This window comes from Balaenoptera musculus, chromosome 4 (assembly GCF_009873245.2).
Source record: "Balaenoptera musculus isolate JJ_BM4_2016_0621 chromosome 4, mBalMus1.pri.v3, whole genome shotgun sequence".
Classification (NCBI taxonomy): Eukaryota; Metazoa; Chordata; class Mammalia; order Artiodactyla; family Balaenopteridae; genus Balaenoptera; species Balaenoptera musculus.
Genome location: NC_045788.1, coordinates 118,683,838 through 118,741,835, shown reverse-complemented (window position 1 = coordinate 118,741,835; position 57,998 = coordinate 118,683,838). Strand labels below are relative to the sequence as shown.

At 40.6% G+C, this 57,998-nt stretch overlaps 1 protein-coding gene across 4 annotated transcripts; it reads right to left on the bottom strand.

The window, feature by feature from the left end:
* Window positions 1-5,331: 5,331 nt before the first annotated feature.
* On the bottom strand, window positions 5,332-57,565 carry CXADR (CXADR Ig-like cell adhesion molecule). Of its 4 annotated transcripts, none has more exons than XM_036850822.1 (8): window positions 57,412-57,565; window positions 25,909-26,075; window positions 20,525-20,729; window positions 13,595-13,750; window positions 12,529-12,651; window positions 11,827-11,965; window positions 9,427-9,610; window positions 5,332-5,706 (listed from the first exon to the last, which is right to left on the bottom strand). In XM_036850822.1, the coding sequence occupies exons 1-8, from the start codon at window positions 57,449-57,451 to the stop codon at window positions 5,695-5,697; spliced, it is 1,026 nt and encodes a 341-aa protein (XP_036706717.1). In that variant the 5' UTR covers window positions 57,452-57,565; the 3' UTR covers window positions 5,332-5,694. The 4 variants fall into 4 exon arrangements, with proteins under 4 accessions (XP_036706717.1, XP_036706719.1, XP_036706716.1 ...); XM_036850823.1 differs by lacking the exon at window positions 5,332-5,706 and adding an exon at window positions 40,216-40,262 and having other exon boundaries at window positions 9,041-9,610; XM_036850824.1 differs by lacking the exon at window positions 9,427-9,610.
* Between the last annotated feature and the right edge of the window lie 433 nt (window positions 57,566-57,998).

Here is a 57,998-nt window from a genome sequence, read left to right as displayed (position 1 = left end):
AAACAACTTGAAATAAGAACTTTAAAAACTGTTTCCCTGGAAAAATAGTTTTGTCTTGTCAGCAAGATTCATAAGAAGACAATCCATAATCATTTCATCAACCACTTTTTCACTTGACAAGCAGATGTGAGGTTAATAGTGTATTATGGTCACTGCATATTTGAAATAAAAATAGTATACTCCTGAGGGTAAGGATGGGGGAGACTGAGAACCATGAAATAACTATATTGGCATAGTTACTCAGGTGCTGCTATTTTTATTGTACCACTAACAACTAAGCAAAAAAAACTCTTTGGGAATGTATTCCGTACCAACTTTCTCTATTTTATTTATTAGTCCTGCTTCACAATTTCCAGTCATCATTTCTGTTATGGATTGAATTGTGTGTCCCCAAATTCCTATGCTGCAGTTCTAATCCCCAGTACCTGAGAATGTGACCTTATTTGGAAATAGGGTTGTTGAAGATACAATTAGTTAAAATGAGGTCATTAGGGTGGGTCCTCGTCCAATATGACTGGTGTCCTTATAAAAAGGGAAAATTAGAACACAGAGATAGACACACACAGAGGGAAGGTGACATGAAGTGACACAGAGAGAAGACAGCCATCTACAAGCCAAGGAGAGAGAACTTCCCTCACAACGCTCAGAAGGAACCAACCCCCTCCACCATAAAAACTACTAGAATAAATAAATTCCCTAAAGTTGCAGGATACAAGATTAGTATCAGAAATCTGTTGTTCTTCTATACACTAACAATGAACTATCACAAAGAGAGGTCAAGAAAACAATTCCATATACAACTGCATCAAAAAGAATAAGATACCTGGAAATAAACTTAACCAAGGAGATGAAAGACCTATACTCTTAAAACTGTAAGACAATGATGAAGGAAATTGAAAACAATACAATTAAATGAAAAGAAATTCCATGTTCATGGATTGGAAAAATTAATATTGTTAAAATGTCCATACTACCCAAGGCAATCTACCAGTTCAATGCAATACCTATCAAAATACCCATGATATTTTTTTTACAGAACTAGAACAAATAACCTGAAAATTTATATGGAACCACAGAAGATCCCCAATAGCCAAAGCAACCTTGAGGGAAAAGAACAAAGCTGCAGGAATCATGCTCACTGATTTCAGACTATACTACAAAGCTACAGTAATCAAAACAGTATGGCACTGGCATAAAAACAGATACATAGATCAATGAACAGGATAGAAAGCCCAGGATCAAACCCACACACCTATGGTCAATTATTCTGTGACAAAGGAGGCAAGAATATACAATGGAGAAAAGACAGTCTCTTCCATAAGTGGTGCTGGAAAAACTGGACAGCTACATGTAAAAGAAGGAAATTAGAACATTTTCTCACACCATATACAAAACTAAAAATGGATTAGAGACCTAAATATAAGACCAGAACCATTAAATTCCTAAACGAAAACATAGGCACACTTGCTCCTGATGCCCATAACTTCCCTTCTAAATAGGTCCCATTTGTTTATTTTAATATTATGCTTGGTGAGGTAAGTGAAAGACAAACACTGTATGATATCACTTATATGTGGAATCAAAAAATAATACAAATGAATGTATATGCAAAACAAAAACAGACTCACAAATATAGAAAGCAAACTTGTGGTTACCAGTGGAGAGAGGGACAGCGGGAAGATAGGGGTATGGGATTGAGAGGTACCAAATACTATGTACAAAATAAGCTACGAGTATATATTGCACAGCACAGTGAAATATAGCCATTATTTTATAACAACTTTAAATGGAGTATAATCTATAAAAATATTGAATCACTATGTTGTACACCTGAAATATTGTAAATCAACTAACTACACTTCAATTAAAAAAAAAAAAAAAAAAAAAGGAGCCAACCCTACCATCACCTTGATCTCAGACTTCAGCCTCCAGAACTGTGAGACAGTAAATTTCTGTTTTTTAAACCACCCAATTTGTGGTACTTTGTTATGGTAGCCCTAGCAAACTAATACAATTATACACAGAATTAATTATAAATGACTAGTCTCTTCAGGAGACTAATCATTTTAAAAGACTTGAAAACAACTAACATTATGTCATTTTTAAAAAATTAAAATCTTCCAAGATATAGTGTTTTATCTATCTAAGTAGGTCTCCCTAAAAATTCTGAAATATTACTATATTCAAATTAGGCAATGATATCTAAGCATGTAAGTTTTTTGGCCTCACTAAAGGTGTACTCAAATATTTCTGAAAGTTTGTGAGGTCCAAGAAAAAACATTCTACCTACTAGTGACTTAGCATGGACACCAGTCATCTACACAGGGTTTCCTAAACAATTCAGAGGTTCCCAAGTTTGGATGATTATTGAAATAACCTGGGAGAAACAGTCACTGATCTTACCCCAAAACTACTCAGAATCTCTGAGGGGGATTTTAGAAGCTTATTTCTCCAATGCTTCTCCACTTCTCTAGGTTTGTATAATAATTAGGTTTGTTTCTGTGTTGGGTCCTATTGAGTCAGGTCACCCAGTCTTTATTTGTGCAAGTTAACTTTTTAAGCCCTGTGCAGAATTTTCCCTTACCACCCGTACACACTCACCCTTTTTCTCTTGATACCGCCTTCTTGGAAGAAACCAGGTCCGTTGTCTTGCAGAACACATAACGCACACTTGATAAATGCACACTTGCTCCTGATGCCCATAACTTCCCTTCTAAAAATTCATTCAGCATTTATTGAGCAATATGCAAGTCAGAGTTAGGAACTGGGGATAAAGGTGAATGAACCAGCTTCAAACTCATCAAGGAGGTCTATTAAGAATGTTAAATAATTAGAATGCAAAAAGGTTTTTGTACCATAAAGACCCATACTGGCAATGTAGAGGGCCCAGATGCACCCCTAATTTAACTTGAGTGAGGGGCAGGGGTGAGAATAGGAAAAATGATTCCAAGGAGACAGAGTTTGGACTGACACTTGCAGGGCACTGGGCAGGTAAACAAGGATGGGTTCCTCTCTGGCTGAGGAAATTGCACGTTCACAAAGGTATGAGACCACGGCCCCTTAGCTATGGAGTATGGCTATCACAAAGATGCACCTAGAGGTGTATAAAAAATAAACCGCAGAGAAATAGAATGGTCATCAGAGACCTTCTGTGTCAGGTTAAGATGATCTGGTTTTTAATATCAGATTTACATTTTAAAACAACTAATCCACTAGGACTGTGGACAACGAATGACTTTTGGAAAGACAAGATCACGACGGCTTCTAGCACTTTGTTGAGGGCTGACATCAGGTTTTCCCTCTGTAATTTCCTGTATCTCCTCCCACCTCTCTCATTCTCCATTAGTTAGAATTTCCTAGCTCAGCAGTGAAACGAGAAGCATACTGATCAAGCCCTTGATTAACTAGACTGAAATTTATTTCTCAGTTCTTCATTAACTTCAGAAATTCTACTTTTTCTGCAGTTACCTTAGGACAATTTTTTCCCCTATAAATAGTTATAAAATTTAGAAACATCATTTAAGTAACAAAACAACAAATCCCATTTGATTTATACTGCAGAAATATCAGCAAGAAATACTGAGCTGAATTCCTAGCACTGGCTTCCTGATCTTTTCAGCTGCCTTTACTGCATTTAGAAACTACATTTGTTTATGACATAGACTTAAAACCATTTTTTATCAATATTTAACAATAGATTGTTTTATATTCAATTTTGACTCAATTTCAACAGTTTTGCCATTTGGTACTTAATTAACCAGAAATATGATCTGGCCTTTAGAACTTCATGATTAAAATATGATCTAAATTAAAGGCATTAAATTATACTTAGTAGTTTGTTAGCATATTTTATTGTAATCTTGATTCTTTGAAAATCTGTGTACCACTATCAGCATCCCAGCAAACAGGGACAAATGCAAAGAATTTGCATTATATCAATTCTATCTCTTTAAAATCTTCCAACATCCCCTGTGATGTAGGTATTTTTATCCCCATTTTAAGCACCAGGAGACCGAAGCTAAGTAAAGCATCTAGTAATAAGTGGTATTCAGATAAGTCTGACTCCAAAGCCTATGCTCTTCCTCTAACCTCCGAGTAGAAAACTTCACATTAGTATAAACCACTGGTTCTCAACTAGGGGCAGTTTTGCCCCCCACCCCAGTGGCTATTTGGCAACACTGGAGACATTTTTGGTTGTCACATCTGGGGGAAGGAGGGCAAGAGCTACTGGCACCTCGTAGGTAAAGGCCAGCGATGCTACTAAACATCCTGCAATGCACAGCATGGTCTCCCACAACCGAGAACCATCCATCCCAAAATGTTAAAAGTGCCAAGGTTGAGAAACTGTAGTATAAACAAAATATTTCTCAAAATACCTTCTTACAAATGCACTGCTGGGATTTCCCTGGTGGTCCAGTGGTTAAAACTCTGCCTTCCAATGTAGGGGGTGTGGGTTCGATCCCTGGTTGGGGAACTAAAATCCCACATGCCTTGTGGTCAAAAAACCAAAACATAAAAACAGAAGCAATATTGTAACAAATTCAATAAAGACTTAAAAAAAAATGGTCCACATTAAAAAAAAAAAAAAAAAGCACTGCTAACCCCATCCTGTTTTTTTTTCTGAAATCAAGTCAATGAAAATAGCTTTAAAGTATAACTAGATGTGTGTGTATTTAATACATATATGTATGCGCATTTTAAAAAATTATTTATTTATTTATTTATTTATGGCTGTGTTGGGTCTTCGTTTCTGGGCGAGGGCTTTCTCTAGTTGCGGCAAGTGGGGGCCACTCTTCATCGCGGTGCGCGGGCCTCTCACTATCGCAGCCTCTCTTGTTGCGGAGCACAGGCTCCAGACGCGCAGGCTCAGTAGTTGTGGCTCACGGGCCCAGTTGCTCCGCGGCATGTGGGATCTTCCCAGATCAGGGCTCGAACCCATGTCCCCTGCATTGGCAGGCAGATTCTCAACCACTGCGCCACCAGGGAAGCCCCATGTATGCGCATTTTTAATTCATCTGAAAAACTCTTGAATTTACACTGTAAATTGTGACACGGTAACAGAACTCTGGAGGTTTCAACCCCAAATACATTATGTTATTTACTGTCATATAGATGCACAGGACTGGAGAAATTTCTATAAATATGTTTGATATGTTTTCATTGATGTTATTGTTCCGATCTTTACTTTGTTTAATAAAAGATGCAAAGGAGAGGGCAAAAGGAAACCCTGGCTCAGGAAAGCAGAGAGGAACAGTATAATGAAGCTTTATAAAGTAGACATTTTTTAATAAAAGGCACAATGAAGCCACACCATGAGGCAGAAAACTGCTTTCTTGATTTTATTTTTTTTTAAAAGTACACAAGGTCACAAAACCAGAGCAAGTTTTTGGCTTTTTTTTTAAACCAAATTTTGTTCTTACAAATTTCAAAATCTGCACCATTGGATATTTAAGCCAGAAACTTGAAATACAAAAAATCATTTTTGAAACTGACACTATCAATTCTCTACTTGCATATGTGAAGTGTCAAAATATTACTTCTCAGTAGTATAAGTGTATTTGTCACAGAAATTCACAGTTAGGGATGAAAATCAGTGAATTGTGGTTCTCTTAACACTTGTGCCATTAAGTTAGTAGAAAACAGAGTTCTTTGGAGCTTTTAGTGTTCAGGGTCAAAACCAAATCCAACTGATATTCACACCGCACTCTGAAATTACAAAATAGGGTATTTTGTAAAACTGGATTTTAATGAACAGTGAGAAGCCAAATGCAGCAAATATTTGCTGGTGTTACCATCCATAAGATAAACAGAACCACAATTCACCAATTTATTTATTATCCTTTCCTGCTTCTATTAGGTAGAATTTGTGCTCAGTTATAGACCATTTCAGTGTCAAATGAGTAAAAAAAATCTAACTACAGAACACGTTGTCTTTACTGCCAGAATATCCAAAGGCATTTGAAATATTAAAACTTGCCCAGAACATTTATACTACTAAACACAGGAATATTATAAAGATATATATACATATATATAATATATAATGTCACAAGCCACTAAAAAGTTAAAATTATGCCAACATTTTCTACAAACTACTCCTTACATGACACATCAAAGCAGTAACCACAAAAAATACGGACTTTTTCTGTTCACACTGGAATAAGGCATCTGAAAGCCCTAAACACTGTGGAGATGAAACAACATTAGAAAAAAAACTTTAAACATTCATATAACTTCAGATTTACATGCTGCACGCACACAGAAAGACAGAGAATAGTTAAGAAGCCGTACATTACAGAATTTGACATCCAACTTCATGCAATGAGTTCTTTTCATATTTAATCAAAATGTTTATTTGCCCCTTCACTTGCTCCAAATTTCCAGAACTCAATCCTAAAAATTATCTTTTTAATAAAAACCAGGTATTAATTCATACCAATAATCTAATTGTGTTTCTTGAATTAACCTCCCCCTAAGACACAGTCTGTGTTTCCATTGTAACAACTTCCCAGCAGATAGCCCAAATTTAAAGAAAGTTATTTGGCCCGTTTATCAATAAGGTTTTTTGTTTTTGGCCTTCTAACAGGGAAATATTAGTAAGGTTGCCATAAGAAAAAGAAACCTGTAATCTACATATTCAAAGCACAGAATTACATCCTCTATGATATTTCTTTTGAAGTTATCCTGCATAACTCAGAAAGATGGTGTCAAGTCTGTTAGGTATAAAGTAGAATGGAAGAGTTTTTTGCTTTGAAGGTTCAGTGCCGTCCTTGACTGATGTTTGGCTTCTAGTGGAAATGCTTGAATAACAATTTTTTGTTGACTTGCTTGATGATTACCAATAGTAATTCTAGAACAAATACTTGATCTCTAGTTCACCAGAAACTACCACTGAGAATTATTTAGGAAGTTATCAGTACTATTTGACTTTTGGATTCACTGAAATTTACAATGAGTAGCTGGAGACATAAACCTAAAACTGAGTTCTGTCCTCTAAACTCAACCACATCCAGTAGGTCTCTTCAGGTCACAACAGTAGTTTTTTTTCCAAGCTTGTTTCTCAGGCTGTAGGTGGTAATGGCCCTGAACTGGAAGGAAGCGTTTCTGGAAGACATTCTGATTTACTTATAACCAAATCCTAGACGAACTATGAAGTCTAAGGGAAGGAAAGCCTTACATATGTCCACCTTTTGTAGTAATTTCTACTCAGATTGAGAGCCTAATTTTCATCATATGAAAACCGGGACTAGAGAGGACCAAAATTTTGATTAGTAATGTCTGTGCTCTGCTATTTATTTTTATAATATCTTATAAATTGTATTCATATGAAACAGACCAGAGGCCTGGTATTCAAAAATAGTTATTATTATAAAATCAGAAACACAGTCAAAAGAGTGTAGGGGATGTTGAAATTTAAAAAACTTTATGAGTAACACAATCAGTTCACTTGCATCCAAAAAGATCAGAAAAGAGGCAAGACTGAAAGTATGAGGATAGAAAGGTATCACAGTGATGCATTTTTAGGAACAGTACCTTCACCTCTAAGCACCTTTCAGGCGATAGCTAGCTCATAGGCACCAGAAATTCATAATAAAAACTAAATTACCCAAAAGGCACAGATGAAAACGTTAACACAAGAATAAAAGCAATATTATGTAATGTTAAAAACCTATTTTTAAAATGCTTCCAAATATGTAAAACTATACACGAATCCATTACACATTCAGCTTCAATTTACCATTAAAAAGTGTATACAATCCTCTGCCTAATCATAAACTCATGCCAACATTAATTTATAATGTAGCATTTACCACCACAGCACCCAAAGAGATGAACAGAAACCAACTCCCTACTAAAATCTAGGGAAAAGGTTTCAGAGCTAGTGAAATAATTTACTGCAGACCGTACTACTATAAAGAAACTGGTGGCTCATTCTACTCAATCCACACTCCCTCACAATCTTAAGGAAAGTACAATAAATTCACTTTCATCTACTAAAACAGTACTTAACACATTTGGCAGGTAGGAGTATTCCTTTTATTCCTTTTCCTTTCATTTCTCTCTTCTTTTTTTCTTTTTCTTTTTTTTTAAAGATTAAGTCACTTCCACAAAACTAAGACAAACTTTTCAAAGCTCAACTTGATTTTCTGCAACTACACAAGACATGCTGGCCATACAATAGCAACTGTACATCCTCCCAAGTCTGAAACATAGAATTGATAGAGGACCCTTACTAGTTTAAAGTGTATTTCATCATTCTAAGTCTATGAAGAAAATATCCTCCAGGAACTGCATTCAAGAGGGTAATTTAAGATTACATTTCTAGAACATATAATGTACAACACCATCACAGAAACAAAAACAAAACACTGAATCAGGAAAAAAAAATTTTAAATTTAGAACCAATAATTACGGAATTACAATCTGTAATTGTCGAATAATAAATGAGTTGTAAATTTTTCTTATTAGAAAAATATCACCTAAAGTGGAGGACCAGCATTTACTTGGGAATTGCAAAATACTACACTTCCCTGATAGCAGGTCAGTGTTCTGAAGACCACCACAGGCCTCAGGGCATTGGAACATTAATCAACAAAATTCATCCTTACGACTGCACCATTAGTGTCATCGCTATGTGTAGCTGACAACAAATGTTCTAAATGAATCAGATATAAATGCTCCTTTATTTTAGCATACAGAAGAGCTTACTATGTCCCTGCTGCCCACAGCAATCTAGCAATTAAATACTTAAGTCATTTCATATACAAGGTTTATGAATTACTCAGAACTAGTGACTTCTAGTAGTGTTTTCTAGTTATTAGAGACTCTTCAAACACATTTAGAGTTTTCGAAGAAGCAAAAACAAGAACAAACATAAATCTACGTAAGTATTTTTGCCATGAATCTTTCTTTACCAATTTTGGCAGGGGGTGGGGGGAACACTACTGGGTCATAAATTAATTGAAAAAAGCAATATAAAAATAACAGAAATTATAAAGTACCACTTTCAGATGATTCAAGTATCAACTTGGTATGCGTGTAAGTTCACCAATTTATTTCTTCACCTATGATTTCATATTCAAAGTGCCACAGCTGACTTAAGTATTGATAGTCAGAAACCTATAAAGTCAAGCTCTTAAAGGAAATATTATTTAGATGGTGAATTTGTCCTTAGAACTTCAATGCCTTTACTATTTCAATATAACCAAACAAAACTTTTTGAAGTATTATTCTTACAGTTTTTGGTTAACTTTTTATATATATATATATTTTGAGACTGGTAGCAAAAATTAAAACAGGTGTTCACATCTCAAGAGGAGAGCACAGATGAAGGGTACAGAGGCTCTATACTATGGACCCGTCCTTGCTCTGTGCTGGAATCATCACGGGCACCGCTCCCATCCTACTGAGATTAGGGGCAGCTACCTTAGCAGTTGGGAGAGTCGGACTCTGAGGATCGCGCTCAAAGTCTTCACTTGGTACTTGGTTATACTGAGTTTTGGAATACCCTTCCATGTTGGAAGGGGACATGGATCCCAGAGATGAGTGATTGCTGCCGAGGTAGCTTCTGGCAGTGGACGTACGGCTCTTTGGAGGAGGCACGTCTTCCCTAGAAATAAAGATCCCAATACACGTTCAAAGAACAAATTTCTAAAAACCTACAATATGTAAGCTATGAATCATGGGTAGGGAAGAGCCTCTATTTAAGCATTAAGTACATAAAATTGTGTGTGACACACAAAAAACAAGCACAATAAGGTATAATGTCATGAACTGTGTATCTGTCCCAAATTTATCATTTACAGTTTCTATCTTCACACACAATGAAATGTGTTTTTTACAAAAATGTGCGATTCTATAATGCTGTATTACAAAGAACAAACTTCAAATATTTTCATATTCTAGTATCACTAATCAAGATAACCTGGTTACAGTCACATAACACTCTACAGTCAATAAAGCACTAACACCTACAGATATTTCTACCAAAAACAGAACAAGACAAAATATCCTTTTTATTATGAAAGTTACTCATCTTAAGACTTTAGCTGAAAACTTAGCAGATTGAAGTTTGCAAAAACTGAGAATTAGGCATAAGAATTTTCACACTAAGCACTGACATAGAATATATATCTGAGTTACTTCTGTGCATTTAAAAAATAAAAGTGCCCAGACCCACCAAATGTCAATTTTCTGGGTGTTACTTTGGTCATATGTTATTATTTTTACAAGTTCTATAATCCAATGTGCACTTCTAGTTAAGATCTACTGGTTTAGAATATTTAAAAAATAAAATAAAATCACATTACCCATAGTTCTATTAACTACCTATGTCACTTGATACAATCAGATCTTTAAAAAAAAAACCCAAAACCTTAACATCTCCATTTTTTGAAAACTTTATGCCTGTACTTTTTTTTTCTTTCACATTTTTATTGGAGTGTAATTGCTTTACAACGTTATGTTAGTTTCTACTGTACAACAAAGGGAATCAGCTATATGCATACATATATCCCCATATCCCCCCTCTTGAGCATCCCTCCCACCCTCCCTATCCCACCCCTCTAGGTGGACACAAAGCATTCAGCTGATCTCCCTGTGCTATGCAGCTGCTTCCTACTAGCTACCTTATATTTGGTAGTGTATATATGTCCATGTTACTCTCTCACTTCCTCTCAGCTTACCCTTCCCCCTCCCTGTATCCTCAAGTCCATTCTCTACGTCTGCGTCTTTATTCCTGCCCTGCCACTAGGTTCATCAGAACCGTTTTTTTGTTTGTTTGTTTTTGGTTCCACATATATGTATTAGCATACGGTATTTGTTTTTCTCTTTCTGACTTACTTCACTCTGTATGACAGACTCTAGGTCCATCCACCTCACTACAAATAATTTTGTTTCTTTTTATGGTTGAGTAATATTCCATTGTATATATGTGCCACATCTCCTTTATCCATTCATCTGTTGATGGACACTTAGACTGCTTCCATGTCCTGGCTATTGTAAATAGAGCTGCAATGAACATTGTGGTACATGACTCTTTTTGAATTATGGTTTTCTCAGGGTATATGCCCACTAGTGGGGTTGCTGGGCTGTATGGTAGTTCTATTTTTAGTTTTTTAAGGAACCTCCATACTGTTCTCCATAGTGGCTGTATCAATTTACATTTCACCCAACAGTGCAAGAGGGTTCCCTTTTCTCCACACCCTCTCCAGCATTTATTGTTTATAGATTTTTTTGATGATGGCCATTCTGACCGGTGTGAGGTGATACCTCATTGTGGTTTTGATTTGCATTTCTCTAATGATTAGTGATGTTGAGCATCTTTTCATGTGTTTGTTGGCAATCTGTATGCCTTCTTTGGAGAAATGTCTATTTAGGTCTTCCGCCTATTTCTGGGTTGGGTTGTTTGTTTTTTTGATATTGAGCTGCATGAGCTGTTTGTATATTTTGGAGATTAATCCTTTGTCAGTTGCTTCATTTGCAAATATTTTCCCCCATACTGAGGGCTGTCTTTTCATCTTGTTTATGGTTTCCTTTGCTGTTTCATGCCTGTACTTTATTGGGAGAAGGTAGACAGTCTTGAGAAAAGCATTTTGCAATGGTTCTTAAAGTAGAGCCCAAAACGGGGGAGGAGGGCACAATGTAGGTTGGTTGGCTCCACACACTTGAAATAAGTAAAAGCTGTCAAATGTGTTGAGGGGAAGAGCTATAGCTCTTTCATCCAATTCTCATAGGGGCAAATGCTTCAGATGGTTAAGAGAATTAATGCTTTAGTGACATAATAAATTGCATATACATCAGTCAACTCCTGTGTCACTTAATTACCTGATATCATGATGAACTTCCTTTTCGTATTTTTCTTCTCTGCGCTTTTTACGGCAGCAGAAGACGATAAGACCGATGAGCACTAGCGCCAGCAAAATTCCTACAATGGCTCCTGCAATTGTCCCAGCTCTATTTGAAGCTAGAATAAAATGTTAATAAGAAAATAATTAATATTAAAAAAAGCAAAACAAACAAACAAAAAAACTTCCATCTAGTCATATTGAAGGTAAGGATACACAATGACATTGATTTCATTGCATATACTAACGTTAAGAGACAAATTAGTTAGCTTTTTCTGGTCTAGGGGAAAATCCACTAAAAGAACTTTCTTCTGAACTGTGTAAGCTATTTCAAGGATAAAAACAATAAAACCACTCTAAAAGATTTTAATATTCACAGCTATCTTGGTTGGCATATAAGACTGTTCTAAAAAGCTTGTCCTCACTTACACTGGCTAAATATGGTACAAGAGTCAATTTGACAACTCTTGCCTCTTTAATGTCACTACAATGATGAAGAAGGTTTTTATTAATAAAATGTAGTACTTTTTTTCTTTCCATGACTTAGAAAAGCTAGCAACCAAGCCACAGAGGGCTTTGCTCAAAGTTAGCACCCCCTTGCCCTTAATACCCACACTCACTGATGGAACCAAAGGAGGCTGTATAAAGATAACACTATCACAGCAGAAAGAAGATAACTTACGAGGAACAACATCCAGGCGCAGCAGGCATTGATCAGAGCCCACTCTGTTTTTGACTGTACAGCTGTATGTCCCAGAGTATTCGGTAGTGGCATTTTTTACAGATATAACAGGTGAAGTCATTTCTATGAAAAGAAAGGGGGTAAGGGAGCAAAACCCATTTTTGCTGAGTTTTTAGTAAAGGCAAACTCTACTTGGTTGACAATCCAGGTAAAAGTGAGACAAACTGAAGCTACATACAGAACAAACTTGGCAAGACATGTGCATGTCTCCGGGATGCGAACGACTGTGCCTCTATTTCATTTATGTCAAAGCCAAGGTAATCATGACCCGCTTCAGCCAGGCACAGAGCGTCTCTGCTGAAGCAGAGCCACATTGATTATAAAAAAACATTCTGTGCCACAAAGGTTCTTAGGTGCAGCAGTAAGATTTACAAAATGTATTTCATCCCCCCAGACAGAAGAAACATAAAAGAAAGTTAGAGGCGGTCGTATTGTTCAGCCTCTTAGTTTGAAAAACAGAGGTGGAGAGAGATCCTGCTTAAGATTGGGGCAGGGTGGGAGGGAGGAGGGTGGAGCACGGTAACCAGTTTGAATAACAGGTTAATTATAACATACAGATGAGTAATCAGAGTTAACCAATTTGAATCTTTTTGGTTAGTCACAGTTGTTGTTTTGCTGTTTTCACAGACATGCCATGGTTAAATAACCATATCTTCAACATGCATCCAGGCAAAACACTCAAGATCCAGCTCTTGTTGTAACTTAACAACTAATTTATGATAATGAACAGTTTCCATCAATACTACCATCAATTAAAAAATATACAACAAAGAAACCAATTATAATATCCTAAATGGTGATCATTATAAAAATATCTCTTCACTTATACTATATGACACCAAGTTGTCATTATAAAACACTGACTAATTCCCATAGAATCCTGATTGCTCTGTCTAGAAAAGGGAAGGTATCTGGGGATTAAAAAATATACACTTACATGCACAAACCCTACTAGACTTAAGTCCAAATCAATGGCACACGATTCAAAGTGCATAATCAGCGGTACCTGGTAACCATGAGGTGGGCAGTTTCTGTGAGTTGGACAATTTTTGCCATTCATATCGTAATGGGAGTGAACCTTCTCTTGGTTCACATTTTAGTTTAAAGTCACTTCCAATTTCTTCTGATCCATCAATGTAACATCTTGTACCTGAAGGCTTAACTGAGAAAAGAAAATAAGTTATAACTTTATACAACAGAACGGAATGTGTGTTTCTAATGATTACTTAAACACACAGCATGTCGCACAACCACTGACTCAATAGCAGGGGGTCCTGGGTTCAGAGCAGACAAGACTGAAAGACTGCAATAGGTTGCCAACGCCAGTTTACTCAGCTTGATCCAGCACAAAACAGGCAAGAACGAGCTCAGGCAAGCAGCCGCTGCACAAGGCCAGGCAGCATCTCAGGTGTGGCTCTGTGCCCCTCCATCCCATGGGGCACATGTGAAAAAAGCAAGGGTGATGTGGGCTGGGCTACGACAGACTCAAGGAAGCTTCTTCCCCCCACCCGCCATTCCTAACCTGTTCTTCTACTTGGAGCTTGACATGTAGCCCTCTGGGAGTATGTGCATTGTCACATCCCTCTCTGTGTGCTGTTAACCCAATAATCGGGGCTGACGATAAATTATGCTGATAAGAGGGACAATTCACTTAGTACAGCAAGGACCAATTATTTCCCACATTTACAGCAATCCAAAACCACCCAGAGAGCAGTGTTATAAAAAGGCAGATCTGAGGTTATATTCCAGGTCTCTCCGGGTAACCACTTAGAGCAGCTGTTAACTCCATTATGTGGAACCCACCTCAACACTAGGTTAACACCCTGGAAGTTCATACTCCCTTGTTGAACTGCACTAAGGCATAATACACATACAATAAAATTGACACATTTTAATCATGTGAGCCGATCACTTTCAACACAAAGCACCACTCCAATCCTCTCCCAAGCAATTTCCCGCAAGCTGACTGCAGTTGATCTCACTGCACAATCCTGGTCCCAGACAGCAGCTGATCAGATTTCTATTGCTATAGATTAGTTCTGCTTCTTCGTGAGTCGTATAAATGGAAAAATACAGTATGCACTTTTGCTTCTTTTATTCATCCTAAGGCTTTTAAGACTGATCCAATTGATCTATGTTGTTGTATATATATCAGTAGTCCGTTCTTTCTTACTACCGAGTTGTATCCCATTGCTTGTTCATTCAGGTATTGATGCACACTGTTTCCTGTCTTGGGGCTACTGTTAAAGCCTAATGAGCTAAACTGACCAGGAGCAGGTGTGAAGTCTGTGGAAACCAGATTGACCGGCGAGGAGGCGCTATGAGGAGTTGTGACAGGGGAGAGAGGAATTCTGAAGGCTCTGAGAAGAGTCTTCTAGAGGCAGAGATCAGTTCTGAATCTGATGCCATTGCTGAGGCAGGATTAGGAGAAGCGGGGATTAAACTGGAGACGAGGGCCATTTAGCAACCTGAGAAGCCCCAGTAAAGGCTGAGTAGTGCAAAATGGGTCTGGGGGCAACAATGAGGAGACAGCAGTAGGCTATAGTTTACCAGCGTTCCATGACCTTGGGAGAGCAACATTCCCCATAAACCCTGTACCTGGCTCTATTTGCATCTCTCCTCCCAGTCTGATAAATGGCAGGACTGCTTTTCTTCTGTTTTTCTGATTTTCATTCTTTCAAGTCCTGGGTGGGCTTTTATTCTTTCACTACTAAGAATAAATGTGAATGGGTTTTACAGTTTGGCACTACGTGAACAGTTTGAACAACACTGCTTGTAAATACTGGTATATGTTTTCCTTTTTCATATCAGGTAAGTAAATGTTTAACTCTATAAGAAAGTGTCAAACTGTTTTCCAAATCTGGCTGACAGGGTCTGTCATACGCAGTGGGGCATCTTTACCTAAGGTTGTCAATCATGATCTCACTTCACACATTTCCTGGTAATTCTTAAATTTAATTGGATTTCTCCCCTTGGTTACTACTTACACTTTTTAGTAAGGATCAACAGATGCATTTAACTGCGCTGTTGACTTTCCTAAGCAAATCTCTTTCTTTTTCAGATTGACCAGTTGCCCTGGACATTACATCAACTGGACTTTTGAATCAGTTTTGTGCATTATTTCATCCTCTGAGTCTTCAACAAAATGAGCCTTGTTCTCCATTTCTTCAAACTACCAATAAATCCTTTATTACACAAACTAGCAGTAAGTGAGATACTGAAGCAATGCTTTGGATATCAAACTTCTATTGGTAATACAGCGTTCTAACCCTAACACCTCTTCTTTTCTACTGAAAAATGTCCCCTCCCCAAACATATCCAATAACAGGCAGTTGTTTAAAGTGGCTGCTCAGGAAATCAGGGTCCCACTGAGTTTGAGATTTCAACATACTCTATGCACAGCAGAACGAGATTTTTACCAGCACTGGTTCCGAGTGGTGCTTAGGGGAGGCTGCCTGCTTTCCGTTGGGTGGAGAAAGTGCAAGTCTTTTACATGCCAGCCCCACCATTATAAAGCTGGGAAGATGAACTCCTAATCCACGGCACTTAGCTGAATTGAAAGAAAGAGGAAACCACAAAAGGAACAAAAATAAAGTCTTACCCACTAATGTTTCTTTGGTCTGGGGCTCCAGGATATCTAGCTATTGTCCTCAGAACATCTGCCACCATGATCACTAGCAGAGCTAATAAAAAGTCCTTCTCAGTTAAGGGTACGTGGCCGTCAACTTGTATTCGGTCAGTGTCCCACCGATTTAGCAATGCTGTGCTCCGTCTGTGTATTATATCATCATCCCTCCATGCTAGCGGCTGACTGCCTCAGTCTATAGGAAACACTCTAAATCTCTATTTGGGACAGAATATGCTTGGATCATCATGTCATCCATCCAGGAATATTTTTGCTTAGTTCAAAATACCTTGACTCCTGGCAAAATCCATGCATAGATGCTAAAAATCAATGGGCAAAAGTTTGAGGAGAAACAAGATATTTGCATAGTCTTAAAGTGGCTCCCCCACTGGGATTTTTTTTTTTTAACATCTTTATTGGAGTATAATTGCTTTACAATGTTGTGTTAGTTTCTGTGGTATAACAAAGTGAATCAGCTGTATGTATACGTATATCCTCATATCCCCTCCCTCTTGCGTCTCCCTCCCACCCTCCCTATCCCAAACCTCTAGGTGGTCACAAAGCACCGAGCTGATCTCCCTGTGCTGTGCGGCTGCTTCCACTAGCTATTTTACATCTGGTAGTGTACATATGCCCATGTTACTCTCTCACTTCATCCCAGCTTACCCTTCCCCCTCCCCATGTCCTCAAGTCCATTCTCTATGTCTGTGTCTTTATTCCTGTCCTGTTCCTAGGTTCGTCCTTAGGTTCATCAGAACGATTTCTTTTTTTTTAGATTCCATATATATGTGTTAGCATACGGTATTTGTTTTTCTCTTTCTGACTTACTTCACTCTGTATGACAGACTCTAGGTCCATCCACCTCATACAAATAACTCGATTTCATTTCTTTTTATGGCTGAGTAATATTCCACTGTATATATGTGCCACATCTTCTTTATCCATTCATCTGCTGATGGACACTTAGGTTGCTTCCATGTCCTGGCTATTGTAAATAGAGCTGCAATGAACCTTGTGGTACATGACTCTTTTTGAATTATGGTTTTCTCAGGGTATATGCCCAGTAGTGGGATTGCTGGGTCATATGGTGGTTCTATTTTTAGTTTTTTAAGGAACCTCCATACTGTTCTCCATAGTGGTTATATCAATTTACATTCCCACCAACATGGGATTATTTTTTAATCCCAGAGGGAAAAGTAGTAATTTTATAGCGGAGAAACCTATCAGGTAAAACTGAAACCAAGTGATCATGGTTAACAATAAGACAGGACATCATGTGCCCCCTGACATTAACTGGAGACTACAGATGTCAACGCAGCAGGGATCTTAGATTTGACCCCAGCACAAAAAGGCATTAACAGGAAGCTGTGAAATTCAAATTAGGCCTGTAGTTTAGTTAATATTATTGTCCCAACATTAATCTCTTGCTTTTGGTAGTTGTATTATGATTTTATAAAATGTTAACATTAGGAAAAATTAGGTTATGGGTATACTCTCAGGAACTTTCTGGTATTTTTGCAACTTTTCTGTAAAACTAAAATTATTTCAGAATAAAAAGTTGAAAAAAAATCCCAGTGTCGACTGAGTCCCCACACATGCTGTTGTCACGTGTTCTTGTGACGTGGGTGCAGTCTGAGCGTACCATATACACACATGAAGGAAAGTTAACTGTGCGTGCTCTCCTCTGCAGAACAACCCAGTCTATTTATACCAAAAGGTCTCAATAATAGGCTTTTTCAGAGTTCTCAGGGAAGGTGATGGTAATGTGTGGCCACCATATTAACCCTCTGTCAATTCCCTTTGTTATCATCACCCCTGTCCAGTTTCTTTCCTGAGTTGCATCCACATATACGTCTGGTGTATCTGAAAGAGCAGGGTGGGCCCCAGCCATGGAGCGAGGGATAGCAACATACCACCCCTCACACCGAGGCAGCTAACGGTCCACACAGTGCCCGTGGCTCACCGAACGAGCTTTCATTACTCTGTGAACACCATGGTGTCATCTTCAGGTTTCCCACAAACGAATCAAAGTATCAGGCAGAGCCTCTGACAGTGAACCAAGCAAGAGGTCCACTGGACTGCCATTCAGTCTGGTCCCTAGAGGGCACTTTATTTAATCTTTCCTCCAGACTGTCTAAGCAGAATTTTCAGAAAAAAGCGAGCAAATTAGGCTTCTGTCCAGCTCTCACTTTCAAGAGAAACTTCTAATGTTTTCTCCCACAGTGGTCATGACTCACCTGGAAACACGGAAGAGATAAAGAAATTCTCCTCTGGCTCTGAGACAGCCCCCAGGTCAGAGGATTAGTCATCTCCACTTCCCTTCAGCAACCACTGCCCCCACTCTCCCCTACCCCTCATTTTAATCCCTCTCTCCCTCCCTGATTTGACTTCAGGGTTTGCTTGGCCACGGTGATGCCCCATGGAGCTAACAAAAGGAGTTACTGTGTCAATGCTTCCCACAGATCTAGGCTGAGGAATAAGATCAGGGGTGTGAGGTTTAATGTAAAAGGCCATCCCTCCTGCCCGACAGTCACGGCTGCTGCCTCAGTGTGCCCGGCCAGAGCCTGTTCCTAAGGGATCTCTCTCTCTCTCCCTCTCACACACATTCACACAGCGCCTGTGCACACCTCTTCTGGGAACATGTGCCAATCGCATTCCTCCCAGTGTACCTGTCCCCATCAGACAGGGATTTCACAATAAATAATTCTGATAAATATGTATAGTCTGCTTGGTACAGCATGAACTAGTAAAATTTTCATATATATCCTAACTCAGTGCTTCCTGGAGAGCAGTGCTTAAAGAAGATATACTCAGGGTTATAATTCCAGGTATGCCTGGGCTAAGAGTTCAGACAAATTATTAAACTTTACCTGCTTTCATATTTATAAAAAAAAGAAAGGCAACTCCATGTTCGCTGAATGTAGACACAAAAGGTTAGAATTTCCAATGTTACCATATTCCTTTTTCTGGTTCCTTGTTCAGGTTCACTTGCTTTCATACCACAGACATATTCTGAATGAGTTCCATTTAGCATGGAGTGCCCTTTACCAGGACCCCCTTGTGTGCCCCCCTCAGTGATGTTGCCAGAAGACTGCCTTACCAAGACAACCCCTGGAGTTGCCATTGGGGTGCAAAGAAATCCGCATTCTTATTCCTAATCTCTACCTGCTCTGATATTCATTCTTTAGAAAAGAATGCTACTCAGGATGAGTCTGGAACCCAACGTGCTTAACCTCTCTGCTCAGTTTCTAAAACAAAAGGAACAAAAGGTAGGAGTTGATGTGGGGGGGAGTTGTCCAGATTAGTTATTTCCAGGGGTATGGCAGGTGATTCCAGCAACCAGCATTTCCCACATAAAGTGGGTGCCCAAGTGTCCCCCAAACCTGACACCTTAGGTCGCAGGGGAATTTACTGTCACTGAATAGTGCTAGACAGTTGAGATTTTCTACATGGCAGCCATTGTAATTTTGGGTCAAGCCCACCACGATAAGATTTTAGAAGTATATTTATGAACAGTACCTTTCAGAGTTTCTCAATTTGCAGCGGTAAAGAGTGCTTGTGAATGACCACAGAATCTAGAGAAGGATAACAAACTCTGCGGCTTTGACTGTTTATAGAGCAGTTTATACATATCTCCTTCTTAACTACCCTGGAGAGCTGCTGCATCTTAGTGGCCACCCGTCTAATCTCCTCACTTTAAGGATGAAAAACAGTGATGCTCACGGAGGTTAAAGGACTATCTAAGGTCTAAAGGCCTTACGCCAATGCAATATTCCAGCTACCATGTTTCGTCTTCTCCGTTCTAAATGCTCCAATTATTCATCATAGGAACCTCATTTATTCTTTGGGAAATGCAGTTCGAAAAAGCTTAAGGCACACGTCACAATTTTGAGCTGAATAAGACTGCAAAGAGATTTAACGATAATTATTTTTATGTTTCGAAAATGTAGGCTGAGGCCCAGGTAATGAAGAGGTTCTATTTAATTCTCAGGGCAAACCTGAGAACAATGGGAAAAGCCTGGATCCCCTAACTCCTGCTTTTGGGTTCTTCTCCCATATCACAGAACTCCTTCGTTTACTTTCAAATGCTTTCATGAACTTCACAAAGAAGTTGGTCGCTTATTTTTCCTATCCAAAAAAAAAAAAAAAAAGGTAGCTTTATGTTTTATGCTATTAGAGGACATTAGAATTATGTCAAGTATTTAAAATTATTACTCTAAAAAACCTAAGCTTTGTCTCACATAAATGCTGCCACTATAGTACTGTGACCACTCACCCTGTTAATAAGCAACATTATTACAAATAACTTACCAAGAACTGTCAGCTGAATCTTCTTATTCCCAACACCGGGAGCTTTTTTCACTTTGCACTGGTATGTGCCAATATCTGACAACTGTAAACTTGTTACATTTATTGATGCATCACCAGATTTGAGATCAGTACTTGTAAAATGTACTCGTCCCTTGAGACCTTGATAGTAGTCATCATAAATTTTGTCTCCAGAATATAAAATAATCTAAAAGAAAGCCAAGATAAGACAAGGAAAAAACAAACAAGCAAGCAAACTCTCTGTCTCATTAAAGGAGCTCTGGATACACCATGGTACTGTAGGATGCAAAAAAAAAAGAATAAGAACACAGTATCATGAGGAATCTACAGTTATTCAAATCACAGGTTAAGAAAAAGGAAACCACAATATGATCCTTAAGTATGGTCACACACTGTCATTGTAAATGGGGAAACCAAGACCGCCACATGATTCAGTAATGTAGCCCTCTATCAGAGAGCCATTCGGTGAGTGACCGCAAGAGCATGGATTTGTGAATTCTGATACACTCTATTTTCAGCTGCCTCAGAGGATGCAGTATGCCAATCAACTGTATAAAATCAGGTACAAACCACCACTACTCCCCAAAAAGGGCTTATGATAATTTACCCGTGGAACTTAAAAACAAAAAAAACCAACATTTTTTGTCTTAATATACTAAGTTGGAGGCACTCGAAGGTTCCAGACTCTAATGGATAAAATAATAAAATAAACCTGTTAAGATGTGTGTGCCCGGCCAGGTTAACAGGACCTTCCAATTAATCTGTGACTAAGAGCAAAGACCTTTCCTAATTCCACTAAGTTTTCTGAACCACTGTTAGGGGCTTTGATGGAAATAACTAAAGGCTAGATTTAGAGGGAAAATAAATTCTGCTAAACTTGACTTGGAAGAGAACTTATAACAGTCATCTCTAACTATCACTAAAATTAATTGAACACACTTTATAATTTTTCATTCGCTAGTAAAATCCTTCACTCTGGCCATCTGAGACCCAAGGGCCAAAGAGCAGTGGTACCAAAGTCAAATAATAATCAGAAAAGACAACTACAGTCTACATCCTGCAAATAATTTTTTATCTGAGATGTTTATTATGAACAATAAGATCAGAGCCAGTGCCATCTGTAGGAATTTCTCCAGGGCACAGACTTGGGTTCTTCTATTATCACCTCCCCTACCATGCGGACCCCACCCCCAATTCACTAAAGATCTTTTGCTTGTATAAAGTGTCTGCATTGCAGACACACTCAATACCGGTTCGCTAATAAAAGAAGCAGTCGAAGGGTCCACAGCTGACTTACTCCGTAAAACAAGCCATCACTTTGCTCCATCTTCTCCCCACAGCCGCTTGACAACAGCAACGTGGAGAATTCCTCAAATGAGACAGTGTCTCTTCCTCTATATTACACTGTGGACTCTCCTGAGCCACAAAGGTCAGTCCCTCATTTTGCTACACACACACTTCAGCAGTCTTTCAAGGAGGGCCTGACAAATAAAATGTGTCTCCACTGTCAGTCATTTTTGTAAACTCACTTTATGTTTTCCCATGAAAACAGTCTTATAAACAGTAGTTAAGAAATGGGGAAGTAACATTTACCAGGCAATTTTGATTCCTCTTTACAACCCAGCAGCGATGGAGGCTCTATCCACATTTAACCTTTAACCTGAGGAAAGCAGAGGCTGTCACAGACCTGCTCTCCCAAAGCCACACAGCTGAGATGCAAACCAGATCCATTTGGCCTGGCACTGTATACTGACTGACTTTATAAACATTTCTTTACGACTTACAGGCTTACGAAATGCTAATGCATACAGTATTGCAGAGGATTCGTACCACAATCCTGAGGCAGGTGTACTTGTTCCTATTTTACACATGAGGAACAGAGGAGGTAGTACACGTTAGTGCAGAGGATAATCAAGTGCGGGCTGGGGGGTGGCGGGTGGGGCAAGGTCAGAGAGACCGGGGTTCAGACCCCCAGCTGTGTCTATTGCCAGCTGCGTGACCCTGGGCATGTTCCTTCAAATCCCTGGGCCTCATTTCCCTCCTCCTCACATGTATAATCATCCTCATTCCGGGATGCTGTTTTAAGGCTTAAATAAGTATATATAATTAAAGTATATAAAACACTGCCCAGCACACAGTAAGTGCACAGTTCATGGTAACTGTTTGCTGACTAAAGAGATCACACAGGGAATGAGGATGGAAATTTCTCCAGCCCAGTCCCCCACCGCACTGCCTGCTAGCTTAAGAATATTAAAATAAGGATTTAGCGAGCATTATAATGTAGCTGAAATTCTATGTAAGCATCCTCTTCTGCATCAATCTCTCCCTAGCCCTTCTTTCTTTTGGTCTTTCCTTTACTGTGTTTTAGGTTAGAGGCTAGGCTTCTAACCCAGAAATGGACACTTCAACCCAGTCCCTAGTTTCACACTTGTCTCACAAGTCCTGTAGGCAGCAAGGCTGGGCCTCCCACTCAGCACAGAAGTCCTTGGGTTCTCCTTACATGAATGGAAACGCAAGGCTACAGGGCACGCTGGACTTCTTGGTCTCGAGACGTACCTGGTCACAGGGCTTCACCCATGAGTCTTAAGCCAGAAGCATTTATGACCTGTGCTCTCCATTCAGGCATCTTAACCATGGAACCAGAGTCCTGGACTCTAAAGGGGGATGGGCACTGCACTGGCAAGGGAGTCCGGGGTGTGTAGGACCTCAGGTAGAAGCCTGCGCTCAGGCTGCTGGCACTGCCATGGAAAGAGAGAGGGGATGAAGAACAAGATGGGAGGGGACAGGGTATCTGGGCTGAGTACACAGGATGAGTCAGGCTCAATTTATTTTGCTTAGGGGGAGAGAAGGAAGTTCTAGTACCAGAATCAGGGCAGAGATAGATCGTTGGAGGGGGTGGCCCTAGACATCTACAACTTGGGAAAGCACCTTAATTTTTTTCTTCACAAATACATCATGGACAGACTGCTTGTATTTGCCAAAAATAGTTAATTACCTAACTGCACTGATTCAGCCATTAAACGGCTGGATAACCCCTTCTTTAATATGGACCATAAGTAAAAATTTCTCTTCCAAATATATTATATATATTATAATATTCCTTCAAATATTTGAACTTCTTTTTCTCTCCCTGGTTTAATATAATTTATTAACACTGATTTTTTTAAATTAAATATATCAGGCGAAGCTAATATGAAGCACTCTAAATTAGTGGAATACTCTGGTACCATTAAAAGGCAAAGCGTGATATGTGTATTTGGAGATGAGGTTGAAATCGTGCCCCAAAGGGTTAACAGAAACTGGTGACTAACAGGAATTCTTGAGCTTGTCTTAGAGAACAGCACATAAGAGCACAGCTTGTTCAAAACCCCTCCACTTGTACCCTACCTCCACTGACCCAGTTCGCCTTAATTATTTTTTAACTCCTTAACCACCTTTATAGATAATGCTGATGTATGGGTCACATAGTGATTGGGGGGCTTAAGTTGTTTTCCAGGGACTGGGAGTTGGCTTCTGTCCAGTTCAAGCCGGCTAAGGTTGGTTGGGACCACCGACCCTAAAACTGAGTTTGGGCAGGTGTCCATTGAATGACCTTTTGACGTCAGAGGGCTGAAAACGCCACCCTCAATCATGCTAAGTGCCTCCATTTCTGAACATGAATCTCAAGAAAAAGCAGGTAACTAAGATATACCTGCACAGAACACTGATGACCTCACCTTTCCCTACCTCCAAACACCTTTCCCCATGCCTAAGACCACCCTGCTTCTTTATCTCATATATATGTCAAGCCCCTTGCCTTCAGGGAGGCAGGTCTGAGATTTGTTCTGTCTCCTCACTTGGCTGCCTTGTGAATAACTCTTTCTCAGCTGCAAACCTTGGCATCTCAGCTCTTGTCTTTCAACATTTGTCTTGCTGCAAGTCAGGCAAAGGAACCTGGTTAAGTAACAAGGTTATTGGGCAATTTTTCTCCTTTGTGTTACTTTTGGCTTTTCAAGTTTTCTACATTAGGCTCTTATTAATTTGTAGTTAGAAAAAATTCTGTAATAATACAGTCATCCCGGGGCTTCCCTGGTGGCGCAGTGGTTAAGAATCTGCCTGCCAAGGCAGGGGACACGGGTTCGAGCCCTGGTCCGGGAAGATCCCACATGCCGCGAAGCAACTAAGCCTGTGCTCCACAACTAAGCCTGTGCTCCACAACTACTGAACCTGCGCTCTAGAGCCCGCGAGCCACAACTACTGAAGCCCGCGTGCCTAGAGCCCGTGCTCCACAACAAGAGAAGCCACTGCAATGAGAAGCCCGCGCGCCACAACGAAGAGTAACCCCTGCTCGCTGCAACTAGAGAAAGCCTGCGCGCAGCAACTAAGACCCAATGCAGCCAAAAATAAATAAATAAAACTGAAAACATTTAAAAAAAAAACTAGATCTTAATTATTAAAAAAAATTAAAATAAAAAAAAAAATAATACAGCCATCCCTCCGTACCCACGGTGGGGGTGGGGATGGGGGTGGTCCAGGACCTCCTCCCTTTCCCCCTCCCCTCCTCAGATGCCAAAATCCACAGATTCTCAGGCCCCTCATACAAGGTAGCACACTTATGAGATGATTTAAAGTATATGCACCCTCCCATATACTTTAACTCATCTCTAGATTACCTACAATACCTAATACAATGTAAATGCGATGTAAATTGTTGCTGGCATGTGAGAAATTCAAGTTTTGCTTTCTGGAACTTTCTGGAATTTTTTTTCCCGAATATTTTCAATCCATGAATGGTTGAATCCACAGATGGGGAACCCACAGATACGAAGGGCCGACTGCTGTTTTGTTTTTTAAGGAATTCAATGTATAGGATATTTAACTTGCAAAAATATGGAAAGCAGACTGTAATAATACGTACCTTCATTACACTGTTAGACTTGACCCTTATACTGGTAATGGAATCCTTGTGTGAAATGTAAAAATTCAATTCTACCTAACCTTTCTCAAAGCCTAGTTTACCAGGCATCCCCTAACACATTATGCACATTCCTGCTGCACTGTCATACCTGCTCCACATACGCCTCCCCTGCTCCCTGGCTCACATACACTTAAGTCCAGATTTTCAGAACGTTCACAAGTTCCTCTTCTTCCTTGCAGCCTTCTTTAAGAAGTCTGGTGGACTTTTCTTCCCCTTGAAATTGGAGGTCACTTATTATCCACTTCACTCCATTACATACGTGTCCTCAATTTCCACAGCACCTGCCTTCCTCACCTACACCATAAGCTATGCCTTTCTTCGCAGCTCCCCAGGTCCCCCCACACGTTATCAGCACAGTGACAGACACCGAAGACCAGCTCCCGGCATCTGCCGAGTAAGCAGCACATACCACTTGATCCACCTTCTGATTATCAGCTGGTGATAGCAGCCACTCGATGTCCAGAGGTCCCTGGTCTTCTGGACCGAGGGTAAATTTGCACGGCAAATAGGCAGTTTCCCCTTTGGCCTTTTCAATCATCTGTTCAGGAGTAGTGATACTCAAACTTCCAGTGAAATCTAGAATATGAAACATGTATATCGACTGAGCATCTGCTCTCAGGCTGGCAGCACACTCAGCACACCTCAGCGGTTCAGAGGGAGCACGGGATGTGGGTGAAACAGGATTTTATTTGGGACCAGAGTAATGAAATTCCCACTCGGCGGTCCCCAGTTTTTAAGTTTGTGCTTCTGTAGAAATAGAATGACAAATATTAATATCCATCTTATTCAATACAATTTCCTTTCAGAACACTGGGAAGTTCCCAACATTATATGGAATACCAGCATTCTCATATGAATTATAAGAACCTAGTAAAGGATTTCTATTATCCAAGCAGATATTTAAAACTGAACCTGGCTAGAGTCTCTGAAAGGTCAATTACATCATACTAATTCAAGGCCACATTAATTCACGCTTCCATGGTGCCAGGGACACACTTGGAACTCCCATCACTGGGGCACATGCTGATGAATTTTGACACGTTTTCTGCCAAGGCTTCTGTAATTCCAAATTTTTTTTAAATTGGATTCTGTAACTTTTATTGAATGCTTAAAAATATTTCTAAGCAATAAATTTTGATGACAATTCAAAAAGAGAAGAAACTGTCAATTTATATATTTTTAAATGTACCAAATAATTGACCTCAATATTATCTTTAAGACATTTCTTACTGTTTGTCCCTTCTTATTTCCCTTCTGAAAAACAGTCAGACATATTTATTATATCATTTTTTAAAGGACATCATAAAATTCCATAACCTATTCTCAAATTTGTATTCTATGAAACTTCCACTTAGATCACACTAATGCTGGATGGCAATATTTGAAAACTCTATAAAAGCAAAAATAGATGTCCTGAGCCCCAAACAAAAATTCCAACATAGTTTCTTCCAACTGAGTTTGTGAGAGAGATGGCTAAAACCCACTGCAACCCCATAAGAATTGAAAAAAAAGTCTCCTCCTTGTGGCTAACGACTTACTGTAACAAAATCAGTATCTTTTACATGCATAAAAGATGGAAATTAACTACGAGCAAAATGATGCTATTTCTTACCAATAAGGGAAAAAATACCAAGTTTAATTCACACATAGATCTGTTCACTACTTATGTCTTACAATAAAGATTACAGTTTGAGCAACCAACAACTTAATATAAAATGCAAATTTAGTCTGTAAATGAACTATCACACAAAACTTTTTTCTTTTTTACTATTTACACTATAAAAGTTTGAACCACACTAGTCTGTCACTGTATGTTTTTCTTATGATAACCCAACATTTTCTTATGGGTAAAGTCAAATGTGTAACGTATGCAGATTTGAAGTTTCAAATGAATACACTGGTTTCCATTCAGCAGCTCTACAACATGGGCCTCTACATCACCCAACCCTGACTTCCAGGGCTGGATGATGACCTGGAAGAGGCCCCAAGCACAAAGATTATGATACATGGGGCTTTCCTCTCTCCCCCACTTCCCATCCCCCTGCTCACACCATAAAAATAAACACAGAGCAAAATTAAAAGTAAATCCAAGTCCTAATTCTCCATAATGATGATTTTGTTGCTGGTTTTCAAATGACACATTCCAAAAGAACAAACCAGAATGAAGAATTATATTATTATCCATCACATGAACCTTTCCATTAGCTCTTAGAAGAGGCTTAATACACGCGGACTATCAGTTGTAATGAAATGTTAGTAAGGTTGTAGCCAATAGATTGAGAATGAAAGAAAAGTCAGGTTACATTCAAGACCATTTATATTCAGGCACCATCCTAGGCTTTTATCACATTTAAGTGCACTCATCAAACAGCAAATTAAAATTGGACACAGACTTTCTGCAGGCCCTCCCCTAAATCAGAGGTGGCCTTGTTTTGGCCAATAGAAAGTAGCCTGAGTACTGCTGAGCCAGTCCCAAGGCTAGGCTTCAAGAGGCGTTGCTGCTGCACATAGAGAGAACTGAGGTGTCAGACACCAACAGCTATAAGCACCCAACCTGCAGCTGCCCTAAAACACCAGCCCAGTCCACACCAGCTGCCTGCAGCTCCAGGAGTGACCCTAGACAGGATCATGAGCTAATACACGATTGTTCTTTTAAAGCCTCTAAAGTTTGGGTTGGTCTGTTAAACGGCAAAGATTGATATGCCACCCAAAACCACTGATTCAGCCCAAATGGACCACTTACCATCCCCCCAGAAGTCCATACTACTCCAATCTCCATTTCATGTGCACATTTCTATTTTAGATGGTATGATTTGATAGGTATCTGTATAATCGCAACTATTTCTCCTGATTGATATTCAATCCCCTGAATAAATACTTTCTATCATTTCTAATAAACTCAATTCCATTCCTACCTCATTCACTCAGGCACTCTGCTACCTCTCCAGCCTACAATGATTTTTCCTTCCGTCTTCCTAGTAACACTCATAGTACTTTACTTTCTGCTATCCGTTATAACCCGTTTGGCACTCAGCGTATACTATCGTCTTTCTTTTTTTTTTTTTCCTTTTATAAACTCAGGCTCCATGGTTTTTGTCCCATCTTCTAGATATCGATGAGCTTATCTTCCCATACTACCTTGTAATTTTAAGTGAATTTTTAAAATGCATGCCCTGATTCACCATTAGCTCCATCAGGGTCAGCAGAAATTGTGGATACCTTTATCCTCTGTTGCGTTCCTTGCACATTAGTAGAAAATAACTGGTGACTGGATTATAAGTTTGATGAATTTTAGAAATGTTGAAAAATAGCATTAATCTGCCAGAAGGTCCTGCTACTTGAAGATCTCCTGTCTATAGCTCCTACAATTGTCTGCATTTGTCTGGGTATGAATACCATATGTATAATGTAAGATAAGAACAATCTAAGTACAGTCCAGGATGAGAATTCCATTTCAAACAAATCAAGACACAGCCCAAAAATATGGAGGCAAAAATATATAAGTAAGAATGAAAATTTGCTATAAAAAAAAACAATTAAAACTTCCTGGTTACTCTGTGCTTCTAGAGCTTTTATTTTATAAAAAAATCAAATGAAAAGTTTAGAGGCATCAGTTAGATATCAAATGAGTAACAGTTTAAATTCTCCTAATTCATGCTCTCAGTACTTATACTACAGTCATTAGAATTAAATGTAACTTCGTTTTCATGATAGTAACATCCATTCTTTCTTCTTTGATACATTAAAAATTACTTTTCTTTTAAAGAGTATCTTAGAAAACAGTTACATGTGTATAAAAATGATCTGGATAGATATCAAACTGTTAGTTATTTTTCACAACTGAGATTTTAAGAAAGGTGAGCTTTATAATGAGATTTCCTTAATATGTATACTGCTAAAGGAAATTTTAAACAGACTTTAAATGGCTTTCAGCATTTCTTTTTCCAAAAATGTTTAAAACATTCAACTGCTCTTCATTGTGTTGCACTAGAAATGAATTAAAATCTCAAGATGGTAGAAAACAGTTATTGGGTTTCCTAGCAACACTGAAGGGGCCTCTCTGCACGAAGGCATAGTTTTTCAAGCACTGATGTATGCATCAGTCACAAATTGTAGAAGACAAAAGGCAGACACTTGGTCTCAGGCAGTGTCTCTGGATATTCTTAACACTGCCCAATTCTATTTATGCAGCAAATTGAGTGATAGTTTAACTTGCAGACTACTTGTAAGTTCAAACATGGTCTCAAAACTAAGTCAAATAACACATCTTCTTATAATTTTATTCAAACATATTCAGAATGTGATGAAATATGCAGCACATGATCAACCACAAGTACTTGGAGGGTCCTGTTAATAAGTGCTCAGCACTGGATTATGTAAATAAACAGACTGAATCATGTCCCTTTTTGGCAGTGACTGAAATAACATCTCCCGGTTTTCTGCTTGCTTTTTCTAATCTCCAAATTCCAAATCACTTGAGTCTGTGGAACCTCTCTTCTGCCCAGTCTGACTTCTATCTGAGCATCAAAATGACATGAATTCATCAGAGTATTTTTCAGCTTTGATGTTGTCATCTTCTGCCAAGGCCTTCGATCTGTTTCCACCGTCAGAAAGGAGCAGAACTGGAGAGCATGGCAGGCAGTACTCCTCTAGAAGGCAGGCAACGTTTGCAACTGATAACCTGCCTTATTTCTTTCATTTCTTTTCAAGTTTAAGCTACACGTTAACCTGGATGGTCTTCAGCTATCTTTTCCTTCTGTCAATCTTAAAATCATAGGAAGTCGGAACGTGCTCATGAAACATTACAGTTGATTAAAAAAAGAAATGAAGTAAATGTGTGAGAATTTTTGATAAGGTTTTGACTGAGGAAAGTCTTAAAGAAAACTAGAGAACACAAAACAGAGAACACAAAAACTATGAAGAAAACCCCATAAATTTAACTATATTAAAAATCTTAGGTTAAAAAAATCACCATTTAGCTTTCAACAAAACTTGCTGAACAAAAGGAAGGTTTTCTGCTATTCTATCACTGAGGAAATGAGACAAAAGGAATGATCTGAAACATGTTTGCCACATATTTATCTATACAAGCAAGACACTAAATGTGGAGTCTGACCAAAGATGGCATATGCACAGGGATCTTTCAAGCAGTGACGGGCGAGGTGTTTTCACCTGGGTGGAGAGAGAGGCTCCTACATAAGCCGTATAGAGATCTAAGCAATCAATGAAATGCTTCGTTACAACAGAATCAAATGGCATTCAAGCAATTCTGGATGCCCGAGGTAAGCAGGTCACAATATGCTGGGGACAGCACAGGCAAAGCAAACTCACAGGCCCAAGTACCTTTGTATAAGAGAATGGAAAAAGAAAGAGCCAAGCTAAGGAAAAGTGTTGGAAATATTGCAGCACCCATGGAGGGCGAGTCCAACTTACTGGACCAACACTACAGGAGGCCTGTGAAATGCAAATGTGCAAACCCACTTTGAGGAATTGAGGCTGAACTCACAAGACCTAATATGTGCAAGCATGTTATCTGAAAACGACCCCAATGTCCAACAAAAGGCAGCATCCGAAAACGACCTAGATGCCTAATAACAGGCAGGAGAATTAGGGTAAGAAATCCAAGCTCTCCTACCTGGACAAAGAACTAGAGCAAACACACTAGGCCAGAAAGAGCCCACTCCAGCCAAAGTACCTGACTAAAACATGGCTTTCAGGTAGTAAAATCGACTCCCGCTTACATTAATGGTAGTTCGACTAAACACTGCCACCACCAGGTTTAATCCCATTTACCTGACAGCAAAGATAGTTATCTAATCAAATTAGATCTTTCAAAAAGAATATGACCTTTAACATACACGTTTAATAATAAGTATACAAGTATAATAATACTCTGGGGGGGCTGTGCTAGCGACTGAATCGTGTCCCATCATAGTTCTTGGGGAAGCCTTAACAAACCCCCCAGGTGACCGTGTTGGAGACAGGGCCTTTAAGGAGGTGATTATGTCGAAGGGCGGAGCCCTAATTTGATAAGAACAGGTACCTCCTTAATGCAACTCTGATGTCCTGATTTATAACACATATATATTTGGTCTGTGTCCCAGGGCCTGGCACAGAGCTCCTAGGAGCGATCAAGGTGTCTTTTGTTATGATAATGGGGACTTTTAGAGAACTCCTAAGGAACCTAAGGATGGGCTGGTTGCCTGGGGAGGCGATCATGTGATTAGAGGATTAGAACTGGCATCTGAAGTGTGTGGGTGGGCGGGGTGGCAGGCTCGCAGAACCGAGCCCTTATGAACCTGTGAGTCTGACGCTACCTCCGGGTGGATGATGTCAGAACACCCAGCTGGTGTCAAAGAATTCCTTGGGGCCCCCACACACAGCAGAATTGGCGTCAAATTAAAATCTCCCAAATGCAACCACTGTTCTCTATGTCCAGGCCACTACCATCTCTCCCACAGGCTGAGCCTGCTGTCTTCCCGGCACCCACTCTACCTCGTTCTGACCACCTCCACGCTTCACCCGTGTGCTCTGAACAGCTGTTTCTGAAATTATACCACTGCCATGTCTGAACACCCCTGGCAGCCCCTCCCTGGTTCAGACACCTTTATCCTCCTCAAGGCCCCTCGTGAGCAGGCGTCTCCCCACCTCTGGCTGCTCAGCACCCGCTCTCCCCGCGTGCCGCAGCACGGAGCACCCACACGCTTTACAACACTACCTTCCTTGCTCCATCCCACCTTTCGGAATCACTTCTACTACTTTGGTCTCGGGTCAGGCACTTCCCCAGAAAGCATTCTTTCTTTGTGCCCAAATATGGACTGAATCCAATGGACTCCTCAGTCAGCTGATAAGGCCTCCATCACAAGTACTTACCCTGTTTTACTGAGGTTGCTTCTTCACTGTGTGTCCTTCCTACCCTATACCCTCAGTGGAATATTTCGCATTTGATTTAGAAGCCAAAGCTTCTTGATTATCATTGATTGCCTAGCAAAATTTCTGGTGCTCAGCTTAAAAAAAAAGGAAAAGGAAAACTCACAGGCACAAGTAGACCTTTGTGTAAGAGAAGGGAAACAGAGGATCTACCAGAAATGAAAGATGTTTCATTTCAAAATAGTGGAGAAAAATTAACAAGATGTAATGTGGCTAAAAGTAGGTGAAAATACGTTAAGACTTTTCTCTATTAAAGGTGGAACCACAACAATGAAAGTGTCCTGGTCTGGAACCAATCACAGAAGGAAATCAAAGAAATCAGAGGAAGCACCAAAGGGGAAAAGACGAGTTAAGCGCACACTTGCGGAGCACCTGTGTTTGTGCACGTTTCCCTCGTCTGAAAGGCCCACTTTCTCCCACTGAAAGCACCTGCAGCCATTCAAAGTACCTCTCACCTGTGGCCTCCTCCGAAGTTTTCCCAGATCCCCACAGGCAGTGTTAATTGCTTCCTCCTCTCAATTACACAACCTGCACCTCTACTGAAGGTAGTTGTTTACATGTCCCTACCCTTAAGGACATACTTTCACTTGCTTAACAAGGGTGTCAGGGTTTCATCTCTGGAGGGCATGTTCCAAGCCTTAATTCAACAAGACCCCAGACCTGCCTTGGACGAAACTGCTCAGTTCCAGTGGAGGGCGGGAGCTCAGAGCAGAGGGAAGGTGAAGGAGCTATTTGAAAGAGGAGTGGTGATGGGAGAGAGGACCACGAAACCTTTCGGGAAAAGTATGGGAAGGAGAGCCACGGGAAGACTGTGCATCCAGGGAAGTAAAGGAAAGGAACAGTGAAGTCACTGGAGATATATGGCGCTCAGAGGGAGCTGAACAAGCCTGGTCGTATGCTAACAGGAGCAAAGACGGATGCTTATTACTTTAATATTCACGTTACAAGAAATGTTAGCAAATGTGGTAAGAAATTAATGTGTATGCAACTTTATGTTTAGTTATATATATATATTTTAAAGCAGCCTACCTCATCAGTCACTCATTTTTTAAAATATTTTACCTATTTATTTATCTATTTATTTATTTGGCTGCACCAGGTCTTAGTTGCAGCATGCAAACTGCAAACTCTTAGTTGCAGCACATGGGATCTAGTTCCCTGACCACGGATCCGAACCCGGGTTCCATGCATTGGGAGCATGGAGTCTTAGCCACTGGACCACCAGGGAAGTCCCTAAGTATAGTTATATTAACATGAAAGAAATATGACATTAAGAAAAACTTTTATTCATGAATATTCTAAAATCACAACTAGGGATGAAGAAAAGTTGCTTGTCTATCTATCTCTAGAACAACATGAAGCAAAATGAGAAAAATGTTACACCCCAATGTGTGGTTTCTCAGAATATCTGGAGTTGGACTCCCCTGGTGGCGCAGTGGTTAAGAATCCGCCTGCCAATGCAGGGGACACGGGTTCGATCCTTCCGGGAAGATCCCACACGCCGCAGAGCAGCTAAGCCTGTGCGCCACAGCTACTGAGCCCACACACCGCAACTACTGAAGCCCACATGCTCTAGGGCCCACATGCCGCAACTACTGAAGCCCGCGTGCCTAGAGCCCATGCTCCGCAACAACAGAAGCCACCGCAATGAGAAGCTCATGAACCGCAATGAAGAGTAGCCCCAACACAGCCAAAAATTTAAAAAAAAAAAAAAAGAAAGAAAATCTGGAGTCATTCCAAAGATATTAACAAAAAAGAAAAACTAGGAATAAAAATAAGAATAATTTAACTTCACATTCCAGAAGTCTTGCATATTTCTTTGGTTTCTTGAAAAGGGGTATGTTATGATGACCTTCATGTCAATTGTTACAAAGAACGTATTTGATATTGACTTTTGTGAGAAATGTCAAAGTATGTCATAGAGGTTACTATTTTAAATAGAGAAGACGTTCAATTGTCCTGCTTAATTCAGAATATAGAATTCAGGAACCTTACATAAAAACACAGTAACATTCAATAATAATTCATGAGAACAATGTTAAAAAATAAACGGGAAAAATCAGGAAGTGGTATGTTTAAGGGATTGATCATGACAAGTATAATTTTGTTGTGTGTGTTTGACAACAAATACTACACATCAGATGTCTGGGTTAGCAAGCAAGTCACTGGGATACTTTAAACCCTGTTTTAAATGTTGCAAAAATGCAACTGCCAAGCTATTTAGACCATTTCCTTGACCCTAACACCAATCTGCCAATTTCCTTCTCACCAGGGAGTTGTTTTGGGATTAGCAATGTTTAAAATTCACCTAAATAGTGTTTCTTTCTAGAAAGGAAAAAGAAAAACACTTTAAGTATGTTAACACTAGTTAACTACCCCAACTAGGCCTTTAAATATTGCTGGGGAAGAGAAGAAAACACCAGAAGGTAGATAGAAATTACACTCTTTGCTGTCTAGGAGTTTTTGTTTAATTCCCATGTGTTACTCAATACAGGATGTTAATATGTACTTAGAGCTAAGAAAATAATACTTACAGTCAGATAATAACAATGAGAAATGACATTAAGTATACTTACTTAATGCTGTTTTTTTTCTATGCTGTTTTTAAAATATCAATTCTCAGCTCCCCACCCCAAGTGAGAAATCAAAAAGCAAGTGCCCAGGAAATAAACTGAGACGGAAATGAGGAAACCATCATCTTAACCATAAATAGTAACTAACAATGACTGAGTACCTATTATGTGCCAGGCACTTCTCAAAATATTTTACACATATTAACTCTTTCAAGCCTCATAACAACTCTGAGAGAGGTACTAAGATCATCCCGATTTTACAGTGAAGAAACAGAGACACTGAGAGGTATCTACGCTACTATGGGAGCAAGATACAAATCTAGGCAGATTGGCTCCCAAGCCACACTCGTCCTGCAAGTAGAAGTCCACCAGTCAACAGCCCCAGACATAAGACATATCCTTTTAAAAATCACTACAAAGTAAAACAGTAAGTTATTAGACCCCATTCCAATCACCTTGATGGAAGGAGGGTTCAGGATTTACACTATTCCTCTCCTATACTAGATTTCCAAGAAGACAGCATTTTAGGTAGCACATGGTTCAGGAGTTTGGGTGGACCCTTTTTTTAAACAGAGAAATAAATACCAGACCAGGATCTGTTGTCAAGTTTGTCACAAAAAAGCTCTATCACTTTGGACATGTTGTTTCTCTAGGGCTCAAACATAAATAAATGGTGTTAGTAAATTATCTGTTTCAGATCTAAATATGTCCTACATATGACCATCAATCAAGCAACCAACAAGAAGCCTTCCCCCAACATCCATCCCCTCCCCTCCTTGCACAACTCAAAGGCAGTAGCGACAGTTCTCTGAGTTCACCTCACAGCAAGTGCAGACATTTCTGACATATGAGCAGACTGAATTATGCAAGCAGTTCTGCCCACAAATAGCATCGGCTCTGAAGTCAGATCTCCATTCAAATTCAAACTGAGCTTACCAAATGCTTAGCCAGGGCAAGTTTCTAGCCTTTTAAAGTATTAACGTTGGGGCTTCCCTGGTGGCGCAGTGGTTGAGAATCCGCCTGCCAATGCGGGAGACACGGGTTCGAGCCCTGGTCTGGGAAGATCCCACATGCCACGGAGCAACTAAGCCCGTGTGCCACAACTACTGAGCCTGCGCTCTTAGAGCCGGCGAGCCACAGCTACTGAAGCCCGTGCTCCACAATAAGAAGCCACGGCAATGAGAAGCCCACGCACCGCAACGAAGAGTAGCCCCCACTCGCCACAACTAGAGAAAGCCCACGGGCAGCAACAAAGACCCAACACAGCCAAATAAAGGCTTAGCGTTTTTTTCTGTAAAATGGGAATTAGCAGTAACAATGCTTACTTCTTTATAGAAATTAAATAAAATAATGCATGTAAAGCTCTTAGAACAGTTCCAGCACAACTTGGTATCATCCTTTCAATAAGCAGTATCCAGGACCCTCTGGTCTTCTGAGATGGCCCACACTCTGTCTGCGGAGTGTGTTTCTCTCTCAATAAATCCACTTCTTACCTATCCTATCACTTTGTCTCTCACTGAATTCTTTCTGCGATGAGACATCAAGAACCTGAGGTTCATTAAGTCCTGAGACCAGATACTGAAACCCCTACCACGTAGAAGTTAACTGTGTGCTGCATACAAACAGACCAGTTGGAACCGGGTCGGTGATGCTGACTCCCAATTACCTCACTACCAACCAATCAGAAGAATGTCCATGAGCTGACCATGCCCTCCTCTTTGAACCGTTACTATAAAACTCCTCATTACCTCCTCCAGGTGGGGATACATAGTTTTGAGGGCATTAGTCTGCCGTGGCCCCCTTTGCCTGGCAAAGCAATAAAGCTGTTCTTTTCTACTTCACCCAAACATAAATAAATAAATTAGAGAGTATCCAGTATGACAATTGACTGTCACCTTCCAAGCCTGTCATTCCTACTAGAAATAAATTCATGTAGCGTTGGGAAAGTGTCTTAATCTTTTATCCGTCACACTAAGCAGAGCCTTCCATATAGGAAGAACTCAAAATCTGTGATGTAAATAAAGGACACTGACATGTATCTACTACGTTTCGCAATCAGAACCTCATTGGTGACCTAGGCCAAATCTGATTTATTGAAGGCTCGGGGTTGGGGGAGGGTGCAATGGGATATTTCTAACTACAGAGGTGGAAATATGTGAGCAGGGACAGAAAATGACTGCTCTTTTGAGGAACGTGGCTCCCAAGAGTAGGAGATAGCAGTGTGCTGTGTGGTCAAGGAAAGGCTGTTTCAAAATAAGAAATGTAGAGCATGTTTATAACTCAAAAGGAAAGAGCAAATAGAATGGGAGGTTAAAATACATAGAACAGAACATTCAGAGAGTGAAGGATCAAGACCCCAGGAGACAACGAGACCTAGAAAACAGGGGATAAGACAACTTTAAATAAGATTCGAGGGAAGGACATTTCCTCTGTAACAGAGGAGGCACAGAGCATTTACTTAGAATAAAAGAGGCAGAAAAAAATGTGGGTAGAGGGGTTTTTGGAGACTGGTTCAAGTCTGAACTATGTGAAGAGGAATGGGAGAAGAATCAAAGGACTGCAGAATGGTACCACGAGTCCAACGGAGACGAGCTGATAGCTGATGAAGCTGAGCAAAGATATATGGTTTATCATCCCATTTTTTTTCTAGTTTCATATTTATTTGAAATTTTCCATAATAAAAATGTTTTAAAAAGAAAACTACAATGATGTGGTACTACACACCCACCAGAGCAGACAAAATGAAAAAAGGCTATGATGAGGATGTGGAGCAACTCTCATCTCTATTGATGGGAGTGTCAACTGGTACAATTAACTTTATGTGTGTGTGTGTGTTTATTTTGTTTGTTTATTTTTTTGGCTGCGTTGGGTCTTCGTTGCTGCGTGTGGGCTTTCTCTAGTTGTGGCAAGTGGGGGCTACTCTTCGTTGCGGCGCGTGGGCTTCTCGTTGCGGCGGCTTCTCTTGCTGGGGAGCACGCGCTCTAGGCGTGTGGGCGCAGTAGTTGCGGCACACGGGCTTAGTTGCTCTGTGGCATGTGGGATCTTCCCAGACCAGGGCTCAAACCCATGTCCCCTGCACTGGCAGGTGTATTCTTAGCCACTGCGCCACCAGGGAAGTCCTACAATTAACTTTTGAAAATGTTTGGCAGCATCAACTAAAGCTACACAGATGTATAATCTATAAGACCCCAGAAAGCCAGTCATAGTTAGAGAACTGTATGTATGCGTGCACTAAAACAAATGCCTGAGGATGTCACAGCCGCATTTTTCACAACAGCAGAAAACTGGAGGGAAAAAATGTCCATCAACAGTAGAATGGGTTGGAGAAGATTAACCAAGATGGCAGAGTAGAAGGACGTGCTCTCACTCCCTCTTGCGAGAGCACCAGAATCACAACTGGCTGCTGGACAATCATTGACAGGAAGACACTGGAACTCACCAAGGAGGATACCCCATGTCCAAGGACAGAGAAGAAGCCACAGTGAGACGGTAGGAGGGGCGCAATCAGAGTAAAATCAAATCCCATAACTGCTAGGTGGGTGACTCACAGACTGGCGAACACTTACACCACAGAAGTCCACCCATTGGAGTGAAGGGTTCTGAGCCCCATGTCAGGCTTCCCAATCTGGGGATCCGGCAACGGGAGGAGGAATTCATAGAGAATCAGACTTTGAAGCCTAGTGGGAATTGATTGCAGGACTTCGACAGGACTGGGGGAAACAGAGACCCCACTCTTGGAGGGCGCACACGGAATAGTGTGCACATCAGGACCTTGGGGAAGGAGCAGTGACCCTGGGGGAGACTGAACCAGACTTACCCGCTAGTGTTGGAGGGTCTCCTGCAGAGGCAGGGGGTGGCTCTCTTTCACCGTGGGGACAAGGACACTGGCAGCGGAGGTTCTGGGAAGTACTCCTTGGCATGAGCCCTCCCAGAGTCTGCTATTAGCCCCACCAAAGAGCCCAGGTAGGCTCCAGTGTTGGGTTGCCTCAGGCAAAACAACCAACAGGGAGGGAACCCAGCCCCACCCATTAACAGTCAAGTGGATTAAAGTTTTACAGAGCTCTGACCGCCACAGCAACAGTCAGCTCTACCCACCACCACAGCCTCCCATCAAGCCTCTTAGATAGCCTCAACCACCAGAGGGCAGACAGCAGAAGCAAGAAAAACTACAATCCTGCAGCCTGTGGAACAAAAACCACATTTACAGAAAGATAGACAAGATGAAAAGGCAGAGGGCTCTATACCAGATGAAGGAACAAGAAAAAACCCAGAAAAACAACTAAATGAAGTGGAGATAGGCAACCTTCCAGAAAAAGAATTCAGAATAATGATAGTGAAGATGATCCAGGACCTCGGAATAAGAATGGAGGCAAAGATTGAGAAAGATGCAGGAAATGAATTAACAAAGACCTAGAAGAATTAAAGAACAAACAAACATAGATGACCAATACAATAACTGAAATGAAAACTACACTAGAAGGAATCAATAGCAGAATAACTGAGGCAGAAGAATGGATAAGTGACCTGGGAAGACAGAATTGGTGGAATTCACTGCTGCAGAACAGACTAAAGAAAAAAGAATGAAAAGAAATGAAGACAGCCTAAGAGACCTCTGGGACAACATTAAACGCAACAACATTCGCATTATAGGGGTCCCAGAAGGAAAGAGAGAGAGAGGACCAGAGAAAATATTTGAAGAGATTATAGTCGAAAACTTCCCTAACATGGGAAAGGAAATAGCCACCCAGTTCAGGAAGCGCAGAGAGTCCCATACAGGATAAACCCAAGGAGAAACACGCCGAGACACATAGTAATCAAAGTGGCAAAAATTAAAGACAAAGAAAAATTATTGAAAGCAGCAAGGGGAAAAATGACAACATACAAGGGGAACTCCCATAAGGTTAACAGCTGACTTCTCAGCAGAAACTCTACAAGCCAGAAGGGAGTGGCATGATATACTTAAAGTGATGAAGGGAGAAACCTACAACCAAGATTACTCTACCCGGCAAGGATCTCATTTAGATTTGATGGAGAAATCAAAGGCTTTACAGACAAGAAAAAGCTAAGAGAACTCAGCACCACCAAACCAGCTCTACAACAAATGCTAAAGGAACTTCTCTAAGTGGGAAACACAAGAGAAGAAAAGGACCTACAAAAAACAAACCCAAAACAATTAAGAAAATGGTCATAGGAACAGACATATCAATAGTTACCTTAAACGTGAATGGATTAAATGCTCCAACCAAAAGACACAGGCTTGCTGAATGGATACAAAAACAGTAGAATGGGTAAATCAACCGTGGTACAGTCACACAATGCAATACCATATAGCAAAGCAAATGAATAAACTAGAGCTACACAATAGGAATAATTGTACAAGCATGATAGGAAGCTTAGGGAGAAAAAACTTATACTGTATAACATTTATATAAAGTGTCAACACTAATCTATGCTGTTAGAAATCAGAAGACAGTGAAGGAAGTGACTGCAGGGGGCATGAGGGGACTTCTGAGTTGCGGGTTATGTAATAAATCTTGATCTGGGTGATAACTGTATAGATGGGTCTGCTTTGTGATAATGTTCTCACCTGTAAACTGGTAAATAATGCTCTAAACTGCATGCTATTCTATGTATGAATGTCATACTTCAAATAGAAGGTCTATTTAAAAATGAATTTAAAAAGAACTGAAGGAGTTAGAGGCAGAAAATTTATTTTTATTTTGTCTTTGTTAAAAATATAATGTTCTGGGAATTTCCTGGTGGTCCAGTGGTTAGGACTCGGCGCTCCCACTCCGGGATCTGGGTTCAATCCCTGGTCAGGGAACTAAGACCCTGGAAGCTGCGCTGTGCAGCCAAACAGTGAAATATATATACATATATGTGCGTATGTGTAATATGTGGTGTGTGTGGGGTGTGTGTGTGTGTATAGTATGTGTATATAAAACGTTCTGATGTTTTATAAATGTAATTAAAAAAAAAGTCTAGCCAAATGGGAAAATAAGAACAGTCTCCCTAATGTATGCAGCTATGCATGTGCACTTTTTCTCAGCTGTGCACCCCAGTCATGAGCGAGCAAAGAAACTGGCCCATAGGATTGATCCACACCAGGGATGGGAGCTGAAATCTGACTATGGGATGCAGGATTGGTGAAGAAATTCTGGTTTTAAAGTAACTGGAAGACTAGAAGCAGGGTGGAAGTGGGTAAGGGCCTGGAGATCGCACTGACAGCAAGGTGTGATGAAAATTTGACAGAGCTGGGAAATAGTGACAATAGAGTTCAAGATTTCAAAGGAAGAACCAAGTGTAAGGAGAGGACTGCCTAAGTGAAATGCACAGAAAATCACTGTGTTTGAGGGATCAAGGAACTGTGGTGTAAAGATGTTTGAAAAGTGAACTGTAGGACAAGAATCCTAAAATACCAAGATAATGCTATGATGGGGGTGGGGAGGGTGAGTATGAGGCAGGGCATTTCATGGTCATGTGGGGAAACAACCAGAAGTTTTTGGCATAAGCAGTGGGCTGAAGGGTGGTACACAAGGTGAAGGGGGAAATGATCTGGAGAAGCCAGTGGGTCTCCAAGAGAATAATCAGAAACCATATGGTTTTACATCACATAACACATCTGTTCAAATTAGTACCCTGCTCGCCTTATTTACTTACTTATTTGTTTTATTTACTCAAGAATAGTGTCAGTCTCCCTCCTCCAGATTGAAGCATGCCAATAGTACTGGAATGGCATCTTCCTCGTATCTCCTGAAGCACCTATTACAATGTCTCACCCACATGTACAGATTATTTATTTACCCCCCAAGCTTCTCCCACAGGGATTGAGATTCTGTATGAGAAACTTAACATATAACTTATAAATCAGGACCAGGGAAAGTGTAAATTATAATGTAAAACCAAAGCGGGGAGGAGTTAAGAATGTGAACATACAGATAGATTTTCTCTAAGTATTTGATGAATTGGATTGTGGCCCACCCGTTCCCCCCGTCCCTCATGAACACACAGACATACTCATCTCAGGAAAGCACTCAAATTTCATTTCTGATTAAAATTAAGTCTCGACCACAGGACAGACAGCAGAAGCAAAAAGAACTACAATCCTGCAGCCTGTGGAACGAAAACCACAATCACAGAAAAACAGACAAAATGAAAGGACAGAGGACTATGTACCAGATGAAGGAACAAGATAAAACACCAGAAAAACAACTAAATGAAGTGGAGATAGGCAACCTTCCAGAAAAAGAATTCAGAATAATGATAATGAAGATGATCCAGGACCAGGGAAAAAGAATGGAGGCAAAGATTGAGAAGATGCAAAAAATGTTTAAATAAGACCTAGAAGAATTAAAGAACAAACAAATAAGAGATGAACAATACAATAACTGAAATGAAAAATACACTAGAAGGAATCAATAGGAGAATAACTGAGGCAGAAGAACGGATAAGTGACTTGGAAGACAGAACCGTGGATATCACTGCCGCAGAACAGAATAAAGAAAAAAGAATGAAAAGAAATGAAGACAGCCTAAGAGACCTCTGGGACAAAATTAAATGCAACATTCGCATTATAGGGGTCCCAGAAGGAAAAGAGAGAGAGAAAGGACCTGAGAAAACATCTGAAGAGATTATAGTCGAAAACTTCCCTAACATGGGAAAGGAAATAGCCACCCAAGTCCAGGAAGCGCAGAGAGTCCCAGGCAGGGTAAATGCAAGGAGAAACACGCCAAGACACATAGTAATCAAACTGACAAAAATTAAACACAAAGAAAAATTATTGAAAGCAGCAAGGAAAAACTGACAACATAAAAGGGAACTCCCATAAGGTTAACAGCTGACTTCTCAGAAGAAACTCTACAGCCAGAAGGGAGTGGCATGATATATTTAAAGTGATGAAATGGAAGAACCTACAACCAAGGTTACTCTACCCGGCAAGGATCTCATTCAGATTTGAGGAGAAATCAAAAGCTTTACAGACAAGTAAAAACGAAGAGAATTCAGCACCACCAAACCAGCTCTACAACAAATGCTAAAGGAACTTCTCTAAGTGGGAAACACAAGAGAAGAAAAGGACATACAAAAACAAACCCCCCAAAATTAATAAAATGGTAATAGGAACATACATATTGATAATTACCTTAAATGTGAATAGATTAAATGCTCCAACCAAAAGACACAGTCTTGCTGAATGTATACAAAAACAAGACCCATATATATGCTGTCTACAAGAGACCCACTTCAGACCTAGGGACACATACAGACTGAAAGTCAGGGGATGGAAAAAGATATTCCATGCAAATGGAAATCAAAAGAAAGCTAGAGTAGCAATTTTCGTATCAGACAAAATAGACTTTAAAATAAATAATGTTACAAGAGACAAGGAAGGACACTACATAAAGATCAAGGGATCAATCCAAGAAGACATAACTATTATAAATATATATGCACCCAACATAGGAGCACCTCAATACATATAAGACAAATGCTAACAGCTATGAAAGAGGAAATTGACAGTAACAAAATAACAGTGGTGGATCTTAACACCTCACTTACACCAATGGACAGATCATTGACAGAAAATTAATAAGGAAACACATGCTTTAAATGACAGAATAGACCAGATAGATGTAATTGATATTTATAGGACATTCCATCCAAAAAGAGCAGATTACACTTTCTTCTCAAGTGCACACAGAACATTCTCGAGGATAGATCACATCTTGGGTCACAAATCAAGCCTTGGTAAATTTAAGAAAACTGAAATATCAAGCATCTTTTCTGACTACAACACTATGAGATTAGAAATCATTTACAGGGAAAAAAACGTAAAAAACACAAACACGTGGAGGCTAAACAATACACTACTAAATAACCAAGAGATCACTGAAGAAATCAAAGAGGAAATCAAAAAATACCTAGAGACAAATGACAATGAAAACAGGACGATCCCAAACCTATGGGATGCAGCAAAAGCAGTTCCAAGAGGGAAGTTTATAGCAATACAATCCTACCTCAAGAAACAAGAAAACTCTCAAATAAATAATCTAACCTTACACCTAAAGGAACTAGAGAAAGAAGAACAAACAAAACCCAAAGTTAGTAGAAGGAAAGAAATCATAACGATCAGAGAAGAAATAAATAAAAGAGAAACAAAGAAAACAATAGCAAAGATCAATAAAACTAAAAGCTGGTTCTTTGAGAATATAAACAAAACTGATAAACCTTTAGCTAGACTCATCAAGAAAAAGAGGGAAAGGACTCAAATCAATAAAATTAGAAATGAAAAAGGAAAAGTTACAATGGGCACTGCAGAAATACAAAGCATCCTAAGAGACTACTACAAGCAACTCTATGCCAATAAAATGGACAACCTGGAAGAAATAGACAAATTCTTGGAAAGGTATAACCATCCAAGACTGAACCAGGAAAAATAGAAAATATGAACAGACCAATCACAAGTAATGAAATTGAAACTGTGATTTAAAATCTTCCAACAAACAAAAGTCCAGGACCACATGGCTTCATAGGCGAATTCTAGCAAACATTTAGAGAGGAGCTAACACCCATCCTTCTCAAACTCTTCCAAACATTGCAGAGAAGGGAACACTCCCGAACTCATTCTATGAGGCCACCATCACCCTGATACCAAAACCAGACAGAGATACTACAAAAAAAGAAAATTACAGACCAATATCATTGATGAATATAGATGCAAAATTCCTCAACAAAATACTAGCAAACAGAATCCAACAGCACATTAAAAGGTTCATGCACCATGATCAAGTGGGATTTATCCCAGGAATGCAAGGACTCTTCAAAATACACAAATCAATCAATGTGCTACACCATATTAACAAATTGAAGAAGAAAAACCGTATGATTCTCTCAATAGATGCAGAAAAAGCTTCTGACAAAATTCAACACCCATTTATGATAAAAACTCTCCAGAAAGTGGGCATAGAGGGAACCTAACTCAACATAATAAAGGCCATATATGACAAACCCACAGCAAACATCGTTCTCAATGGTGAAAAACTGAAAGCGTTTCCTCTAACATTAGGAACAAGACAAGGATGTCCACTCTCACCACTATCATTCAACATAGTTTTGGAAGTCCTAGCCACGGCAGTCAGAGAAGAAAAAGAAAGAAAAGGAATACAAATTGGAAAAGAAGAAGTAAAACTGTCACTGTTCACAAATGACATGATACTATACGTACAGAATCCTAAAGATGCCATCAGAAAACTACTAGAGCTAATCAATGCATTTGGTAAAGTTTCAGGATACAAAATTAATGCACAGAAATCTCTTGCATTCTTATACACTAACAATGAAAGATCAGAAAGAGAAATTAAGGAAACAATCTCATTCACCACTGCAACAAAAAGAATAAAATACCTAGGAATAAACCTACCTAAGGAGGTAAAAGACCTATACTCAGAAAACTATAAGACACTGATGAAAGAAATCAAAGATGACAGAAACAGATGGAGATATACCATGTTGTTGGACTGGAAGATGACTATACTACTCAAAGCAATCTACAGATTCAATGCAATCCCTATCAACACTTCCAACGGCATTTTTTAGAGAACTAGAACAAAAAATCTTAAAATTTGTATGGAGACACAAAAGACCCCAAATAGCCAAAGCAGTCTTGAGGGAAAAAAAAGGAGCTAGAGGAATCAGACTCCCTGACTTCAGACTACACTACAAAGCTACAGCAATCAAGACAATATGCTACTGGCACAAGAAACAGAAACATAGATCAATGGAACAGGATAGAAAGCCCACATATAAACCCACGCACCTATGGTCAACTAATCTATGACAAAGGAGGCAAGGATATACAATGAAGAAAAGACAGTCTCTTCAAAAAGTGGTGCTGGGAAAACTGGACAGCTACATGTAAAAGAATGAAATTAGAACACTCCCTAACACCATACACAAAAATAAACTCAAAATGGATTAAAGACCTAAATGTAAGGCCAGACACTATAAAACTCCTAAAGGAAAACATAGGAAGAACACTCTGACATAAATCACAGCAAGATCTTTTTTGACCCACCTCCTAGAGTAATGGAAATAAAAACAAAAATAAACAAATGGGACCTTTGCACAGGGCTTCCCTGATGGTGCAGTGGTTAAGAATCCGCCTGCCAATGCAGGGGACATGGGTTCGAGCCCTGGTCTGGGAAGATCCCACATGCCGCGGAGCAACTAAGCCCGTGTGCCACAACTACTGAGCCTGTGCTCTAGAGCCCGTGAGCCCCAACTACTGAGCCCACGTGCCACAACTACTGAAGCCCGCGCACTTAGAGCCTGTGCTCTGCAATGAGAAGCCACCACAATGAGTAGCCCATGCACCGCAACGAAGAGTAGCCCCCGCTCACTGCAACTAGAGAAAGCCTGCGTGCAGAATGAAGACCCACCGCAGCCTAAATAAATTAATTAAATAAATTTATTTATTAAAAAATTAAAAAACAAACAACCCAGTCAAAAAATGGGCCAAAGAATACATACAGATGGCCAAGAGGCACATGAAAAGCTGCTCAACATCACTCATTATTAGAGAAATGCAAATCAAAACTACAATGAGGTATCAACTCACACTGGTTAGAATGGCCATCATCAGAAAATCTACAAACAACAAATGCTGGAGAAGGTGTGGAGAAAAGGGAACCCTCTCACACTGTAGGTGTGAATGTAAATTGATACAGCCACTATGGAGAACAGTATGGAGGTGCTTTAAAAAACTAAAAATAGAATTACCATACGACCCAGCAATCCCACTACTGGGCATATACCCAGAGAAAACCATAATTCAAACAGACACATGCACCCCAATGTTCATTGCAGCACTATTTACAATAGCCAGGTCATGGAAGCAACCTAAATGCCCATTGACAGACAAATGGATAAAGATGTGGTAAATATATACAATGGAATATTACTCAGCCACAAAAAGGAACGAAATTGGGTCATCTGTAGAGATGTGGATGGTCCTAGAGTCTGTCATACAGAGTGAAGTAAGTCAGCATGGAATTTCTATATTCCGTTAACGTGGAATCTAGAAAAATGGTACAGATGAACCAGTTTGCAAGGCAGAAATAGAGACACAGATGTAGAGAACAAACGTATGGACACCAAGGGGGGAAAGCGGGGTGGGGGATGAATTGGGAGGTTGGGATTGACATGTATACACTGATATGTATAAAACAGATAACTAATTTAAAAAAAAAGAAAACCCTTCCATAAATAAATAAATAAATAAAATTAGTTCTCAGTGAATTGAGGGGAAAGGAGTAAGCCACATTTCTGTTCAACTCCAGTCTGAAGTTAAGAGGTCTAAAGAAAGAGCAAAGCACACATAATGGAATCCAACTCTTGGAGGGTATCAAAAATGGAATTTTCTTATACAACCTATCTGTTCAAATTAGCATGCAATCATTTCAGCCTTTCTAAATAAAAGTTTTGTTTTTTTAAACCTTAAAAAAAAAAATTAAGTCTCAGCCTGTTTTCAATCTATGTAGTATATTATTTTCCCCATGTTCTCTAATACAGAGATGCTAATTTCAGAAGTCTCTGGCAAAACAAATGCAAATAGGGTATTTTGCATTATGGGTAAAGCAGATCTGTTGCCATAGTGAATATTTTCATCACCTTCATAAAATAACATGTATCGCTTCATTTTAAGAAATCTGCCTTTGCCTCCTTGTTCAAAAAAAACTTCAGGCTCTCTTTTCTTCCTTTAATTAACATGAAACAGGAAAAGTGAGTACCTGGCCAAAAAAAACCAACAAAAAAAAAGCAAAGAAACTCAGGTGAAGTGTCTTATAAAGATGAGATCACATGAAAAAAAAAAAAGCAAAGAGACATAATAGCAAAGCAAGCAAATGTTATCTACTTATGGAAAATACTGAAGTTAATAAAGAAAAGGTTAGTTACAATAAAAAATTTAAAAAAAACCCTGTTGTAAGCATGTCTAACTGTTGTTAAGATTGCCTCAATCTTGGCATGATTTCCTTTCTAATATCCCAAAATGAATTCAAATCTCCTAGCAACCATCACCAGGGACCACTCTATCCTTACTTTCAATCTCTCCATAAATGCATTTATTCCCCCCATAGGCAAGCCAAAAATATTATTTTTGTCCATATATTTGTTTTTTCTACCTTATACCTAAAATATAACTACCAAAAAAGGACAGCTGATATAATTTTGTGTGCAACAAATGCTCTGATGATTACAAGAAACTAAATAACAAGAGACTTTATTTAACTTGTTGTCAACGGGAATACTGTGACACAAATAATTATTTTAGATAAAATCTCATGAGAGCAGTTCCAAAGGCACTTTCCATTTGACAAAGCTGTTTTGCACCACACCCATGCTATTTTAGTTAGTGGAATGTTCTGAAACTAAATATGGTGGAATGTTCTGGAACTAAAGCTCCAAGTTCTAGACCTGTGCTGACCAAAAGGGTATCTGCTAGCCGCACACAGCTACTGAGCACGTGAAATGTGGCCAGTGCAAACTGAGATGTGCTGTAGGTAAAATACCAGATTTTGAAGGCTTAGTATAAAAAAAAAAAAAAATTAATCTTACTGATGTTCAATTTGACCACATATGGAATTAATATTTTGTATATATTGGGTTAAACAAAATATATACAAATTGATTTCACCTTTTCCTTTTCACTTTTAAATGTGACTACCAGAACATTTTAAATGACATATGTTTCTACTAGGACAGCACTGTCTCGGACCAATGCCATAATTTATTGAACTTAAGGCCTTGGCTTTACAACTTGATTCCTTATTTAAAAAAAAAAAAATGTGTCCTTCCTACCCATAGTCTGTCAGGAGAGTGGATTCAAATTAGATGCATGTGAAACTATCTTTAAAAACACAGTAAGATCACTTTTCTAGCCCAGAGTTACCAGCTCATTCTAAAAGTATCAGATTTCACAGTGTACAACCAAGTAGGTTAAAGAGTCTTCTCAATTCTTACTGTAGAACTATCCAGGGCACAAAACACTTGAAGTTTTTGTCTGGTCCATTAAAGAAAACCCCCATGGGAATAGTCTGGTATTCAAGAGTTCAAAGCACTCTTCACTGGGGCATCTGAGAGACTGAGGAGGGTCAACTAGAGTCACTCTAACAATTCAGCAAAGATGTGGCTCAACACGTTTCATTTCACCGTATCTGCATATTCCTTGAGATTCCTTGACAGCATTTTTATCTGTGCAGCCAAACCATACTTCCTTTGGAGAAACCTATAAAACTCACACAGGGACTCCCCTGGTGGCGCAGTGGTTAAGAATCCGCCTGCCAATGCAGGGGACATGGGTTCGATCCCTGGTACGGGAAGATCCCACATGCCTTGGAGCAACTAAGCCCGTGTGCCACAACTACTGAAGCCCGCGTGCCTAGAGCCCGTGCTCCGCAACAAGGGAAGCCACCGCAGCAACTAGAGAAAGCCCGCGTGCAGCAACAAAGACCCAAGGCAGCCATAAATAAATAAATAGATAGATAAATAAATACACAGAACATACAGTTACACGATAGGGAAGTGAAAAAGTAATCATGATTAGTTATGTTGCTTCTTCTTGAAATCTAAAGTTTTATTTCTTACAAGTAAATGAAACAAAGTCATTCCCATTCCAACCTGTAAAATATCTTTGAAAGAATGAAAGTGATTTAATAGTCTGTAAAGAAATTTGCACTGTCTCAGTATGTATAAACATTGGTTAATGTGACTATTAATCCTTTTCTCACCAACTATCAGAGGACAAACTGAACCATGCCATTGATCTCACACCTACCCTAAAAATAGACTGTTACTATCTCCTTCCCTTATCCTACCTTCCCTTTGTCAACAGGGCAGGCAATAACCTTTTCTTCTACCAGCACCCTGCCGATTAAAATAAACTGCAAATACTGCTGAGTCAAGCTAAGGCCTTTAAGGCTTAAACTTTAATTGGTTAACTCATTATTAGAAACCAGAAAGGGTGAGTCAATCAGGGGAGGGAAAGCCTACAGAAAAGACCAGTGGGAAAGCACAAAAGAGGTAAATGTTCCTTTAAGTCACCATTTTGCCACTGAATACAGAAACATTTTCAACTTCCTTCCCATTTTCTTTTACGTGGAGACAGTAATGGATTCAACAAAGTGAACAAATTACAAAGAATATCAATAAATGAGCCCCAAGAGATCACCAAACCATAAACTACCAGCTTCCTGTACAGACCACTTCACTGGGCCAAGGTGAAGTTCTCCCATCCCCCTCACACTCCACCATTTGTAATTTCAGCCCCACTGAAGAAATTAAGTAGAAAATACAGGAGCCAGGGCTAAAAAAGGTTACTGCTCTTTACTTCCACTTAGCATCATATTCTTAACAGAAACCAATCTAATTCCAAAACCAATCTAACAATTATTCTAGAACATTAGATTTGTTTTCTTTAAAAAATGCAAGGGAGGCACTTCCCTGATGGTCCAGTGGCTAAGGCTCTGAGCTCCCAACGCAGGGGGCCTGGGTTCCATCCCTGGCCGGGGAACTAGATCCCGCATGCGCGCCGCAACTAAAGATCCCACCTGCCGTAACTTAGACTGGCGCAGCCGAAATACGTAAATAAATAAAAATAGAAATAAAAATGCTACGTAGATGACAGTAAGATAAAGACATAAGCTCATTTCAGTTAGATAATTTTTAATTATTTTCCAGGTTACCTTAATAATTACTTTAATAATTTTTAAATTATTTTAACGTTCACATTCATTACTTGCTGGCCACCAAATGAAGCAAATCAAAAGCTCCCAGTCTCAATTCTTGCCTTTACTTAGTTACACCTGATAATGATTTGAGTATGAGAGAGGAAAGGCGGAAACGAAGGGAGACGGGAGAACAGGCTGCAAGCAGGGGATTAAAATGAGACTGGAGTGGTAACATAAATTCACTCCAATACTGAACGCATGGCAGGGCTGACACACACAAAGCTGGCCTGTGCAGGACGCCGAGCCCAGCCCTGCTCACCTCTTCAACGATATACCTATCCTTGATCTTCAAATACTCTTTCCCTTCCAGGTCTTTTCTCAAGCCAACAAACAGAAACTCCTGCCTAGTACATCTTTCCCCATTTATTTCCTCACTCAATGAAAAACCAATTATGAAGCTACTTCAACCATCTTAAGAGATGGTGGTTTACACTGAGGTACGCTGTATCCCTCCAGGAGTGGCTGGAGGGACACAAGTGACTTAGAAACTGGGTGTAAGCTGGGGAGAGAATACGAAAAGTCAAGTAAGGTACCCAGATTTTTGGCCTTGGGCATTTTGGTGGCTGAAAATGCCATTTAATGTGAGAGAGAACAGTGGTTTGGAGACAGGTTCAACTGGTGGTACCTGTGGGAAGTCTAAGCATAGCTGTCAAGTGAGTGGTTTGACATTATGGGCAAAGCTTTGGGAGAGTGAGACAGGAAGCAGACTGGAGGCTGTAAGGACATAAATGGTAACTGAAGCCAGAAACTGACATTTAAGTAGAGGGAGGAAAGTGGGCCCACAAAGGAGAATGAGAAACAGCTCAAGGAGAAAGAGATTAGTCAATAGAGCCATTCTCGCTAAGAGGTTTAAGAGGTTGAAGGTGTGACATGTCCACTGGATGCAGCCCACAGCGGCCACTGCAGTTTCACAGGAGTTGAGGGGGGGTGAAAATCAGATTGCAAGGGTGGAAGAATTAATGGATATGAAGGAAAATAATGGAGTCAACAAATGCAGGCAAACTCCTTTAAGAAATCCGGTGGAGAAAAGGAGAGACAGGCAGTACTGAAAGAGGGATATAAGGGTTGAAGGCATGTCAGGAGGGATATTTAAGCATTTTTAAAGTTGATGGTATCCCTACATAAGAGATGGGATGAGACAGTGACACCCCCTGGGAAGCCAAGGGGTTCAGAGTCCCGGAAGCGTGTAAAGAGGAATACACTGTTTTAAAGAAGAATGATCATGCGAACAAGGTTCTATGTCTGGGTGGTTGGAAGTTAAGAGTTCTAGATAAACAATGAAGACCTACTGTATAGCACAGGGAACTATATTCAGTACCTTGTAATAACCTATAATGGAAAAGAATCAGAAAAAGTGTGTGTGTGTGTATATACACACACACACACACACTGAATCACTTTGCTGTACACCTGAAACATTGTTAATCAACTAAACTTCAGTAAACACACACACACACACAAGTTAAGAGTTCTTATCTTCTGGCTTCTACCTTCTCCCATGGAGTCTGCTACTGTCCCCTGGAATGAAGGCCATATGTGCAACATGCACTAAACCAACTGCAAGTGCAAAGTAATCTCTCATTCTCTACTTACCTGATGCCCTCTCCTCAATCTCTTAAAATCTAGCTTTACTCTCAGTACAGGTACTGTCCTCCCTCGTGGATTCGATCACTTCCCAATGTTCTCAATAATCTCCTAATGTAAGACCCACTGGGCTCATTTCTTCATCAGTTTCTGGGACAAAACCTCATCCTCTAGTTCTCCTGCAACTCTCCATCACTCCTTACTGTCCCCGGGTTCCTCACCTCCTGCCTACTTACTAGATGTTGATGTTCCCCAGCATCACATTTCACCTTCTTTTCTAGTCCTTCCTGCTTTTCCTGGTTAACCAGACACAGATGCCACCTATCAGCAGTGATTCTCAATTCTGTATCGCCAATCTTTGCCTCTCTCCTGAGATCCAGTCCTTTGCTTAAGTCTTCCTACTGGGTATCTTTCACCTCCATTCCCCTCAGGCACCACAGATACAACTTGTCCAAAGCTCACTCTCATCTCCCTAAAACTTGCTTCTCCTTTCTTTATTCCCTATAGATTAGTGACATGATCATTCACTCAAGCCAGAAATCTACTGGCTCCCGCCAACTTTTTCTTGCCACTCATTCAATCAACCAGATACCGGGTTCCTCTGCATCTCCCTCAGAACAATTTTCAGATGAAAGAGGAAGCCCCAGCACCACTCTGCTGTATTCTCAACAGGGACTGCTTGTGTCCAGGTCATCCCAAGATGGATTAATGCGTTATATCTATTGGTCCTACCTGCCTCAGAACTGCTGCAGAGTCTACACCATTCAAGAGAATAAACCTCAGTGTATAACCCTCACTTCTTAACACCTCCACAAGCTTCTCAGTGCCACTCTTGGGGGATCATCTCCTAAGCTCTCGGCACAGTCTCTGGGTCTCTGTCCACTCAAAGTGTACTCAGCAGTGACGTCATGTGGAACCTGTTAAGATGTAAACTCTCAAGCTCCACCCCACACGTCCTTATAATGACTCAGGTGCACATCAAAAAGAGAAGTGTTAGTTAGATGCCTTATACGCACTGAACCCAAGGCACATCATACCCTTTCAGATCTCCATCTGCTGGGAACGTTCCACCAAACCTTTTGCACCTTGCAAACGCCTGTACTATTGTAGGGGCATCTAGCACAGCCATAGTATACAGTAGGCCATAGATATTTGAATGACTGGATCATTTAATCAGTTAATTAATGGGAAGTTCAGTTGAGGACCTGCAGAGCCTGAGGTACTCAAGTGCATTCAGGTGGGATGCCGAATGTTAGGCAGATGGAAATAGTGGCCCAGAATTCAAAGGAGAGGTGAGTTGGCAACATTTTTAAGTCACTAGCAACAATTCTGAGTGTACAGTGATGGATAGATGAAGTCACCCAGGTTTAAGATGGAGACTGAGAAGAGGGCTATGGGTCAAATCATGGGGGAGGCTGGCATTTAAGGGACCTATTGAAGAAGGTAGTGAAGGGCAAGTTAACAGAGTAGGAAAGAACCAAAATAGGTGTCAAGGAGCTCTCAAGAAATAAATGGATTTGGCACGTGGTTATTGGTACCTTTGGCAACTGAAGCAGGTGGGTGAGACAGAATAATGAGGTCAGAGATAAAGCAGAGGCTTAACTTCTCACAATGGAATGAAGTAAGGCTAGTGGAATGATCACTAGTGGAGGACCATCTTTATTGGATGAGAAGGGAAAGAGAGCTATAACTGAAGAGAGCCATATCATATACATAGGCCTATTGGCAAAGAGGCTGAAAACGTTCAGCCGTGCAACATTTGCTGAACACTTGCTGTCTGCCAGGTGCCACAAGCTAACACCGGGACTGCAACAATGAACAGAAGCACAGGCAATGCCCCTGCCCTCTGACCTAGTGCAATGAGATACACTGGGTAATTTTATGGAAACTCCACAACAGATAGGGTAAGGAGCCAATGTTGGGTGGCTTGCCTTGGAGAAGAGGCAACTTTTGCCCTGGTGGTGGTATAATGACAGGAATGTAATTAAGAGAGAGGCATATGGAGGGGATAAAGTTCACATCTAATAATCTTCATTTTTTTCAAGTAAAGGAAAAAACTCCAGGTAAAGCAAAACAATAAGCATTTCCCACTATATCAACTGCTATAGTGGGATTCCCATTCTTGACCCAAGCAGCAACTGAAGCACAGAGAACAGGGTCCTGCCGCCACTGCACGGCTAACAAGTGGTTTGACACTGTCATCCCTAGGTGACAATGATGCTGCTGGGTCATGGGCCATTTAAGCTTACAACACCAGTCTAAGCCCTGGATCCTCATGTTCGCAGAGGGCCTGAAAATATTCAACTAAGATCAAGAAATTAAAAGGCTAATAATAAAAGCCTTCAGTACTTGGCACACGGTCAAACCAACAGCAGGTTCTTAATAAATGACAGATAACCAGTGATACAAATTTAAGATGTGGATTAGAGGTAATCAAAGAGGAAAGTGGCAGCATAGTGATAAGAGCAGGGATTCAGAAGGAAATTTGTGACCTTGGCAAGTAAAGTTATACAACCACTTCATGCCTCAGTTTCTCCACTTGTACAGTAGGGATCATTATAATACATATATATCCTCTAGGGCTGCAAGGTACATTAAATAAGTGTATGTAAAGCCCTCAGAACAGTGCCTGGCATTTAATAACTGAGGAATCAGGGACTTCCCTGTTGGCGCAGTGGTTAAGAATCCACCTGCCAATGCAGGGGACACAGGTTCGAGCCTTGGTCCGGGAAGATCCCATATGCCGCGGAGCAACTAAGGCCGTGCGCCACAACTACTGAGCCTGCACTCTAGAGCCCATGTGCCACAACAACTGAGCCCGCACGCCTAGAGCCCGTGCTCCACAACAAGAGAAGCCACCGCAACAAAGAGTAGCCCCTGCTCGCCACAACTAGAGAAAGCCCACGCGCAGCAACAAGGACCCAACACAGCCAATAAATAAATAAATTTATTTAAAAAAAATAACTGTGTAATCAGGCTTTATTTTTACTACTACTGCTACTGCTCTACCACTACTGACACTACTGTTACTAGTGGTACGACTTGCTACTAGGTAGGCGATAAAAACGCATCAAAGTGTTCCATCAGCAACCAGAGTACAACACAAAACTCTACTACCCACATAGAGACAGCTCTAGAGGAAGATCTACTAATAGCACTGCAATTTTTAATATGTAAGCCTCCACCTTGTTTTGCCAATTGTACAATCCAATCCTGTTACCACTCAAACTGAGTTCATGGCAATAAATTTCTAAGATGTCAAGAAGTATCTGAAGAAATACCCAAAGCCATACATCAATTACAGTTTTTGAGTTGCTTCCTAAGCTGGAAAATCGAAGTAAAATAGTTTAGTTGAAGACAACAGTCCTTTAAAGAGATGTTCACTGTACCATAGTGTACAGTATATGAGCAGAATGACTCTATATGTATCAAAATATCCTAGGTTGAGATTGTGCCTACCAAAGTGAGGCATCCAGAAAAAAATGAAATCCAGACAATTATCCTGATATCCCTGGGGGGCGGGGGGGGGAAATCCTCTATATGGTTTATGTTCTTCCACTTCTCTGCTCTGGATGTAGGCTAAAACATTTATTCCCACAGAGATCACAATGTTCTCAACTTCTACTTCAGTTTAGTCCTTGACCAAAACAAGGCGTAACGTATCATGTAAAATGGTTACTGACTCTTAGCTTTTCCGGAAGCTTTACTTTGGAAATTTCACCCATGTCTAAATGATATGTATTAAAAAAGGTGGAGGTAACGCTATAGACTCATATCGAAGATTAGACTTGTTAATAGAATGTTGATCCCATGAGTAATGCTTACAGCTGGGGCATCCAACAATGGAATTAACATTTCAACAGGAAGCAGAGAGCCATCCCAACAGAAAGGGCCACTCGATCCAGCTTTAGAGCGCTTAAAAAAATTATCCTTCCGGAGGCTACACAAAGTGTGCCTCCTAGGGTCCCACTGATGGATTTTTTTGTTGTTGTGGTTGGTTTAATGAATCCTTTGGTTCTAAAATGCTTACTTTGACAAAACAATATCAGTTGGTTAAAGCACGGACATGGCAACAAATCCGTTTTTTAAAGATATCGAACGATTATGCCTTATGTCCACTCAGTTTTGTTTTTTTTTTTGGTCCACTCAGTTTTAAATGCCCTTTTCCCCCTCCCGAGAAAGGCGCAGTCGAACATGTATTACTTGGCGAATCCTTTCGAAATTCCCTGTACAAGTCAGCTTATCATCAAAATGAATCAAAACATTATAAACTCAAAACCAAGGTTACTAATTTCTCCTTTGCACTTTGCCCCGCGACTGCAGAAATCAATACTGCATTTTTGCAGGAATCTACTGATTTTCCACGGTCCACTTCGTCGAGTTACCGTCTAGTTAACAGCTCGTGCCTGGGCTCGCCTCTTCCGTGAGACCAAGAATGCTCAGCCCACAGTTCGCTCAGCGCCTCTTTCCTAGAGGTAGCTTGGACGATCTGAGGCACTGAAAAGCTCAGTGTCCATTTAATCATGGCGTTTGTAATTCGGTCTCCTGGCTTGGACTGCTCCACACCTGAAAACTCGCCGCCCAAGGCTTTTGAAACCGGGTAACCCCGATGGAAACGACACCGCGGCTAACAAGGGAAAGGGCAAGAGCAAATAAAGCAAAGCCCGCACCCGCGGCAAAGAATAGTCTGGGAGAGACGCCAGGCGCAGCCGGCACGCCGCGCCCACCCACCCGCGCCCGGGGAGCCCTCTTCACCGCCGCCCCACATTCCGGGGTTCGGTCCCCCACTCCAACGCCCCCCCCGGTACCCCACGGCCCCGCAGGGCTCCCCTCCCATTGGCCCCACCTTCGGGGCTCGCGCGCCCGGTCCGGCAAAATCACCCCGGTGCAATTCCGCGCGCACCGCCACCACTGCCGCAGCGCCCCCGAGTCGCGCCCGCCCCCTCCCCCAAGCCTCATTGTTCCCGGGTGGCCGCAGGCAGCGAGCGCCCCAGGGTTGGCCAGGCAATAAAGACCCGAGGGACCGATCTGCCCCCCACTCACCCGCGAATCCGCACAGGAGCACGAAGGGCAGAAGCGCCATGGTGGCGGCCCAGCTGTGGGCGACGACTGCAGGTAGGCGGCTCTCACCCGGGGTCTCAGTCACCCGGCTCCCCGCGCGTTCCCGACCGGCTGGCTGCGGCGGCACCTCGCAGCCCGGTCCCACCCCGCCCTCGCTCGGCAGGTGAAACACGTCACTTCCGGTAGTAGTGAAGCCCCGCGGCGCGCGCCGTCCCTGCCAGGCGCGTGGGGTTGCTATGGCAACCGGGAGCCCACGGCGGGCTGCCCTGGGACCCACGCGAGTAAGGAACTCCTGCCAGCGGAGCTCGGGCGTTGACGTGCGCCGGCAGCTACTCTCCCCAAGCCTGAACTCGGATCCCCCCCCCTCAATGCCTTCAGTTAAATTGGGTTTGTGCACGTGGGTCGGGCCAGCCCCTCTCCCCAGACGACTGAAACTGCTATCGCACCCTGGCTTAAAGGCAAGGCACGGGACAAAACTCGCCCACCTGCCCCCGGACCCTGAAAGGCAACTAAAGCAGTCAGCCCCGCCTGCACTTACCCCACCTTCCCCTCGGGGTAGTAGGGGTGGG

Excerpts from the sequence above, each read along its gene's own strand:
- CXADR (XM_036850821.1), bottom strand. The coding sequence starts at position 57,451 with ATGGCGCTTCTGCCCTTCGTGCTCCTGTGCGGATTCGCGG. Across the intron at positions 13,751-20,524 it reads GATTCAGCTGACAGTTCTTG|TTAAGCCTTCAGGTACAAGA; the intron begins GTAAGTTATTTG and ends TTCTTTTCTCAG. Across the intron at positions 9,611-11,826 it reads GAAGTTCATCATGATATCAG|GGAAGACGTGCCTCCTCCAA; the intron begins GTAATTAAGTGA and ends CTTTATTTCTAG.